Consider the following 67,844-nt stretch of genomic DNA (forward strand, 5'->3'; position numbering starts at 1 on the left):
ACTCCCTTGTCTGGGGGCCATCCCCTTGGCAGTCGCGCACATATCCAAACATGGGCCCATTCTTGGGAAAGCATTCACACCGGGGTTATGAAATTATTCACAGCTAAACCCTAAAAATTTCAGCCTCCCCATCAAATGGCCCAATTCCTAGCAGTGAGCCGGGACCCCTGGTTAGAAAGAGCCACCCCAAGCTGGTGGTCACCTTGGGTGCTTGTGCGGTTCCTTTCCGACCCACCGCCTTCACGTTAGTTCCAGGTTCCCAGGAGGCTGAAGTTTCCCTGATTTCTCCCATTGTTATCTTTACTATACTAGTAATAATGAACTAGTCTGTCTTTCAGAGCAGCATGAACTAACAGAGAGAGCAAGGGCCTGGAAGTCAGAGGACCTGAGTTCTATTCCCAGCTCTGCTGCTTATCTGCGATGTAATCTTGGGCAAGTAACTTAACTTCTCTGAGCCTAACATTTGTAAAATGAAGATTAAGACTGTGAGCCCCAAATGGATTAAGACTGTGATTATCTTGTAGTTACCTCAGGGTTTAGTATGGTGCCTGGCATATGGTATGCACTTACCAAATACCATTTGGTATTGGATGAAATTGGATGAATATTAAATTGGATGAATATTAACAACTTGAATTTATGAATTTTAAATTGTATTTTAGCTGGGGACTAATATTTCTGGTCTGGTCTGTCTTCTTTTTTAAGATTGAGAGTATTTATGGACCAGAAACCGGTCTTCATTACCTTCCATATATTTTCCCCAGGGCTTCACAGAATACGCTTGTTCTCCAAAAAATAATAATGATGGTATTTGTTAAGCTCTTACTATGTGCCAAACACTGTTCTAAGAACTGGGGGAGATACAAGGTAATCAGGTTGTCCCACCTGGGATTCACAGTCTCAATCCCCATTTTACAGAGAGGTAACGAGGCACAGAGAAGTTGAGTGACTTGCTCAAAGTCACACAGCTGATAAGTGGCAGAGCCAGGATTAGAACCCACGACCACTGACTTCCAAGTCCGAGCTCTTGCCTCTAAGTCACGCTGCTTGTGATAATTAAACCAGTGACAAAAATGAAGTACAGCACACCTGTGTGGAGAGTGCGACCCTTTGCCAGTGAGATCCCAAATGTTTTATGGTATCTCAGATCACAGTTCCAAGCCTAGAGCTGCCATTGCTATAAATGTAGACTCCCAAACATTTAATACAGTGCCCTGCATGCAATAAGTGCTTAATAAATACCACTGATTGATTGATGTGGCACTAAGCTGGTCTACCAGGATTAGTGGTGGAGGAACCAGAGAAAATTCATAAAATCTCTAAACATTTCTCAAATACTTGGAGATCAAGACATAAAGTCTAGCAGGGTGGGGGAAAAGTAGATAGCTAAGCCAGATCAGAGTGCTCTATGCAGGCTTCAACACATATGAGGTGCTCTAAAATGCACTGGCAAATTTTCTTAATTACCCATAAAAGTTTGCAGCTTAGTAGAGCACAGCCCACTAGAGGCACTCAGTATATAAAATTCACAGACTGAGTTTATGTACTTACAATTCAGCACGTAAAGCAAGACTGCCATCAAGGCTACTAGAGGGAATCCCATCAGGGAGAAAAGAGGGAGCAGGAATTCCCTCTCCTGAATTAAAATCAATCAACTGATGGCATTTTTGAGTGCTTTCGTTGTGCAGAGCACCATCCTAAGTGTTTGGGAGAGTACAATACAGCTCAGTTGAAAGACCGGTTCCCTGCCCATAATTTCAACTGCCCAGCTTGCTGCTTAGATTCAATTCCGAGAGGATTTTGGGAATGTACTCCACTCTCCATTGAGAAATGCACTTCCTAAGTGACAGGTGTTATAAGATGAAGTTTCCTACTTACCCCTCTGGACACTGACCTCTGCTGTATCCCTACTAAGGCCTGAACACTATCACAGCCCAGCTCTACCCATGCTGCCAAAGTTGTAACATCCTTCCAAATCTACATTTAAGAGTCAGTCATCTGTATTCTTCAATTAACCCCAATAATATTGCTCGCATTCAAATAATGGCTTGGCAGGTAAAAGAAATAACTACCAACTCTGTGACATATCTATTGCCACAGTTCTTAGGTACTTAAATAAGTAGAGAATCTTAATGAGAAAAAAAACTGCAAATGAGTTAGGGAGAGGAAAGGGAAGAAAGAGACAATTGTTATTTGCTTTAAATTGCAGGAGGCTCTGGAGTCAAGATCAGGAAACCCCACATAATCGTGGGGACATTGAGGTGCAACAAGCTTTTGCATATCTTCCTGAACATCCGGATGTCAAGACCACCACTTGGAGGAAGGCTGGGGACGGTCAAACAATTTCAAATCCAGTCTTCTACTGATCCCCTAATGCTCTCATTCAATCCAAAAACATGCTCTTTACTACTTGGTCAGGTTGAAAATGAAGACTTTGGAAGCACAGGCAGTAATTCTGACCCAGAATCTGAAGCGAAGGAAGGCAGATTACAGAAACTCGACTTGGAACGCTTCACAGGCATTAAGTACCGGAGAGTCTTCCAAAATCTGGAATTGTGAGGTAGAGATTGTTCCCCTTTCCATTTTAAAATGCTGTGAGGCTTCAGAAGTTCCAGGGATTGAGGCAAGTAGCCGGACTCATTAAGAGGCGAGAATTCGATCAGGATGATTTGAATTTTTTTTTCCACCAGTGCATTATGAAGTCCACTGCTAAGCTCATATTTGGGCCCATTCATGTACTTTGGACTTAGAACAATGATTAGCCTCCTGCTTTTTTCAATAAGTGATTGGACATCATCAACCACGCCTGTAAATTCAAGATGCAGTTCATTAATTATAAGAGTAAGAACACTGTCATCTAATTATGAAAGCAGGACAAACATTTCTCTCTGGACCATGTTTCTTATTCTAACTCCTTATAATCATGCATTCCTTTTTTTGAATTCACAAGCATGAATATCAGCATCTCTCAGTGGATCCCTCATGGGGTCTGGGAGAGAGCGTATAGAGGGCTCAATGCAATCAATCTGTCAAGCAGTGGTATTTATTGAGCAGTAACTGTGTGCAGAGCACTATACTTGGGAGAGCACAATATAATAGAGTTGGTAGACATAATAATAATAATAATGATGGTGGTATTTGTTAAGTGCTTACTATGTTCCAAGAACTATTCTAAGTGCTAGATGTTCTCTGACCAAAACAGCAACCAAACACCATCACTCAAATGGTAGGAGGTCACTCCTCCTCCTCTCCAATGAAAGCCCTTTGTAAGGGGATTCCCCATTATTGGTCTCATAACCAATAATGGACTCTTTACCTCATGAAAAAGCTATATCAATACCCTCTAGATTCTGCACTCTCCCAAGCGCTTAGTACAGTTTGTAGAAACAGTAGGCACTCAGTAAATATCACTGATGGATAGATTTATTGATTGAGCCCTGTTTCATGCCACTGTGACCCTGGTGGCTATTGCAACTACAGCTCCCTCTAAGCTATAAGCTCATTTTGGGCAGGGAACATGTCTACCAAATTTTATACTGCACTTTCCCAAGCGCTTCATACAAAGCTCTGCACCCAGTAAGTGTTCAATAAATACAATTGACTGATCTGAACAGCTCTATTTAGGAACATCATCCTTAGAGGTTATCAGAGAGTTTAGGAAAGCAATGTTACCTAGTGGAAAGAGCATGGACTGGGATTCAGAGGACCTGGGCTCTAATCCTGGCTCCATCATTCGCCTGCTGGATGACCTTGAACAATTCACTTAGCTTCTCTAGGCCTCTGTTTTCTCAAATGTATAATGAAGATTCAACGCCTGTTCTCCCTACTACTTAGCCTGGGAGCTTTAAGTGGGGCAGGACTGTGTCTGACCTAATTATCTTGCATCTACCCCAGTTCTTAGCACAGTGCTTGGCACATAGTAAGTGTTTAAATACCACAATTATTATTATTACGGATGTCATTTTTCTTTAGGGGGTACTGTTTTTCAAGTCTTTTTTTCAATAATACTCAAACATATGGATGAGATTTTACCATCAGTATGCTATCTTTGAATAAGACCGTTCTCTTTTCTCTCATTAATGGGTTAACATGTCTATGTCTCCAGGGAAAAGAAGGTAGCAAACTGAAAACACCTTTAGATTATCTTTGATGGCCCTCTTAAAATAAATGCATCTTTTTTTCTAGTTGAAATATGACTCTAACCATCCATTACTTATGTAAAAACTGAAAAGTTTTTTTAAAAAATCACACAACAGGAACCAGGACCTTCTGTGGGGCTTTAAAATAAAACAACAAACACATCTGGAAACAAAAATGAACAGAACTCATTAGTCAAAGCCTGAATGTAAATTTGTATAATAATAATAATGACTGTGGTATTCTTAAATGCTTGCTATGTGTCAAGCCCTGAACTATGCATTGGGGTAGATACAAGATAATCAGATCCCACTTGGGGTTCACTGTATGAGTAAGAGGAAGAACAGTTATTGAGGGAACTCATTTTGCAAATGAAGGAACTGAGGCCCAGAGAAGTGAAATGTTTGCCCATGGTCACATAGCAAGTAAGTGGCAGAGCCAGGATTACATTCCTGATGCTCTGATTTCCAGGCACATGCTCTTTCCACTAAGCCATGCTGCTTCTCTCGCATTTTATCTGAAATCTAGACTCAGCAAATAATTGTTAAATAGTACATTCGAGGTTTGTTTCTTACATCTTAAACTGAATAAACTATAATATAAATATTAGATCCTAAAGAGAGCTGTTCTTTGAGAGCCAGCCATATTGGTAAAGTAGTGTGGCCTAAAGGATAGAGCATGGGCCTGGGAGTCTGAAGGATCTGGGTTCTAATCTCAGCTTTCTAATCTCAGCTCTACCACTTGTCTGCAGTGTGAACCTGGGCAAATCATTTAACTTCTCTGTGAACCCGTCATCTATCAAATGGAGCTAAAGACTGTGAGCCTCATGTGGGACATGAACTATGGCCAACTTGATTATCTTGCATATACCCCAGTGCTTAGTACAGTGCCTGGCACATAATAAGTGCTTAAAAAATACTATTTTTAAAAAATTTGTTCAATGCAGCTAATCACAAGATCATCACAAGATCCATCAATAGATAGTATTTATTAGTGCTTACTGTGTGCACAGCACTGTATTAAGATATTGGGGAAGTACAACATAGTAAGAGTTGGGAAATGCAAATCTGCCCTCAGGGAGCTTTGTATTGATGGGTATAAGAGGTGCAGAAAGAATCTCTTGCAAACTTGCAGACTGTGCCAGTGAAAATACCCATTCTGCACACCTTTGTGCTCTGGGATAAGCATTGCTCCAGTGGGTCTCACCATCAGCAGGACAGGTGCTTGTGCTGTTTTGGCAGTAGTGGTGATTGTTAGCACTGAATCATCCATGATCTCTCACCTGATCCCTATTTGTCCAGTGGCACATATTGTGAGACCACTGGTCAGGAGAACAGTAGCAATGTGTATGTGGTCCCAGAATAGAAAATGTGTGAGATCTCAACAGCAGAAGACAATACTGTGCCCTCATTGAGTGACCTAGAAAGGGTCAGGGGAATCTTTTCCTCTTTCTAGCAGAAAAACAACAAAAAACAAAAAGCAGCCCCTTTCATGTTAGCTAGGGGGCATCGGGCAAGGGATATACACTTCTCCCAAAGGCTCTTATTCCCGGGCTAAGCCAGCATATGAAGACAAAGGTCAAGGCTAAGCACCTCTCTTAAGGTTTGATGTTTTTCTTTAACCTTCATGGTCTTCCAGAAATTTAAAAAGTGAAAATGTTTGTTTATTCCTCATTTACCTGATTGTTTCCGTGCTACTCAGCCAAGCTAAGCAGCTAAACTGATATTTTCCTTTCCTAATCTGCTGCTTAGCTAGATGAAGGGTAATTCGAAACAAATCAGATAAATGAGGAATCAACAGTTTTCATTTTTAAAATGTTTCTTTCTATACCAAACCATAGCCCTGATTTCATTTCATCTACAAATTAGCCTAATAGATTTTAGAGCACAGTCTACTGGCTCCTCCTAAGTGCATAATACAGTGTTTTACACACAGTAGGCCCTCAAAATGCTAGCACTCAAAAGCATTACCTGTCTACTTTTCTAGTAGTAGCAATGGTAGCAACAAATAACAAGCACATGCTGGGGTGGTCCAGTCTGAACACCCACACTTTCTTCACTACCCTAATTTTCTGTTTTTCAGTCCCACTCCCAGATTCTAAGGATTGCTTGAAAGGCAATGAGAGCAAACTGTTGGGTGGAGGGTGTTGAAAAGAGATGGAAAAGGGAAATGACAAGAGGAGAAAGAGGAGAGGACAGAAGTGGGAGACATCTCAGCTGTTTGGTTCTGCCTGGACCTCTCTGGCTATCACCTTCTGGTGTTTGCCACCAGCAAGGCAATATATTTAGGGTTATTCCTAAATAAGAGAGGAAGCATGGCCTAGTAGATAGACCATAGGTCCGGGAGACAGAAGGCCCCAGGTTCTAATCCCTGATCTTTAGTGCTACTCCAAAATAAGAGAAGCCACATGGTCTAGTGGATAGGGTATGGGCCTGGGTCTCAGCAGGACCTGGGTTCACATCCCAGCTCTGCCACTTGTCTTCTGTGTGACCTTGGGCAAGTCTCTTAACTTCTCTGTGCCTCAGTTTCCTCATCTGTAAAATGGGGATTAAGACTGTGAGCCCTATGTGGGCCATGGACTGTGTTCAACCTGATTAGCTTGTATATACCCCAGCACTTTGTAAGGTGTCTGGCACATAAGTAAATGCTTAACAAATACCATAAAAAAAATACTCATGAAGCCTGTCTCTCCTTTCCCAAACTAAACTGAGGTTGTAAGGGACAAGGAAAGTTGATATAAAATTATTTCCTTGCCACTACACACACAGTGGAAAGAACTATAATTATTAAGCTTTCAATTTACAAACTTCTTTACATTTTAACTCTATGTCCCATATCCAGTGTGGCCCAGAAAACACTCATTGTGGTGATCAAAGTAACTCCAAAGATTACCCACAAATGTAGCAAATGAGGGTTCATTTTCATCCATTTAACTCTAATAAGCAACCCTGAGAAATATGCCCCTTGCTGCAGATCTTAGCTAGTGAAAAGGCAAGTGTTTGCTACTATTGGGGTGTATTCTTAAAACACAGTATCTCCCATGGGTTCAGAGAATTATTAAACCCTGTGAAACGAGTTCCTAGAAAGGAAGCTGGGGGTGACACTTAGAAAAGTTACCTTGAGTTATAACCACAGATAACTTGTTTTTCATCTTTTGAAGAGGCTCTGAGCATACAACTGGAGAGAGGTTTAAAAAACGAAAGCAAAAGATCAATCCACTCAGAGTACAAAAGAAGCAGCAGGCTTTGGCAGTTCTGTGGATAGGATGGTTCTCTTAGTAATAAATGTCCTGCACAGCTATATTTCTGACAGTTCTATTGCTTACCTCCTCCTGGAGTAACATCCCTATCAACTAGGCATAACTTATACCCAAAGTGGTCTTCTAAGATCCTGGGCAAAATCTCTAGAACAAATATGTCCTCCTCTTGATTACCACGTTGGTAGGTTATAAAAGCGTCGTACATTTTTCCATCTGAAAAAAGAAATTTTCTCTCTGAGTGACTAGATCACTACTGCTTGGTTGTCATGATTAATATATAGTTGAAGGTTATTTGATAAGCCACAGGAGATGACAATTTCATGACAATGAATAATAATGAAACTTCTCAATTCTATCCATCGAGACTCCCCTACATCTCTCATTCTTGTCTTTCATTGATTGATCTCTTGCTCATTCCTCCACTCCAGCTTAGAACTCCCTCCGCCATCATAGTTGACAGACCACCATGATCTCCATTATCGAAGTCCTATTAAAATCATAGCACCTCCAGGAATTCTTCCTTGACTCATGTCTCATTTCCTCATCGTAACTCTTCCCTACCTTGTTACCTGTGCAGTTGTGCCCATATTCTTAAAGCACTTAGGCATTCACCCTGCCCTTCCCCAACCCCGGCACTTACATACATATCCTTATATTCTGTTGCCCCCTTACTTTCAAAGTATTTTAATGTTCTTTTCACTGTTAGATTATAAACTTATTCAGGGCAGGTGTTGGGTCTACTTAATTTACTGTACTTTCCCAAGTGCTTAATACAGTACTCTGAATGGAATGTGTTCAATAAGTGCCATTCATTGATTGTTTGCCCTTCTGATTTGAGCCTAACTTGCTGTCCTTTGCTGATTTAGGAATGGCCCATTGGACAGTTCCGAGTTACAGGTTGCAGGGAACTAATAATACTGGGATAGTTAACTAGGTAATATATGCATCCTCTCCAAGAACTCTCTGGAGGGAAAATGCTTCAAAAATCCCATTTACCAAGGTTTATATTATCATTTTATTTCAAGTCTCTTATGAATCATCTGTGACAGAAAGCATATGCTTTCGGTCCAGTTAGGAAATAGTTCCCACTTCGATCCAACCCAAAGATAATACGAGTGCACAGTTCATTGAGACTTGAGGATTGTTCATTAGATTGTAAGGTCCTTGAGGACAGGGATTGTGTCTCTGACTTCCACTGAATGCTCCCAATGTCTGGCATAGTACTCTATGCACTAAAAGTGCTCAATAAATACTAATGATGATGATGATTAAGAAGAGATGAAACCTAGAGTAAAATATGGGAGGCTATATCCTTGGCTTTCCTGCTTCCTGTCTCTGCTCAGAGACTCCCACTAGGGTTCTAAGACCAGACTTACTCCCCTAAAATTCTTTATGTTCAGGACCCTTTCATGCTCTTTGTGTATATTTCTCTGGCTTTCAGCTTTCTTTCCCTGAACTTCCCTGTCCACCTTCACATCTTTTCACCATCCATTCACATTCAAGGCAACGCAGGGCATAATCAGGCAGCACTGATTAAAGAGTAATGCAGGAACCTGGAAGTCGGGAGAACTGGATTCTAGGCCCAATTCTGACACTTCCTGCCTCCTGTGGATTATCATGAAAATTACTTAACTTCTCTGTGCCTCTTTCCTCATTGAACATGGAGGATAATAATGCTGCGTCTCCCTGCAGCACAAGAATAGGGGGAGGATAAAGTGGCATAATTAATACCACAAGGCTTTGGAAAAATAAAAGCACTCTACAAATTCTAGGTATCAAGACTAGAATATAAGGATGACTTTAGGGAGATATTTATCTGGTGTAGAAGGACCATTCTCCCACCTTAATCCTGGTTCTCCCACCTATTGAGACTGTGAGCCTCATGTGGGACAGGGATCATGTCTAACCTGATTATCTTAGATCTACCCCACCGCTTAGAGCAGTGCTTGTTGCATAGTAAGCACTTAACTAAAATAACGATAATGATAATAACAATCATGATAACAATAACCATGCCCCTCCACTTCCCAACTCCCCTTGCTCCTGATCCCCAGCAATTATCTAGATGATAACTGGATAAAGAAAAGCAATAGGTAAAATCTTACCTGCTAAGGTCTCATCTTTTCCAGCTAGGTCCCTGTACAGTAACACTAGGTCAATTCTACAAATGACATATAAAACCACTAGAAACACAAGGACAACTGAAGAAGAAACTGCTGTGATCATTCCTGTTGTGAAGACAAATTTAGGGATGTCTGCAGGAACTTGTGGGTAGAGGGAGAAAAAACAAACAAGTTTTAAAAGCAATGATTTTAAAAGCAACAGATTTCTCCAATATATTATTACAGTCAGTCAGTTGTATTTACTGAGCACTTACTGTACACAGAGCACTGTACTATGTTCTTGAAAGAGTAAAATATAAGTGACACATTCCCTGCCCACAGTGAGCTTACAGTTTACTATAGTGAAACTGCAATTTGTCTTTGGTTACAAGCATAATGTTTTCAAACAATAATCCTGCTGTGTTTCTCTAAGGAAATATTTTCTAATAGAAGGACCAGATTTGGAAGTAAAAACATGATTTTTCTACAAGTGTACTAGCTACTCAAGGAGGGGAAAAGCTGAAATAAGCCTTTTGGACTTCCTGCTCCATGGAAACAGCCAAATATATTATCAGCAATATCTTTCCTGCCAAATCCACTGGCCACTACTCCATCCTAATCCTTTTCAACCTTTCTGCTATCTTTGATATAGACTTTCTCCTGAAAATATTATCCAACCTTGGCTTCATCTGCACTGTCCTTTCCTGGTTCTCCTCCTACCTCCCTAATCGCTCCTCCTCATGGGCTTCCTTTTCATGGGCTTCTCCTCCCACCTTCTGACAGTAAGGAGGATTTCTCTCAAGGCTCAGTCATGGGTCCCCTTCTGTTCTCCAACTACACCCACTCCTTTGGAGAACTCATTTGCTTCCATAGCTTCAACTGCCATCTCTACACAGATGATTCCAAATCAACCACTTTAGCCCTGACCTCTCTCCTCTGCAGTCTCACATTTCTTCCTCCTTTCAGTACATCTCTACTTAAACTTAAAATCTTCAAAACAGAACTCCTCATCTTCCCACCGCAAACACTGTCCTCCCTTGGACATTCCTATCACTGTAGTCAGCACCACTACTCATCTTTCTCATTCAACTAACATGTTCAGTCTATCACCAGATTCCATAGGATCTACCTTCACAACATCACTAGAATCCACCCTTTCTTTTCCATCCAAACTGCTACTATTCTGATCCAAGTGTTAATCATTTCCTGCCTTGCATCAGATCAGTCGCTGATCTTTTCATCTCCTGACCTCCCCACTAGAGTCCATACTTCACTCTGCTGCTTGGATCATTTTTTTCTGAAAAATCTTTCAGTCCATATCTCCCAACTCCTTAAAGTAACTAATGGTTTTCCATCCACCTCTGTCTCAAACAGAAATTCCTTACCATTAACTAGAAGACACTCAATTAGCTTTCTCGCCCTCTTCCCTAACCTCACTTATCTCCTTCTACAGCCTAACCTGCACACTTCACTCCTCTAACATCAATCTACTCTCTAAATCTAGATTGCATCTATCTGGCCACCGACTGCTTGCCCAAGTCCTCCTTAAGACCTGAAACTCTCTCTCCATTCCTATTCAACAGTTCGTTTTCAAAGCTTTATTAAAATCTCCTCCAAGAGACCTTCTCAGGCTAAGCCTTTTATTTCTCCTCCCCAACCTCTCTTCTGTGTCAACTACATACTTGGCTGTGTACCCTTAAGCACTATGATACTTGATCCCAGCCCCACAGTACCTATGTAAATATTACTATACTCACTATTTCCCTTATCCCTAATACATTTTAACGTCTGTCTCCTATTCGTTTCATGTGGGCAGGATCGCATCTACCAACTCTGTTGTATTGTTCTTTTCCAAGCAATTAGTACAGTAGTGTTTTGCACATAGTAAGTGCTCAGTAAAGAACACTGTTGATTGCTTGACAGCCTCCTTGTTGGCCTCCCTGCCTCCTGTCTCTTCCCCACTCAGTCCATACTTTGCTCTGCTGCTTGGAATATTTTTCTAAGAAAAATCAGTCTATGTCTCCCCACCCCTTTGGAACCTCCAGTGGTTACTCTTCCATCTCCACATCAACCAGATATTTCTTACTATCATTTTTAAAGCACTCAATTAGTTCTCCCTCTTCTACTTTACCTCATTGATCTCCTATATCCAGCCTGCACACTCTGCTCCTCTAAGTCCAACCTAACCATTGTATCTCAATCTCAGTGCCAATTTCCTACCCACTTCTCTTCTGGCCTAGAACTCCCTCCCAGACCTCCACTCTCCCCTTCTCCAAAGGATTACTAATCTCCTCTAAGAGACCTTTGCCACCTAAACACTCATTTCCCTTCTACATCACCTCTGAATTAGAATTTGTGCCCTTTAAGGACATATCTCCTTTAGACAATAAATTCCTTGTAGGTAGGGAATACCAATAATAATAATAATGATGATGATGCTTATTATAGTATTTGCTAAACTCTGTGTCAAGCACTGTTCTAAGCGCTGTGGTAGATACAAACTAACCTGGTTGGACACAGTGCTTGCCTCACATGGGACTCACAGTCTTAATCCCCATTTTACAGATGAGGTAACTGAGGAACAGAGAAGCTAAGTGACTCCTTAGCCAAGGACACAGAGACAAGTGGCAGTGCTGGAATTAGAACCCTAGTCCTTCCGACTCCCAGGTCCTTGCTTTAGCCACCAACTCTCTTCCACTGTACATTCCCAAGCATTTAGTACAGTGCTTTGCACACAGTAAGCACTCACTAAATACCACTGATTGATTAATAGATAGACCGGCTAACAGGCAAGAACACTGGTTTACAAACTTGAAGATATGCACCAACAGACATTCTATCGATCTGACAGGGTTCAGTCATACTGAGGAGAAGTTTCCAGACAGAATCTCTACCACAAGGCGTTTGGCATTAATGAACTCAGTGCCATCTCTGTGCTACTTTGCAGTGACAGAGCTAGGGTCCTTATGGAAAAAAAAATTAAGTCTAATTTACCAACTGTCAGGTCTCATCTTTAATTTCTGCCCTGAGTGAGAGTTTGTTTTCTCTCTAAGTCTTTTTCAGGCGAGGCCTAATATTTCTTTTCAGAATGAGAAGTGTAGCCTAGTGAAAAAAGCACAAGCCTGAGAGTCAGAAGGACCTGGGACTTAATCCGTGCTCTGCCACTTGTCTGCAGCAGGTGACACTGGGTGAGTAACTTTTAACTTCCCTGGGCCTCAGTTACCTCATCTGTAAAATGGGAATTAAGACTGTGAGCGCCATGTGGGAAAGGGACTGTGTCCAACCTTGTTAATGAGATGTACATCACCTTAAATTTATTTATTTGCTATTGTTTTAATGAGATGTTCTTCCCCTGGATTCTATTTATTGCCATTGTTCTTGTCTGTCTTTCTCCCCCCGATTAGACTGTAAGCCCGTCAAAGGGCAGGGACTGTCTCTATCTCTTACCGATTTGTACATTCCAAGTGCTTAGAACAGTGCTCTGCACATAGTAAGCGCTCAATAAATACTACTGAATGAATGAATGAATGAACCTAATTACCTTGTATCTACCCCAGTGTTTAGTACAGTGCCCGGTAGTAAGTGCTTAACAAATAGCACAAAAATTTAAAAAATAAAGATCAAATTTTATCAACTTTGAGTCCTCCCCTTGTATGAAGAGTCAACAACTGACTTGAGTCATTCAACAAGAATACTCTAGCTCATAGAAAGACAAGGTGGGGACAGAGTGCTGTGCAGAGAAAAGAGGCAAGAGCTGAGTGGGGAAACCAGCATAGAACTTCATTTATCGCTAGCACATAGATAACAAGCTCACAGTACAGTGCTCTGCACACAGTAAGTGCTCAATAAATACGAGTGATTGGTTTATTAGTTGATGGTTCCTACTCAGAATGTCAGTGTCGCTTCATAACACTGATATAGATCTTAACAAAGAATCTGACAACATCAGTAGCCCTGATGAGAACATCAACTGAAAAGGTACAGTTTCCCAGAGAAGTGTATCAAGAGCTTATTACTGCTCTTCAATGATGTGTCCTAGATCTAATTAGTTCAATCTGTTTCTACACAGCTGTGCTACAGGCTGCAACAAAGGATTTTGGCTGGTGCCAAAATATGATTTCAAATCTGGGAAATGCTTTCAATTCAACATGCTAAGAATTACTTTATCACTCCTACAGATCTTAACGTATTTACAGGGGCAGGTGCCTCAACTTCATTTTGGCATTACAATTAGGGAAACAATGTTGCCTACTGAAAAGAGCCCAGGCTTGGAAGTCAGGACCTGGGTTCTAATCCCAGATTCGGTATTTCCCTGTTGTGTGACCTTAAGCAAGTCACCTCCTCTGTAAAATGGAGATTGAATCCTCCTCCCTCTGCCTTAGATTATGAGCCACATGTGGGACAGGAACTCTGTTCAACCTGATCATCCTGTATCTACACCAGTGCTTAGAACAGTGCCTGGCACACAGTAAGTGCTTAACAAATACCTTAAAAAATTGCAGAGGCAACAGGATGGAGCTCCTGAAGGTCTATTTTAACCACCAACCATAATATACACCTGCATTGCAAATCACCTCTTATCAGACTCTCATAAGTGTATGAGCCTGGGTGTCAGAAGTTCGGGGTTCTAATCCTGGACCTACCCATTGCCTGCTGTGTAACTTTAGCCAGTCACTGAACGTCTCTGTGCCTCAATTTCCTCATCTGTAAAATGGGGATTAAATATCTGTCTAACTCCCCACTAAACTGGGAGTCCATCTGGGACAGGGATTGTATCAACTTGATTATCTTTTTATCTACCCCAGTGCTTAGTCCAGTGCTTGGCACATGATAAGGTCTTAGCAAATACCATAATTGTTATTAACTCTTGGTAATTAGATGATGATGATGATAATTATACTGTTATTACAGTGCCAAGTGCTTAGTCCAGTGCTAAGTGCTTAGTACACTGTTCTGCACATAATAAGCACTCAATAAATATTAATCAATCAATCATATTTATTGAGCACTTACTGTGTGCAGAGTACTGTCCTAAGCTCTTGGGAAAGTATAATATAAAGAGTTGGTAAACACATTCCCTACCCATAATGAGCTTACAGTCTAGAGGGGGAGACGAACATATATATATATTCATGTATTCATATATATACTACAAATATGTACGTAAGTGCTGTAGGGCTGAGGGAGGGATCAAGAAAGAGTTCAAGGGTGACCTATGAAGGAAGAGGAAGAAGAGGAAATGAGGATTTAGACAAGGAAGACCTCTTGGAGATGTGCCTTCAATAAGGCTTCAAGTGGGGAGAGTGATATTCTGTCAGATATGAAGATGGAGGGTGATACTGTTGACTGATTGATTGATGGACTGATTAAACTCTACTGAGAGTTTCCAGTACTCTACCAGTCTCGACTATGGGAGGGAGAGTCAAGCAGAGGTATATCTATTCCATTCCTATCTTGGGGAGTGGCTATCAAGTGGCAGGCAATCTGCTACAAATCAAAACTCACCCATGCTGGGCAGCAGTGGCTTGGGAGAGAGTCAAGGGTGGAGACTCAAGTTTACTGCGTGGAAGGAGGCATTGGTAAAACATTTCCATATTTTTATCAAGAAAACTCTATGGATGCACTACCAAAACGATTGCAGATGGAGGGGGAGCATTCTAGGAAAGATGTGTTCATGGCATTGCTATGGGTCGGAGACGACTCGACAGCTTAAGACAAGATGCGCCCTGTACTACTCTGGCTCCTTTCTCCTGAGTAGTGTCTATAGTATGTGCAGAGTCACTTTAGTAGGTACCTGGGAGGTAAAGATGCAGTCCCTGCCTTTTTTTTAAAAAATGGTATTTGTTAAGCACTTATTTATGTGTCAAACCCTGTTCTAAGAGCTGGGATAGGTATAGGTTAATTAGGTTGGACACAGTCCCTGTCCCATATGAGGCTCCCAGTATAAATAAGAGGGAGAACAGGTATCCCCTTTTTACAGTTGAGGAAACGGAGGCACAGAAAAGTTAAGTGACTTGCCCAAGGTGACACAACAAACAATTGGCAGAAGAGCGGGATTAGAATCCAGGTCCTTCTGACTACCAGGCCCATGTTCTCTTCATTAGACCATGTTGCTTCTCACAGGGCTGCCTTTGAGGGGGCTATCACTCTAATAGTAAAGACTGTAAACATTCAGTGACTTTAGGCGTTCAATCAAATATCTCCCTCCTACCTATCCACTCTTTTCTCTCACTCCATCCCAACTTGCACTTTTCATTTCCCTCATGCCAACCTACTTACTGGGCCTCATTCTCTTCTTCCTCCTTGCCAATCTCTTGCTCATGCCCTTGTTCTTGCCTGGAACGTCCATCTTTGAATTTGACAGATCACAGTTCTCTCCAGCTTAAAAGCCCGTCTAAAATCACATCGATTTCAGAAGGCCTTTCCAGAGACTGAAAGCTCCTTGAGGGCAAGAATTGAGTCTACTAACTCTAGCGTTCTGTACTCTCCCAAATGCTTAGTTACTATGCTCTGCACACAGTAAGTGCTCAAAATATACCATTCTTTGATCAATTTCTAATCTACCCTCCATTTATCCTCCAGCTGCAGTGATAATAGTTTTGCACAACCCAAGCAGTGCTGTACTCACAACCTGTATAGCACTTACAAACAAGCCATACCTTATGGATTTAATAACTTAAACATTACCTCATGAACATACCCCATTTCTTCTTTCTCCTGTAATTACTGTAGTGTCTGACACCCAGACTAGATCTTAAGTTCAGGGATCACAGCTTATTGTAGCTTCTTGAGTGCTTAGTAGGGTGCTCTAAACACAAGAGGCATTCAAACACTATCGTTGGATTTGCAAAGTTTGGCCTGGACTGAGTGCATGGGATCAGAAGGATCAAATCTCTATAAGTGTGACTTATTTTGAATCACTGACTTTTCAAAATAATATTTTTATGTCATACCTTTTTTGATCAATCTAAATATTCTGATTTGCGTAGTTGATGCAGACTGCAAAGTGCAATTAAAGTCAGTATTAAAATCCTTCTCTTCCACATATTTAATCCTCAGGATAGTTGAAGCATATGTTTTGTGATCCATATATCTGTAAGAAAGACAACATTATTATTATTGTGAACAGTATTTTTCTGGATATTAGTTTAAATAAAATTATATCAGTATGCAAATCTTCCACAGAAGGAGACTACAGATCCCCCAACAATAGGCTTGCTGGTCTCTTCCTGCCATTAAGACTCATCTCTGCCTAGTCCTTGGTGTCTACAGTGTGTCTGGAAGTCAGAGGAGCTGGGTTCTAATACAGACTCCACTATCGTCTGCTGTGTGACCTTGGGCAAATCACTTAACTGTTACTCTGATGACAGGACTACCACTGCATCTATCCCCACAGTGGTTCTTTGCCCCGTTAAGGATGCACCTCACATTCGTTAAATGTATTTGTTAAATGTTTACTGTATCCTGAGTACTATACTAAGCGCTGAGGTAACCTTCACAATATAACCTTCACAATAATGCTAAAATCTTCCCTTTCTCTCTATTCAAACTGCTTCCATGATGATCCAAGCACTTATCCTATCCTGCCTTGACTACTGCATCTGCCTCCCCACTGAACTCCCAGCCTCCTGTTGTGTCCCACTCCAATCCATTCTTGATTCTGCTGCACAAATCATTTATCACCAAAAATGTTCAGTTAATGTCGCCCCACTCCTCTAATGGTTGCCCATCCACTTCCATATCAAACAGAAACACCTTCCATTGGCTTTAAATAACTCAATGAGCTCACCCCACCCTACCTCACCTCATTAATCTCCTACTATAGTCCAGTCTGCACACGCTACTCCTCTAGAGCCAGCTTACTCATCAGACCACCACTCTCTCCACCTTCAAAGCATTACTAAAGTCACATCGCCCCATCACCCCATCTCTCTCCTACCATTCCTCACCAAACTCTTTGAGCAAACTGTGTACACCCATTGTCTCAAATTCCTCTCCTCCAATTCACTCCTTGACTTCCTCCAATCTGGCTTCCATCCCTCGCACTCCACAGAAACCACCTTCTGGAGGTCACCAATGAACTCCTTGTTGCCAAATCCAAGGGCCATCCTTGACCTCTTGACCTCCTTGACCTCTCAGCTGCCTTGTACTGTTGACCACCTCCTTCTCCTAGAAACATTATCCAACCTCAGTTTCACTTACCCTGTCCTCTTCTGGTTCCCCTTCCATCTCTCTGACCACTCATTCTCAGTTTCTCTAGTGGGCTCCTCCTCTGCCTCCCACCCCCTAACTGTGAGGCTCCCTGAAGGTTCATTTCTGGGTTCTCTCCAACTTCATCCATACCCAATCTCTTGGAGAACTCATTCATGGCTTCAACTTCAATAGTATTTATTGAGCGCTTACTATGTGCAGAGCACTGTACTAAGCGCTTGGAATGAACAAGTCAGCAACAGATAGAGACAGTCCCTGCCATTTGATGGGCTTACAGTCTAATCGGGGGAGATGGACAGACAAGAACAATGGCAATAAATAGAGTCAAGGGGAAGAACATCTCGTAAAAACAATGGTAACTAAATAGAATCAAGGCGATGTACATTTCATTAACAAAATAAATAGGGTAATGAAAATATATACAGTTGAGCGGACGAGTACAATGCTGAGGGGATGGGAAGGGAGAGGGGGAGGAGCAGAGGGAAATGGGGGGAAAAGAGGGTTAAGCTGTGGAGAGGTGAAGGGGGGGTGGTAGAGGGAATAGAGGGAGAAGAGGAGCTCAGTCTGGGAAGGCCTGGGAAGGTCCTGGGATAATAGATTTCTCAGGGCTCCAAAGTGATGCACAGCACCACTTCTTTCTTCCCAGAAGGCCTCTTGAAGGAGGTGAGTTTTAAGTAGGGTTTTGAAGAGGGGAAGAGAATCAGTTCCACTCCACTCCACTCCAGTGGAGTACATCTCCACTCCTGATCTCCCTTTCTGTAGTCTCACTTATCCTCCTGCCTTCAAGACACCTCTATTTGGATATCCTCCTTTCATCTCAAACTTAACATGTCTAAAACAGAACTCCTTATCTTCCCACCCAAACTCTGTCCTCCCCTTAACTTTCCCATCACTGTAAATGGCACCACCCCTCTTCCTGTCTCACATGCTGATAACCTTGGAGTTAGCCTTGACTCCAATCTCTCATTAACCCACATATTTAATCCATCACTGACTCCAGTCAGTTTAATAATGTTGGTATTTGTTAAGCGCCTACTATGTGCCGAGCACTGTTCTAAGCGCTGGGGGAGACACAGGGGAATCAGGTTGTCCCACGTGGGGCTCACAGTCTTAATCCCCATTTTACAGATGAGGGAACTGAGGCACAGAGAAGTTAAGTGACTTGCCCACAGTCACACAGCTGACAAGTGGCAGAGCTGGGATTCGAACTCATGACCTCTGACTCCAAAGCCCACGCTCTTTCTACTGAGCCACGCTGCTTCTCAGCCCTTCATAACATTGTTAAAACCTGCCCTTTCCTCACCATCCAAACTACTACCACATAAATCCAAACACTTACCCTACCCCTCCTTGATTACTGCATCAACTTTCTTGCTGAACTTCCATGAGTCCTCCCCACTCCAGTCCATACATCACCCTTCAGGCCCTGTTTCTCCACTCCTCAAGAAACTCCAGTGGTTACCCATCCACTTCTGTATCAGACAGAAACTCTTCACCATTGGCTTTAAAGCACTCCATCACCTTGCTACCCTCCTATTACAACTCAGCCTGCACACTTCATTCCTCTAATGCTACCCTTCTCACTGTACCTTGATCTCATCTATCTCTCTGCTGGCCACTCACCCACTTCCTGCCACGGGCCTGGAACACCCTCTCTCTTCATATGAGACAGACAATTTCTCTCCCCGCCATTCTAAAACTTATTGGACACACATCTCCTCCAAGAGGCCTTGCTTTCCTCTTCTCCCATTCCCTTTCAAGTCACTCTGACTTTCTCCCTTTATTCATTCCCCCCTCCCAACCCCACAGCACTTATGTACATATCTGTAATTTATATTAATGCCTGTTTCCTAGACTGTAAGCTCATTGTGGGCAAAGAATATGTCTATTTTTACATTGTACTCTCCCAAACACCGAGTACAGTGCTCTGCACACAATAAGTGCTCAACAAATACAATTAAATGCAGTACAATACCTCTCCTCCAAGAAACCTTTCCTAATTAAGTCCCCTTTTCCCTGGCTCACTCTCCCTTCTGTATCATCTATGCACTTTAATTTGTGACCTTTGAACACTTGATATTCTCCCCACTCCTAACCTCACAACATTTATGTATACAACTTTATATCATATATTATAAATTACTTATATATACTCCTATTAATGTCTGTCTACCCTTCTAGACTATAAACTCATTATGGTCAAGGAATGTGTCTACTCATTCTCTCCCAAGCACTGTGTTCAGTGCTCCGCACATAGTAAGTGATCAGTAAATATGATTGATTGCTTGTTAATCATATGAGACACAATACTTGTCCATGTGAGGCTCATAGTCTAAGAGGAAAGAAGAACAGGTATTTAATACCTATTTTGCAAATGAAAAGGCACAGAGAAGTTAGTTGATTTGTCCAAGGACACTCAGCAGGCAAGGGGCAAAGCTAGAATTAGAATCCAGGCTTCCAATTCCCAGGCCAAGCCCTTTCCACTAGGCTATGCTGCTTCTCTATAAATGAAATGTGTATAGAATTGCTGAGGATAGGAAAGAAATAAAGGTGAATGTTAGGACGATGTGCTCTGAGGTGGTGTGAAAATACTGGGAACAGCTTAATGGAGGAGGCAGAATTTTAGGAGGGCTTTAAAGGCTAGCGATCTGTGGTCTGGTGTATTTTATAGGAGGAAGAAGCTCCAGGCTGATAGCATAGTCTGAACAAGGGGTTGGAGGTAGAAAATTGAGAGCAAGTTACCATTAAGAAGGTGATCTTGGGAGTACCAAGAAGAGCATGCTGGGAGTAGAAGATCTCTTTGGATTTTCAACGGTCTGCTCTCTTCCGATTCAAGAAGAGATTGAGAGCAATCAGTGTTTGTTCTTACAAGAATTCACCAGTTTGCCTTGGACTCGACTAGACCACCACATATAGTCAGTGATGGCCTATAAAACTGCTCAGCACTATTATACATACGTGTTATTTAGCTTAATCTCTTCCAACCTCTCATCGCTGGGAAATGGAATCCAGTAAATGAAAAAGTCGCTCAAGTCACCTCCGGAAACAGTACAGTTGAGCACTTTCTCTTTTCCTAAACAAATAAATATGTTCATAAAGCCAACTGGCAAAAATAATACAGACTTTCCTAAAACTGTGCCAAAAAACTGGATCCTGTCTCAGTCACTGAACCCCACAATATTTATTTATTAACCAATAATCTTCGGTCCAGCATTGGCCTGGCCTCTAAAGTGGCAGGTACCAGCCTTCTGTTTGTAGATTTTATGTCTATTATTATAATTTTAATCAAAATGCAAAATAGGATTCAGAGCTTCATTTCTGGGCTTCTGTCAGCATGACAGTATATAATCTCATTTTGGGCAGGGAATGTGTCTGTTTATTGTTATATTGTACTATTCCAAGCATTTAGTATAGTGCTCTGCACACAGTAAGTGCTTGATAAATATGATTTAATGAATGAATGAGTTCAGGTAGGGAAAAAATTAAAGTCTTGAATCTTTTTTTCCACCAATAGTTCTTGATCACCTCCCCCTTCCCTCTTTTTTCTACCTGGTCATTCTCCATTTTCATTTTTTATTTCTGTTACAGGAAAAAGAACAGTTTTTATTTTTCTAGAGATAGACTGAGATATCGACAAAGAACGAGAAAAAGGGATTGCCATCACCCAAGAGAGTGAGCGAGCAAGGGAGACAGAGAGAAGCCCTCATATCTGCCTTTTTGGAAAATCATTACTAAATAAACTAAGTCTTATATTGTCTATCACTTTTGAAAGTGCTTAGGTAACCTTGATAGATGATAAGAAAGTAATTGGTCATCTTTGCTAAATGAAATAGTCAAATGAAATAGTGCTTCCCCCACCTATTATCAAAAAAGAAATGTGCAAATTAAAAATATACCTAATTCAACTTCAACTTCAACAATTTGTGGACCAAGAATTGCTGGATTTACAAACTGGTTAGCTGAAAAGAAGAGAAACAGATTAGTTGTAAACTCTGCTTTTCTAATACATCATAGTGTAGAAAATGAATTTTTCATTTCAAAAGAATCATATGTTGTATATGGAATGTACATTTTTGAATATCATTAATTCATTCATTCAATTCATTCAATTGCACTTATTGAGCACTTACTGTGTGCAGAGCACTGTACTAAGTGTTTGGAATGTACAATTTGGCAACAGATAGAGACAATCCCTACCCAATAACGGGCTCAAAGTCTACAAGGGGGAAACAGACAAAAAAAATAAAACAAAACAAGTAGACAGGCATCAATATCGTCAAAATAGATAAATAGAATTATAGATATATGCACATCATTAAAAAAATAAAGTTATAAATATATACAAATATACACAAGTGTTGTAGAGAGGGGAAGGGGGGTAGAGAAGGGTGGGAAGTAGGGGCAATGGGGAGGGGAGGAGGAGCAGAGGAAAAGGGGGAGCTCACTCTGGAAAGGCTTCCTGGAGGAGGTGAGCTAGTTTGGCAGATATGAGGAGGGAGGGCATTCCAGGCCAGAGTTAGGGCATGGGCCAAGGGTTGATTGCGGGGCAGGAGAGAACGAGGCACAGTGAGGAGGTGAGCGGCAGAAAAGTGAAGTGTGCAGGCTGTAGAAGGACAGAAGGGAGGTGAGGTAGGAGTAGGCAAGGTGATGGAGAGTTCTGAACCCAATAGTGAGGAGTTTTTACTTCATGTGAAGGTTGATAGGCAACCACTGGAGATTTTTGAGGACTACTCAGTCAATTTTTAAAAAACTTCAATCTCAGAGGTTCTAAGAACATTCAGCAAAAGGAAGAACATATTTAAAACACAAATAAATATTTTTGATAGTTATTCTCTGAACCCTAAGTGCTCAGGAGATTAGCATTTTTTAATTTTCCCTCCATTTATTGAAGCCAGTTGGCCTTGAAATGGGGATTCAATGCCAATGGATTTAGTCTGTGTTTTGTCAAGAAGCCATTCCATAGGCAGAGAGCCACTTACACCAAAATGGGTCCTTCAATTCTCAAGCTTGAACATCAGTTTTGGCTTTCCAAATGACCTTAAGTGACCAGTACTAAGAAGTCAGGCAATATGTGCCAGAACTGTCACCCTGCCCCAGTCACATTTCCACAAAAGAACTCTGTGCTCTTCCTCTAAATTGCATAATTACATATGAGCAGACCAGAAAATCTCAGGAATCCATATTCCACATTACTAGAGCTTGTAGTACAGGGTCTGGCACATAGTAAGCTCTTAACAAATACCACAATTATCATTATTACTGCCATTATTACTAGCAGTAATCTAGACTACGGTTTTTCTCTACAGTGCCAGAGGACTTACAGAACAAGCCAACTAGAAAACAGTTACACCTGGAAGGGAAGATGGCTACTTGGGAGGAAAGGCTTGGGAGGAAAGGTGGGTTCTGGGATGGGAACAGTAGGGTGATGATAATGTCACTAGAGCAGAAACAGGAAGTCAGGATTTTTCAAAGGCAATTAGATTAGTGGGGTTGAGTGAGGGTGTAGGTGAGAGAAAGAGGGACAGAGGTAGAGATGAAGTACTATCTCATCTGTTTTCTTGCTGAGAAAGTCCTCCTCCAGCCTTAAAATGTCAAGACATCTGAATATTGCTCTGGACAATGCACATTTTTGGAATAGCAAGGAGATTACAAATGAAAATATAATTTTGAAAAGGTTTCCTAATTCAGATTTTTCATAATCTAGTTCGAAATAATCACTGCTAGTTTAAATTTGTTAGACTAAGAGGCAAAAACAAAAACAACAGCCGGTGTTATAAACAGCAAACTACGTAGGAAGCAATCATTTCTGCAACATTGTCCAGAGAGAGTGGAAGAAGTTGGGGCAAGGTCACGGGGTGGGGTGGGGGGCAGGTGTGTGTGTGAGTGTGTGTATTGGAAATGGTCTGCGAAGGGGTGAGGTGATTGGAGAAGACACAGGGCTTTGTGAGAAAGCCATCTCCTCCATCCTTCCCTCAGCTTTATCTGAAAATATACTACAGATTACCTGAACGCATAGTGTGAACAGCTAGCAGTCTGCTAATGTACAATGCCCAGAACAGTGAAAATGTCTTCACTTTATTAACTGGCCTTTTCTGATTGGTTCCCTCGGGCAAGATGTGATTGGTGGCTGACTTTCCTGTTGAGTGTTCCCCACGATCCAGTTGGGTGGGAAAATCTTCCTGTCAAGTCCCAATTGCAAGTGGAGAGTTGGGAACAGTTTGGTACTGACAGCCTAGGAATATTTTCTGCCACTAGTGCACAAGCTATGGGAGGCACTAGGAATGGGGTGAACAGTTTCAATGCGACTGGATGCTGCCACTTGTCCTAGACTGGAGTCCGGCTCTGTTCCAAACCTCGGGAAGTGAAGAGGGGTAAAAGTGTAGGTCTAGAGAAAGGGCAGGATGGGAGGGAGTCTACGGAGGAGAGGGGAAGCAAATTCCCAGGGGAAATGGTGGATACCCCTTCAGAACCCCAGGCCTGACTGTAGGGGAAGACCCAACCTGCCTCCTCTCCTATCCTATTCTTCCCTAGCAGTGCCAACACTGATGCTAAATAGAATTAACAAAGGGAAAAATCTTTGAGGAATTCACCAAAGAGGATTTCTGTCCAACCAATCAAACAATCATATTTACTGAGCACTTCCTGTGTGCCAAAAACTGTAGTGGGCACTTGGGAGTGTACAATACAACACAACTGGTAGATGCATTCTCTGCCCACAGTGACTTCACAGTCTAGATGGGGAAACAGACATTAATACAAATTAAAAAATTACAGATATGTACATAAGTCCTCTGGGCCTGAGGGAGGGATGAATAAAGGGAGCAAATCGGGGAGACGCAGAAGGGAGTGGGGAAAAAAGGAAATGAGTTGGACTGGCTTCATGGCACCCTGAAAGAAAAGGGGACCATCTATCACCCCAGCAGATGAAACACATAGCCCATCCCCTCCCCTTAGGAACTCCACAATCCCTCTTACCTTGGTTTACGGTTACTTTGAATGTTTTAGTAGCATTGTAGATCTTTCCCTCATGATAAAAGAAAAAAAAACAGGTGTAATATCCAGCATCTTCCACCACTCCATTTTTGCCCAAAACAGCATCGACATTCACTGTATTGGTCTCTGTAAAACTGGAACAGTTCTGCTTAAGAAAAAGCAAGTAAATGGTAATTCTGCAAGTAAAAATTATGCCTATGTTAGGTCAACCAAGAAAATTCTCAACTAGTTTTTCTTTTGAAGGGGAAAAGAATAAGCAATAAAAAGCAGTAAATTCTGAATCAAAGCTTTTGGAAACTGCTTCTACAAGGGGATGGTATGGAGAATTATCTGCAAATTTGCTAGCAAGTCTAAGTGCTTTTTGTACATAGAGAGAATAGTATTTTTTGGCAAATGATCCACTGTCCCTATTTTTTTAAATGTTTTTGTTAAGCGTGTACTACATGCCAGGCACTGTACTAAGGGCTGGGGTAGGTACAACCTAATCAGGTTAGACACAGTTCATGTCCCACATGGGTCCAACAGTCTTAATTCCCATTTTACAGATGAGGTAACTGAGGATCAGAGAAGTTAAGTAACTTGCCCAAGATCGCACAGCAGACAAGTAGCAGAGCTGGTAGTAGAACTCAGGTCCTTCTGACTCCCAATTTTGTAAATGAAGAACCTTTTCTTTTGTCTGGAGCATTCTACTTCTTAAGAGTAGTAATGACAGTTTTAAGTACTTACTGTGTGCAGAGCATTGTACTAAGCTTTGGGAAAAAATGTGCAAGTGGGAGTTAAACACAGTTGGGAGTTAAACACAGTCCCTGGCCCTCAGGGGACTGATAATATGAAACTACATGGGGGAAGAGGGGACCGGAAATGGACATATAACTAGATCTCATTCATTCATTCATTCATTCATTCATTCATTCAATAGTATTTATTGAGCGCTTACTATGTGCAGAGCACTGTACTAAGCGCTTGGGATGAACAAGTCGGCAACAGATAGAGACAGTCCCTGCCGTTTGACGGGCTTACAGTCTAATCGGGGGAGACGGACAGACAAGAACAATTCCCAGCTGTATGCAGGAGAGAAGAAGAAAGGAAGAGAAAATGGGGAGAAAGGAGAGAGGAGGAGACTGGGAAACGGACATACAAGGAGATGGATGAGGTGAGGAGAGAGTCAACTCCAAATTCCCAAGAAAGGTTCACAGATGCCAGCTAGTTTGCACAAACATACTTTGGCAATGGACTGCTCACCATCAATTTACTACCATGAATCAGTCGTACACCAGAGGAATCTCTCTGTTCCAATAATTACCGTAATCAGTGACTTGTTAAAAGCTCTTTCTTGGTAGTAATCGTTGGTACAGTCGATGTTCAAGGCCTTTCCAACTTCCACGGGCTTAGAAGTTATATGAGTTGAGTTAAAACACCTGCCTTCGTCTCTTCTGATTACTTTCAAATCCCAGGGTGCTAATTTGGAAATGTTATCTCCAATTCTAGGGAAGACATGGATGTGGAGATTAATAATATAATTCATGTTGCTTTTGCTGAGAAGCTAACAAGGGGAGAAGAAGGGGAGAGGCATGTTGGTGTTTGAGATGTTAGAAACTCCACCGGATAGATTGCAGTAGGTCCCAGAGCTGGGAATGGGGATGATTTGAACTTTCTTGGGGGAAGCCATTGCTGTAGCCACTTCGGAAATGACTGGTGCCATCCTGAGAAGAAGGAAATTCTTCTGCAAGCCCCAACCAACCTTCAAGTCTAATTGACACCCAAGTTACAAGGACTCTAGCCCTCCTTCACACTAGTGATTAGCCGGTCAGTCATATTTGAACCCAGAGCTCACCCAATCCGGCTGAAATTATATTTTAAGATTGAGACCAACTTCGCTCTAACTCACTGCAACTTTCCTTTTTAGTGCAGTCATCTTAAACTACAGTAATGTCTCATTAAACACCTCCTCCAGGATGTCCCCCCCGATAAGCCCTCCACCTTCCCAATCATACCATTTCCTCAGCCATTTTAGCCACTTACCTTTTTATTAGTTACTGATTATTTACATGTTCACAATTATCTATTCTGACATTCTTTGTTATTGAATATTCATCAATTTATGTTGTTTTTCCCATTATACAGTAAACTTCCTCTAGGACCCTAGTATAGAGTTTTGATTATAGTAAGTGAAGGCACATCTCCAAGAAGCCTTTTCTGACTAAACCCTCCTCTCCTCTTCTCCCACTCCTTCTCCACTGCTCTTATTTTCTCCTTCATTCATCCTCCCTCCCATCCCCACAGCACATATGTATATATCTGTAATTTATTTATTGATTTATCTATTTTATCTATTTATTTATATCAATGTCTGTCTCCCCCTCTAGACTGTGAGCTCACTGTGGGCAGGAATGTGTCTGTTTGATGTTAGATTGTATTCTCCCAAGTGCTTAGTACAGTGTTTTGCACACTGTAAATGCTCAATAAATACGATTGAATGAATTAATGCTAAAAATGATTGGTGGTTAACTGTCAAAAAAATATTAATGTAAGCATTTACAATATATTCCAAAAAACAAATCAGTAGCATTGACCTGGAATTCATTCCTTTTTTTTCCTCACCCAAGTCCAATCCGTCTGTGGTATTGTATTGTACTCACCCAAGTGCTTACTACAGTACTCTACACAGTAAGCACTCAATAAATTGATGGTTGATGGTTTATATTATGAGCATTACTCATTCTCCACTTCATCTCTCTCCCACTAAGATACAGGGACTGTGGCCAACCTGATTACTTGCTATCTACCCCAGCATCTAGTACAATGCTTGGCATATTATAAATTATTATCATTGTTATTATTTCATACTCTCTGTCCCAGTCAAATACACCACTGTGTATTTCTCAGGCATCGGATTCACCCTTTCACCCTTCCAAGCCTCTTCCAACTAGGTGTCCTAACCACTCCCCTTTGACACACAATGCCTGAGTTCATGCCCTTCAGAAAGTCTTCCCAGATTAGCTCCAACTGATTATAGTCAGCCCACGACCTTCGGTAATCAGCCCCCACAACACACACTCACTTATTATATGTTCTTTACACTTTCTTGTCTGCTTTGCTCTTGTGTAACTCCTTTAGAGACGCAACCACATATGGTTATTTCACTTGTTCTTATAAACCAAGCTTCACCTCCTTTGGAACACCCCACTGACTTCTTCCCTGTAGCCATATGCAATATGGCAGTCTGAGTTCTGGGGTCCTAGAGGCTCCTATCCTCCCTCCCATATTTATAGTGCTGAGTGTTTTAGACATTCAAGATGTCGCTACCAGTTTCACAGGCATGAGGGATTCAAATGACTGCCAAATGCTGTAAACTCGTCGTGGGCAGGGAATGTGACTCTTATATTGTTGTGTTGTACTCTCACTTAGTAAGTCAATGAATATGACTGATTGATTTATCGATTGCTGTGGGTAGATTCAGGAAAGGATTTGATTGCTTAGCAAAATCTGCTCCTGAAAGTTCTCCCTCAGTGATCATTTCCCCATGAGCCCTGGAGTGAACTGCTGGTCAACTCAGCTGCCACCTTAGAGGATACTTGTACTCTTATGGGAGTCTGGGAATTTCCCAGTTGGATCCCTTTCTTAATGCTACTCTTGCCCTAGGCCAAGTAGGCCTTAAAGACTTAGGAAGAGTGAGTTTTCACTCTTGTTGATTTGTACTCTGATTCTTTCCCAGGACTGACAAGCATCCCTATTTTGTGCCTTATTAATTCTGTCGTATCTGTTTCCTGTCTCGATAGGGGAGGCCTCCTGCACCATCCTGGCACTGGCATTCATATATTTTTTGTATGATGCTGTATCAATAAATCAATCAATGGCATTTATTGAACACTTAAGGTGTGTGGACCACTGTATTAAGTGGTTGGGAGATTCCAATACAAAGAGTTAGTTATATAGGAAGGGTGCTGTCTTCTCCATGCATGCTAACACCTCAGTGGGTTACATTTCCCCTTTCACTATCAGGGAGGCCTGCTGAGCCCAGAGAGGAGATGGTCTGCCTATTGTCCTACATTTCCCCGCCGAGTGATTTTCTAGCTTCCAGTCGGGCCACAGAAAGGAGGTTATACTCCCAGGTAGCCAGACCTGGATCACATGACTTCCAGGTCAGTTAAAAAGACTTCTTTTATCTCAAGGCGAGCAGAGAGGTATTAAGAGTAAAAAATATGATTTATTAAGTGTTGACTACGTGCAGAGCACTGTACTAAGCACTGGGAGAGAAAGCACAGGTGGGAATTAGACATGGTTCCTGTCATCCCGGGGGGCTCACAATCTGAGCTGCTTCTCTGAGTGTTGAAACAAGGTAATGAGTATTTTTGGAGCAAACATAAGGCATAGAGCCTGATATAGCCAACTGAGGCATGGGATGGGCAGAGAGTCTAGTCTCCAGCTTCTTATTTAAGATTGTGTTACAATTCTGTGTCATGAACATGAAAACCAACAGACAGATATAGTATATTTTAATGAACAATAAATTATCTCTTTCCTATTTCGTGGAGCATGTGGACATGTTGCCTACTTATACAATGTTGACATGGCCTCTGTAACAGAGACCTTACAATTTAAGGGGCGAGAAAAGATAAACCCAAATTGTCTGACTCAATATCCTTCGAACTTTCCCTGATGTTTAGCACAGGTGCTTGCCCTAGGAGCCCGAATCCATAAATTAAAAAAATTCTAACATTCAATATAAATATATAGACATAATGAACTTGATGGTATCTCCCCTTTTTTATGGAATTTGTTAAGCTTACTGGGCCAGCACTGAACTAAGCACTGGGGTAGAAACAGGCTAATGAGGTTGGACACAGCCCATGTCCCACCTGGTGCTCACAGTCTCAATCCCCATTTTACAGAGGAGGTAAGTGAGGCACAGAGAAATGAAGTGACTTGCCAAAGGTCACACAGCAGACATGTGAAGGAACCAGGATTTAAACCCAGGTTCTTCTGACTCCCAGGCCAGTGCTCTATCCACTAGACAACACTGCTTCTCACAGAGAGGAAAGGCAGGTCCATGCTCTATCCTCTAGGCCATGCTGCTTCTCCCTTCTGGGACACTGTATGAGTCTCAGACCTGAGGCTTCAGAACTGAGAATATGAGCTGAGGGGTTTATTTTAGGGTTAGAAGCTAGTACAGTACCAATCATACTTTCTCGCCCCTGTTAACCATGTTTCATATGAGAAGGAGGGCAAGTATGCAGCATATTGCAAAGAGCACGTGTAATCTTTGCCCATGTTAGCCAGGTACAGGAAGAACTGGGCTAGAACTCACGATTCTGGATTTCCCAGGGCAGTCCTCTATCCAGTGGACCAACAGCAGGGCTTGTAGACCGTATACATGGAAGAAAGATTGGACAGAGAGAAGATGCTGCTTTGTATTCTGCATATCGAGAAGTAGGATGGCCTAGTAGAAAGAGCATGGGCCTGGGAGTTCAAATAATGTGGGTTCTAATCCCGGCTCTGCCACTTTTTTTTTTAAATGGCATTCGTTAAGCACTAACTACATTCCAGGCACAATACCAAGTGCTGGGGTAGATACAAGATAATCAGGTTGCCCACAGTCCTTGTTCCACACAAGGACACAAAATCCCTATGGTACAAAGAGGTTTGGGATTTGCTCAAGGTCACACAGCAGATATGTGGTAGAGTTGGGATTAGAACCCAAGCCCTCTGACTTCCGCATCCTTACTCTTCCCACTAAGCAATGCCACTTCCCTGCTGTGGCACCTTGGGGAAGTCATTTTACTTCTCTGTGCCTCAGTTTCTTCATCTGTAAAATGGAGATTCAATACTTGTTCTCCCTCTCCATTAGAATCTGAGCCCCACGTGAGACAGGAACTGTCCTGGACTTGATTATCTTTTACCTACCCCAGAGTTTAGTACAGTGTGTGGAACATAGTAAACACATAAAAAAATCACTATTCTTATTATGATCATTGTCCATAGTCATTCAGAAGGATGTCAAGAATCTAGTTAGGTAACAGTAAATCACATAATTCTCTGCTAATTTTTTGTTTAGGGAATTTGTGATCCAAAACTTTAGCACTCTCTTCAGAAATTAGGGAATGCTTGAGTTATTACCTCAGACCCTTAGTTGCTTCAGTCTGCATTTGGGGTCATTACGTCTTTTCTTTTGAAGTTTGGAAAGGGAACCTATGAACCAAGGAAATTAAAATAGGTTCAACTCAGCTCCAGCGAGAGTTTCAACATTTGATGTGAAAGAAGCATCTTAACACCTATAAGGGATTTACTCTCAGCTAAAGAGGTCTGAGAAAGGGCTAGCAGGTTAGATCCATTTGGAGACAATCATAGATCCACTTTCTGACCAACCAGGTTGCTAAAATGGCAGGGATTGTCTCTATTGCTGAATTGTACTTTCCAAGTGCTTAGTACAGTTCTCTGCACAGTAAGCACTCAGTAAATATATGTCTGATTGAATGAATGAATGAACATGTATCTAGAGTGGTATGCATAACTCACTCAATTCCAAGGTATCAGGTACTCACTGGATGGTGCAGTAGTAAGTTCCACGGTCACTCAATTCCACTGGCCAAAACTCCAAAATATCTTCTTTAAAAGCCAGTCTCTTCATTGACCTGGAATTCAGCTCCACTGAATCATTCACTGGTCCTTTAAACCACTTTACCAGCTTGCTTCTATTCTGAGGAGATGGAGAGCTCGACTCCTGGCAGCACTTCAAGTAGAAATGTTCCCCTTCTAGTACGGTAATGGATTCACGTGAAGTACATAGTGCTTCTTCAAAGAGGAAGAGGGTAAGAAAGGAACAGGGTTAGAGAGCACAACTGGATTCTTTAGAAGGGAAGGAAATGTTATGGGATGAAATGAAAGTGGGTGTTCTGGGTAGGAATTAGTAAAGTGGACAACTAGCTAGAGATATAAGGCATCTTCTCAAGATCTGTGTGAGACCTGCTCAGTCTGAAAATGAGGTCCTTAAAAAGGGATAGGGCTAAGATGGGCCCCCAAAAAAAGAAAATGTAACCAGATATTCCTCTGGCTGTGGGCCAGGAAATCCCTGCAGACAACGTAATCCAGAAAGGGAGCAGATGAAGAGTTCTCTTTGCCAAGACCCAGAGAGAGTTCATTGTTGCCCCAAACCAGTTACGAAGGGGAGAACTGACCTATTAACGATCCCCATTATATCATTCCCATCCGTGGTATTTATTAAGCACTTACTGTGTGCAGGGCACTGTACTAAGCCCTTGGGAGAGTGCAATACACAAAGTCGGTAGACATATTCCCTGTCCACAATGAGCTTACAGTCTAGAGAGCTCACAGCTTATAGACAGATGGAAAATTTGAGGCAAGAGCCAGGCAAACTGTATTTTGAGCACAGCTGGGTTCTAGCGACTGTACTATGTGTTTAGGAGAATACACTAGGAGAAGACATTCTCTGCCCTCAAGGAACTTCCAATTTAATAGAGGATACAAACAAAAACTATTTGCAGATAGAAAAAGAGATGAAAGGACAAGGATAAAGCAGGAAGCAGTACTTACACACCAGAATAAAACTGATAAATAACAGAAGGTACAGATATATTAAAATATGTTTATGTTGCAAAAGTACAACGCTGCAAAATAAATGCACAAGTGCTAAGGGTGAGGTTTTGTATGCATGTGAATGAGGTGTTGCAAATTTAACTTTGAAGCCTTGTTGGATGTGAAGAAATGGCCTATTTCTATGCTTTCAGACCTATGTCGCCCTTGCACTTGGATTTGCACCCTTTATTCACCCCCACCTTCATCTCCACAGCACTTCTGTACGTATCCATAATTTATTGAAATAAAATAGTAATATCTGTCTCACCCCCTAATCTGTAGCTCCTTATGGGTGGGGAAGTTGTCTAACCAACTCTTTTATATTATACTTTCTCAAGAGCTTATTCCAGTGTTCTGCACACGATGAGTGTTCAATAAATATGATTGATTGATTGATTGATAGAAGATAGGAAAGGAGATGTAGTAGTTGGGATCAAAGTTGACTGAACAAAAATGGAGAACTGAACAACTAATTATCCCTTTTCTTATACTTGATTGGAGTTTGTTAGAGTCGTGTCTTTGGCTTTGAGTTTACACTTGGTGAATACTACTGATTAATTGCAGAAGGTTCATAGTAGTTACAATGATAATGGAGATGGTGCACAGGGGCACTGATTCAGAAACCCCACTAAATGCTCCTTCTACTCTCATCATTATCATGATGATTATCACAGTGAGAGTAGAAGGAGTGTTTAGTTGAGTTACCGGCCTAAATATATAACAAAGATATATTGAGAACCGCCTGGGCCTGTGACTTTACTCTGCTTCTGTGAAACAAAGTTTAAAGCAAAAACTGTCTACCTACCAGAATCTTACACACATATCTTAAAAAAATCTTACACAAAATCTTAAATACAGTCTTTTTGACCATTTCCCCTTAGAATAGCACATTACACATCCACCATTTACACAAACCTTCTTAGGGTTGATCCAGACTGCCTGGCCTAGTTGAAAGAGCACGGGTCTGGAAGTCAAAGGATCTGGTTTCTAATCCCAGCTCTGCCACTTGCTTCCTTTGTTATCTTGGGCAAGTCACTTCACATGTCTTTGTTTCCTCAACTGTAAAAAGGGGATTCAAAACCTGTTCTCTCTCCTACTTAGAATGTGAACCTCATGAGGCACAGGGTCTCTATCCAAATTAATTAGCATCTTCCCCAGGACTTAGAAAAGTGCTTGACACAACGTAAGCACTTAACAAATAGTAGTATCATATTATTATTATAAAACCCAGATGTTTTCTGATTCTTGGGGCTGCCAACAACTTTACCTTTCCACCCAGACTTTTTAATCTCTTTCCCAATATGACATAAGTTACCATCACCAGGGCATTGGCCAACCAGGTATCACTAAGTTTAGGTGTGTTAACCCACTTCTCCAAGTCCTGCTTACCTAGTTTTCCCTGTCCTCTCTCCTGGACTTTTCAGATCTTATTTATTTGTTTACATGGATGGTCTGCCCCCTCTTCATTCTCTTTGGCAGAGCAAACACTGTGAAAGACCATTTTCCTAATTAGGGTATTCGTTCCTTACGGGCTGGGAACTTGCCGCATGCTAATGAGGCACTTTCCCAATGCTTACTACAGTGCATTGCACACAGTGGGCACCCAAATACCTTCACTCCTACTACACAAAATCCTGGACAGGTGCACATCCCATCTGCTTCCCCTAATATAATTAAAAGTTGAACATTTTATTGAACACTGAACATTTATTAAATATTTGGGGCTGTTCCAAATCACTTTACAAAATACTGAAAGCAGACATGGTAACTCAGCACATAATGTATCTGCAGCCTCCCTTAACATGTAATTTCATGTTTCCATCCTAGTGAACTTCATTACTTGTTGAATCTATTTTTCCCCCTATTTCCAGTATTTGCAAATGATCAGTGTCTGCCTTTCTCCCCCTTTGGATTGGAAGCTTTTTAAGGGCAGAAATTGTGTCTTTTCACTGCTATCACACTCTCCCTAGTGCTTAGAAAAGTGCCCTATAAACAGATGGATTCCAAAAATAACAACAGTTGAATTTGATAAGTGCTTATTATATGACAAGCACTGTACTAACTGATGGGACTATTAGCTATAAGATAATCAGGTTGGGCACAGTCCCTCTCCCACATGGGGCTCACAGTCTAAGGGGAAAAGAAAACAGATATATTTAATCCCCATTTTACAGGTGAGGACACTGAGGCTCAGTGATTTACCAAGGTCTGTGTTCTTTCCATTAGGCCATTCTCCTTCTAATCCCAGGTCAGTCACTTGTCTGCTGGGTGACTTTGGGCAAGTTGTTTTACTTCTCTATGCTTCAGTTGCCTCATCAGCAAAATGCAGATTCAATATCTGTACTCTCTCCTACTTAGCCTGTGAGCCCCATGTGGGTCCTTAATATATTGTATCTGACCCAGACCTTAACACAGTGCTTAGCATATAGTAAGTGCCTAACAAATACTACAATTACTATTATTACCCTCTGATTTCCAGGCCTGTGCTCTTTCCACTTGGCCATGCTGTCCCCCTTGAATACCACTGATTAAGAGATTAATCATTTAGGTGAAATCAGTCACTTGATGGAAAAAAATACTCATGGAAGTTTAGGGTTTAAATTTTTCCAGTGGCAAATGGCTAATTTGTTTTTGCCTAAAGCACAGAAAAGTGAAAGGAGATTTGCTTTAGCCGAGAGAATGAGAAAGACATGAAAAGAGAGAAAAAGGTTGGTGGAAATAAAGGAAGTCCCTTAGATGTTTTACACTGCGTCCTGCAATGAATAAGGGAGGCTAGAATGGTTGAGTAAGTGATGCAGGGAATATGTGCTTCTTGTTCTAAGAAAGAGGAAGAAGCAGTACTCTGAAAACAGAGTGCCATGGCAGTGTTTAATTAAAAATGAGGGAGAAGGAGAAAGGGAAGGATATTTCTTGGTAATTTTCAATGCAGGTTCAGAACTGGGAATTACAGGTTTCCTCTTAGTTATGCATGCATGGTGTAGAGGGCCAGGTATAGCCCAGATAAATTAAAATCAGAGAGGATCTTGATACCTCATTTTAGATAGTAGATTGAAACCCTTTCTCACCTCTCATTAACCCTCTCCTCCCTCTTCCGTCCCCCTGCCTCTTACTGTTGTGAAGGAGATGGGTTGGGAGTGGAGAGATAACCCGAAGTTGGACACTTGATCCATTATATTTAAGTGTATTTTTATTTAAATGCCTTCCCAGAATGTGAAATAACATTTGTTTTAAGTTCAAAAGTCTCCTGAATCATCCTGGAAGAATCAATCTACTTCATCTGAGGTTTGACAGCTGCTAGGTTTTATTCTCTCAGGTGGTTGACACAAGTTCCTTTTGTGGTGGTTAAAAGGTCTTTTGGCTTCATTTCAGTTGCTTCTCTTTTGCACAAATTGTTAACAGCGAAGATCAATTAAAACACAACTGATTCTTAGAGTAATAAGTCCAAATATCATTAGACTGATCACAGGGCTAGGAGTTTAGATGCAAAGACGGACCATACTGTTGCTAGTTCTGTTGAAAGTGGGGTATTGTGCATAGTAAGCACTCAACTACCACAGTGTTTATTGGGGTTTGCCACTCCATGATTGTCTGTCTTCTCTCTCTGTGAGAAGCAGTGTTGCCTAGTGTATAGGGCACAGACCTGAAAGTCAGAAGAACCTCCTCCACTTGTCTGCTATGTGACCTGGGCAATTCACTTAAATTCTCTTTGTCTCAGTTACCTCATCTGTCAACTGGCGATTGATACTGTGAGTCCCATGTGGGACATGGACTGTGTCAAACCTGATTACTTTGTATCTATTCAAGCACTTAGAACAGTGCCTGGCACACAGTAAGCACTTAACACATTCAGTTAAACATATCTGAAATTTGTTTATTTATATTAATGTCTGTCTTCCCCTCTAGACTGTAAGCTCAATGTGGGGAGGGATACTGTATTCTCGCTTTGTACCCTTGTACAGTGCTCTGCATAGAGTAAGCGCTCAAAAAATATGATTGACTGACTGATTAAAATACGATTAAAAAAAAGAGAATGGGATGGGAAACAGTGTGGAGTTAAAATTCCCAGCATTCTGCAGTGCAGTACTACAAGTCTCAGAAAGTTAACTGGAACAAACCTGAGCAATCAATCAATTGTATATACTGTTTGCAGAGCAGTGTATTATGTGGGAAAGTATAATATAACAGAGTTGGAAGACTTGTTTTACCAACTACCAAGTGAGCAGCATCACTTATAGACTACACTGAACAACAAATGGCAAACAAGGGTCACAAATATTGAAGAACTGGAAGTTATTGTCCTAGCATTAAAGATAATATGTTATACTTAATTATAGTATTAAAATTAATACTGCTGCTGTTGTGTAACTTTGGGCAAGTTGTTTTACTTCTTTGTACCTCAGTTCTCTCATCAGCAACTGATCAGATAGGATACTTGGATACTAATGCTAATACTACTAATCCTAGTGATAATAGCATCTGTTAAGTTGTGGGGTTGAAATAATGCAATTAGATTGGACACAGCTCCTGTTTCACATGGGACTCACAGTCTAAGGGGGAGAGAGAACAGGTATTAAATACCCATTTTACAGATGAGGCAACTGAGGCAAAAAGAAGTGAAATGACTTGCCCAAGGTTACACACCAGGAAAATGGCAGAGCCAGGATTAGAATCCAGGTTCTCTGATTCTAGGCCTACGCTCTTTCAACTAGGCCATGCTGCTCCTATTCTCACCTGAACACAGCTATATCAGGTAGGACATGAGGAGAATGGATTACGGTAGGATACCTAAAATTGCCTTAGTTTGGTAAGGTAAAATTGAATAACTGTAAGCAAAAAGGACAAAAGAAACATCTTGAGGATACAATAATATGAAGCCTTTGACAGTGCTGTGTTCTGCCTGAAAACCTGAAGTCAAATTCCAGAAGCATTGAAATAAAGGAGCAGTTCTTTTCTACCAGAAACCTCATAATGGTCATAAAACATGCAAACAAGAATGGACAGGGCTAGGGACTACAAACATCAAACATGACAGCATAGCAAGAGGCAGTTTTTGGTGGTACACTCTGTAGTGATGACTATGGCCATACCACTTTGGCTTTTTCCTCTCTCTTTCACACAAACATGCACACACACACACCCATGAATTGAAAGGTCAAGGGCATCTTCTTTGAGGATGAAGTTTATATGTGTATATGCACTCACCTCCCTCTCCCCTTCGCCTCTTCTCTCTCTCACACTTACACTTATATAATCTACTGGGTGTGGTCCTGTTTGACCTTTGAGATCCAAAGCTTTAAAATGAGGAAAACAGCTAGAAATTGGTGCAAGATCAGCTGACCAACTGAATCAGAACAAACCCTCCCAATCCTGGAAAAATTATATATTTTCTAAAATTCCTTGGGGCAGCCTACAAAAATCAGAGCCTGTCTCAGTTGATAGGATATAATATCAGCCTAAGGTTAAATAATATGTTGAGACCTATAGTGGAGGCTACAAAGAGGTCTTTGAATTGAAACTGTGCAGGATGCCAGGAGGAGAGATTGGGATTGGAAATCCATCTCCTCAATTTGAAATCCCCTGAAAATGGGCTGGAGATTCCAAGCATATTTGGGCAAAAGATAAAATCAGATCTTCAAAGATAGTAGTCAGAATTTGTGCTGAGCCAAGGGTGGTGAGGGAAGATAAAGACAGAGGGGAGATGGAGAGAGGGAGAGGGAGAGAAGTGTTTAACACAGTGCTTTGCACACAGAAAGTCCTCATAAATTCAATTGAATGAATAAATGAAGTAATACCAAATTATGGTTCAGATTAGGAAACTGTGAAATGTGCAGTTTTATGCATATGGTAAAATTTTAATTTGATTATTTCTAGAAAGTTGGTGCAGCTGAAGGCTCTGATTTTGTAGCTCACTACAGAATAAAGCATCTTTTAACACTGCACAAATTAATATCTAGCTACATTAGAAAAAAACAAAAATCCTAAAAGATTGACTGTTTCCTTACATTATCCTGTGTGATTCTCATTCATTTACTTAGTAACTGAAGATTCCCTGTGATATCTATCAGTCTTTCTGTTGGTCTCTCCAAGTCCAAACCATACCATAGTAATCCAGTAAGGAAGTGTCAGATTTATCCTGATTTTTATGTGAAATGTCTAATTATACACTCAGTGAACAGATAATGCTTTGAATGCTTTGAACTACTAGTCTTTCTGTCTTACAAGCCTGTGACCTAGGTATTATACCCAATTCATCTTTCTCATTCAACCCACATATTCAATCTGTCACCAAATCTTGTTGGTTTTACCTTCACAACAACACTAAAATCTGCTTCTTCCTCTCCATACAAACAGCTACTACACTTTCCCTGCCTTGACTAATGCCTCAGCCTCCTTGCTGACCTCTCTGCCTCATGTCTCTCCCTACTCAAGTCCATACTTCACTCTGCTGCCTGGATCATTTAAAAGAGAAACCCTTCATTCCACATCTCCCCCATTCTTCAAGAAACTCTAGTGTTTGCCCATCCATCGCCAAATCAAAAATAAACTCCTCACCATCAACTTTAAGGCACTCAGTTTGTTCTCGCCTACCTTACTTCGCTGATTTCCTACTACAACCCAGGCCACATACCTCACGCCTCTAAGGCCAATTTCCTCTACCTCAACCTCATCTATCTTGCCGCCTACTCCTAGCCTTAGCCCACGTCCTTCCTCTGGCCTGGAACTCCCTCCCACTTCATAAATGACACAGATCACCACTCTGCCCACCTTCAAAGTCATATCAAAATCACTTGTATTTTTCCAAGCACTCAGTACAGTACCCTGTACAAAGTAAGGGCTCAATAAATAAATTGATTGATTTATTGGATTTAAAGGAATACTATAATATTACTGAGTTGCCAGCTGTTTCATCTTTAGCATCAATATAAATATTTCTTCTCTTCAACGTTAAAGCTCAATGCACCTGGGATAAAAGGACATGTGGAACCTCTCTAATCAGCCATAAAGCTGTGAAACTATCTCAGGATTCTGCTGAGTTTCATATAACAGGGGAGCACCAGCAATGTCTCTTCTTCTCGGGACAGGGTCTCTCAAGTCCCTAAACTTCATATCCTAATTAATAGCCTTAAGCAACCAACCCCAGTGGATTTCTACATCACTAAAAATTTCCTTAACAACATACCATTTTGTTCAATCATAGAGTTTGTGACTGGAGGGTAATCTAATCTCAATCTAAACCCAATGCAGATTTAGAGCAACTCTAAACTGGGTCAGTAATTTACCTCTGGGTGTCTGATCAAAACTGCGTAACTCTCATGCCTACAGATTCAAAGAGTTATTGCTGAGTTATTCATTACCACCTCTGAGAAACACCAAAGTAACATCAACAGAGAGTAAGAACCCATCTGGAGAGTTGAAGCAGTCAAGGGTAATTCCACTTGGTAAATGTTCCTCTCATATTGATCCATTCCATTTCTAGCTAACAACAGACCTGGGCTGATGTCACAATTGGTTCCTGAAAAACCGTCATAACTGGTCAAAACCAGTTTTCTTATGGGAAAAATACTGGAAATTGGGCATTGATTTCCCTAACCAAGACTGGTTAAAGTAGGGCAACCAGAATGACCCAGACTATTGTACTCAATTATAGATGAGAAATATTGAATTTATTTCAAGTCACAGAGGATCAACAGTAGGCTAGCAACTGTAACCTCTTCTGAAGTAAAACAGATCTATTATTGAGACTATCTGGTGAACATGTAACCTTGCCCCCTTGAAAATTACCCCCTTATTTCCAGGCCCCATTGTAACTTTTATTTCTCCATTTCTCCTCTTGGCTCCCTTAAGGCTTCTTTATCTCCACAACCTCCAAAGTCCTGGAAAAAGACTGCTCCCCAGAAGTCACGGGACCTAAAGTCCACTTTAGGACTATTACCCTAAATTTGCCCTACTAGAATCACTACTACTTTCCCCATCTCCAAAGCCTTGCTAAAATTACATCTCCAGAAAACCTCCCTCTCTCACTTCCTCACATTATTTCCCCTAGTATTGCTTATTCTCTAATCACTTGCTATCCTCTCGATTGCTTCCCCCTAACTGTAATTTACTTCAGTGTTTGTTTCCCCTGCTAGATTGTAAAAATCTCGAAGGCTAGAATCACATCCACACACTCTACTGTATGCCAGTGCTCTGCACACAGTCCGTGCTTAGCAAATACTTTTGATTGAAGGAAATCAAATCAGATGTGTTGAAAAGCTAAAACAGGGTGCAAATTTAGAAATGCTCTCAGTGTCATTCATTGAAATTTGAAACACTTTATGCTCAGGACTGCCCGTAGAATCCAGCAATTCATATTGATTCTGATGGCTCAGCAGTGTAATTTCAACATGCGGTTTTGCCCTAAGACCAGGAAGAATTATATTCATCATTATACATTTGGGAGTTAAAATATCCTCAGAGAATCAGCAGGAGAGGGATTTGAAGAAAGAGACCTCCACACTATTCAGCAATGACTAGAGATAGAACTTCCTTTCCCAAAAACAGCCCACAACCAAAAACAGCCCAGAATTCCAGAAGTCTCTCCAGCTCATCCTAGTCCATCTTATCAGGTGTCACTGTCAAGGGAGAAGCCATTTTATGAAGCAGAGGAGGTCTTGTTTTGAGGGAAGAAATAACTGGTGATAGTCAAAAATGCTATTGATTGATTATCTGAGAACTAATTATCCAATTGGTGGATGATCTATCTGGCCTCTTTGTCTTTTCTTCTCTTTCTCCTGCCTCCTTTAATCAGGCCATTTCACTGGTCATTGGCACCACTATTATACAGGCTGAGCAGGGGAAGAGAGCAGAGTGAAATTCAAATTCTTCAATTTGACCTTGCAGGAGTTCAAATTTGGTGACTTTAAAATGAAAAAAAAAAGTGAGGTTTGATAAATTCCCTGGGCATTTAATTTATCCAAGCTATCATTATCCTTTATTACTACAGGTTACAGAGAGGCACCACCTTTCTGTGTTGCTTATCTTCACTGTTTCCTTGCTTTGTTCATGCTCACACTTCCTCCTGGGGCCATACTGCCATGGCCCTTCCCTGCTGAGTTTCTCAAAATATTTTATGGGGGTGGATGAAACTGAGGTAGGGGAGAAAATAACAGAGTGGAGCATGAATTCAAGAATATAGTTCTTTCCTTGAGTGAAAGAAAGGAGTTCTTTCACTCACCATCCTTCTCCCCAACCTTTGGAGCCAAATTAAGGTTGCCTGAAATGTTCCATCACTCCTGAATCATACTATTTCCCCTATGGGGTATCTCAGCATAGATGGAATACCTTCCCCAGGACCCACTGCAGATAAAAGGAAGAACAAGGAGCAAATTCTGACCCTCAAACTAGCTTGTTTTCCTTATTCCATTGCATTGTTCCTTACCGTTAGTGCCACCACCTAGCTAGACTGCTCTAGGGCTTGAGGCACCGGGCTGGTCTGTGCTTACTTTCTTTCTCCCTTTTCTGTTTCTCATTTCTTCACACCACATTGTTTCTGGAGATGCTGAGACAGGAGGAGCTGTGAGTCTCAAAGTTCATTCATTCATTCAATAGTATTTATTGAGCGCTTACTATGTGCAGAGCACTGTATTAAGCGCTTGGAATGAACAAGTCGGCAACAGATAGAGACAGTCCCTGCCATTTGACAGGCTTACAGTCTAATCGGGGGAGACAGGCAGACAAGAACAATGGCAATGAATAGAGTCAAGGGGAAGAACATCTCATAAAAACAACGGCAACTAAATAGAATCAGGGTGATGTACATCTCATTAAACAAGCAGCAGAGTGAAGAATAGACTGGAGCGGGGCAAGTAAGGAGGAAGGGAGATCAGAGAGAAGGCTGACACAGTAGTCTAGCTGGGATATAACAAGAGCCTATAGCAGTAAGGTAGCCATTTGGGTGGAGAGAAAAGGGCGAATCTTGGCGATATTGTAAAGGTGAAATCCGCAGGTCTTGGTAACGGATAGGATGTGTGGGGTGAATGAGAGAGACGAGTCAAAGATGACACCGAGATTGCGGGCCTGAGAGACGGGAAGGATGGTCGTACCATCCACGGTGATAGGGAAGTCTGGGAGAGGACCAGGCTTGGGAGGGAAGATGAGGAGCTCAGTCTTGCTCATGTTGAGTTTTAGGTGGCGGGGCGACATCCAGGTGGAGACATCCTGGAGGCAGGAGGAGATGCGAGCCTGAAGGGAGAGGACAGGGGCAGAGATGTAGATCTGCGTGTCATCTGCCTAGAGATGGTAGTCAAAGCCGTGAGAGCGAATGAGTTCACCAAGGGAGTGAGTGTAAATGGAGAACAGAAGAGGGCCAAGAACTGACCCTCGAGGAACTCCAACAGTTAAAGGATGGGAGGGGGAGGAGGGGCCTGTGAAGGAGACCGAGAATGACCGGCCAGAGAGATAAGAGGAGAACCAGGAGAGGACGGAGTCCGTGAAGCCAAGGTGAGATAAGGTGTGGAGGAGGAGGGGATGGTGGACAGTGTTAAAGGCAGCTGAGAGGTCAAGGAGGATTAGAATGAAGTAGGAGCCATTGGATTTGGCAAGAAGGAGGTCATGGGTGACCTTAGAGAGAGCAGTCTCGGTAGAGTGGAGGGGACGGAAGCCAGATTGGAGGGGGTCTAGGAGAGAATGGGAGTTAAGGAATTCTAAGCATAGGTTGTAGACAACTCGTTCTAGGATTTTGGAAAGGAAGGGTAGTAGGGAGATAGGGCGATAACTGGAGGGGGAAGTGGGGTCAAGAGTGGGGTTTTTTTGGATGGGGGAGACGTGGACATTTTGAAGGCAGAGCGGAAGGAGCCATTGGAGATTGAGTGGTTAAAAATAGAAGTTAAGGAAGGGAGGAGGGCAAGGGTGATGGTTTTTATAAAGTCTCACTTGGAGCACAAAAGAATGAGGAATCCGAGGAGCAAAAAGAATCTTAAGAGGCAATGTACCCTAGTTCCCATTTGGACAATTTTTACCTAAAGAGACTCTTTGAAATATACATTTCATACATTCTACCAGGAAGTTCTTCATTGCTAACCAAATCCCCTTTTGCTGCAACTTAAGTCTACTGGAGGGTTTGCAAGGGAGCTGCAGTCTCCAATAAGGAATGGAGGGTGAAGAATGGAGCAGAAGGGCAGAAAGAATAGTTATCATAGTCCCCTTCTACATTGTAAAGCTCATTATGGTCAGGGAATGTGTCTATCAACTCTATTTTATCATATCAATCAATCAGTGAATAGTATTTATTGATAGCTTACTATGTGCAGAGCACTGTACTTGAGAGAGTACTATAGAACAGAATTAGCAGACATGTTTCTTGCCCATAGTGAGTTTACAGTCTAGAGGGGGAGACAGAAATGAATGTGAATAAATAATTTAATGATATGTACATAAGTGCAGTGGGGTTGGGGACTAATGTGAAACGTCCAAAGGTAATATAACCAAGTACATAGATAACGCAGATGGGAGAGCGAGCCAGGGAAAAGATGGCTTAATCAGGAAAGGCCTCTTGGAAAAATGTGACCTTTACAATGTTTTGAAGGTGGAGGGAGTGGTTGCCTGGTATATATGGAGGGGAGAGGGAGTTCCAGGCTAGGCGGAGGATGTGGAACAGGGTCAGCGATGAGACAGATGAGATTGGGATGCAGTGAGTAAACTGGTGCTAAAGGAGGGGGCATGTGGGCTGGGCTGTAGTAGGAGATTAGTGAGGGGAGGTAGGATGGGGCAAGTTGATTGAGTGCTTTAAAGCCAATGGTAAGGAGTTTCTCTTTGATGCAGAGGTGGATCGGCAGACTTCGGAGGTTCTTGAGGAGTGGAGAAGGCAGGGACTGAACATTTTTGTTGATTGCACTCTCCCAAGCGCTTAGCTCAGTGCTCTGCACATAATAAGTACTCAATAATTGATCGAGTGATCGACTGATTGGTACATACAAGGAAGCCACACAGGACTAGTAGTCAGGAGATCTGATTCTGCCACTGGTCTACACAGTTTCCTCCTCTTTAAGATAGGGATAAGTTACTTCCCCTGAGAGCCCCTTGTGAGGTAGAAACTGGATCTGATCTGAATATCTTGTGTCTAGGACAGCTTCTAGGTCCATGTTTTGGCACACAACAAGCATTTTATAATACCATTATTATTTATAACACTCAAGATGATGCTCGTTTTGTTTCTTGATTTTAAGAAAGATTACAACACTGATGAATGAGGATTAGCTTGTGGTCTCCCATGTACCCTAGGTAATTTTCTGACATTCCAAATCCAATTGGAAGTCTTCACATATCTACCCAGTTTTATTACTCACCAGGGGTGGCTTTGTGCATACGCATGCAAAGGAAAGAGATCAGCATTCTCCAAGGCATGGCTGCCATCAGCTGGAAGTTGCTTCTCAAGGAAGGCAGGCACTAGAGGTTCAACCTTTATTGAAAGGGCCCCTGGAAAATACGACAAGATCATAGAATCCAAATTTTTATTGGACTTCAAAGCATTCATTAGTCCTGGTCTGTCATTCGACAACATTCATCAAAAAGAATCTATACAGGCTCAACACGTGCAGAAAGTTACTCGATTGTCTGGCCTCGAACGGTTGAGTCATTTGAAAGGTATGGATATCAGAAGCCTGAAAAAGCAAAATCATAAATGCTATAGATTAAAATTTCAATTAAATTTTTATAATACCTTCTTAATATTCCAGGGTCCAATTTATTTTAAATCTATAGTAATTTCTCCTGGATATTGAAGAAGCCTAAATCTATATCTCTGAGTAATGCCACCAAGCAGTAAACCCAGGATAGAATCTTGAGCATTGAATAGACCAGTGACAGAATCAGATCTCCTGACTTCAAGTCCTGTGTGATCTTCATGTATTGTTGTACTGTACTCTCCCAAGTGCTTAATACAGTGTTCTGCACAGAGTAAGCATTCAATAAATACAATTGAATAAATGAATGAATCCCATGCTTAGCCAACCTAGGTGCTTGGCACAAGTCCTTGGCAGATGTTGTTGCTGTCTTATGCTGTACAGTCGGGTCCAATCTATAGCGACGCCATGGAAATATCTCTCCCAGAAAGTCCCACCTCCATGTGTAATCATTATGGTACTGTATCAATAGAATTTTCTTGGTAAAAATATAGAAGCAGTTTACCATTGCCTCCTTTCATGCAATTAACCTAAATCTCTGCCCTCGACTCTCTCCCATTCTGCTGCTGCCCAGCGCAGGTGAGTTCTGACTTGTAGCAGATTGACTTCCACTCACTAGCTACTGCATGTGTCTCTGCTTGATTCTCCCTCCCATAATCGAGAGTACTGGAAAGTCTCCAGGTGCTACTCTGAGCGGTGTCTTGGCACATAGTAAGCACTGAACAAATAACACCAATATCAGCACTATAATTTCAATTAGGAAATGTATTCAACCATGTAAAAGCCTTTGGAAAAATTTTCACAGCCAAAAAAAAAAGGATTGACTGTTCTAAAATAAATTTGAAAATATTACTAGGGTTTAAAATATCCATATAGAGAGAGAGTTCACTTCATATAGACATAATATCAGGGTTGGAGCTTTTTCGCCCTCCCACATTTTCCAAATCATTTTAGGGAAAATATAATATGCAGCATCACTTCTTTTAGGATATGTGAATCTGAGTTGGCTACAAATTTGAGAGGGTAGCTTCACTCAAATACTACACTACAGTGTAATAACAGTATTAAGATAATTTAGTACTTTAAATCATCTCTGAAATAGAAGAGAAATAGTGTGGCTTCATGACTAGAGAATAGGCATGGGATTCAGAAGGACCTGGATTCTAATCCTGGGTCTACTATTTGTCTGCTGTGTGGCCCTCGGCAATTCATTTACCTTTTTCGTGCCTCAGTTACCTCATCTGTAAAATAGGGATGGAGATTGTGAGCCCCATGTGAGACAGGGACTGTGTCCAACCTGATAAGCTTGTATCCACCCCAGAGCTTGTACAGTGCCTGGCACAGAGTAAGCACTCAATAAATACCATAAAAGCATGGTTTTGGGAATAGGCTCATGCTTGTTCCCTGTATTCAAATGGAAAAAAAGTTCATGAATGCAAATGAATCTATGGGCTCAGTACAATAATATATGAATGAACTGACCCATTTTGAAGGCATTCCTCACCAAATCAGCCTAGGGCTCAAAAAATACTCTACCATGTTATGTGCCTATGGATGAAAGAGACAGTGCTTTTTTTTTTTACCACCATAACCACAAAAGGTGAAGATTCACTGTCAAATCCTCTTAGAATGATAGTAACAATCTTTTTTTTGCTAGTTTTCACACTTTTCTAGAAAAGGAAACTTAAAGGAGAAGTCTATTCTACTTTCTCACTTTAAAAAGCACTATATGATTTGAAGGGGAGTGTTTTGAACACCTTAGAGAAAAGCATTACTGAAACACAAGTAATTGTAAGCATTCCAGATGACCACGAACTGAAGCTGAGTCAGCAATGGGCTGCCAATTTGAAAAATCCAGTGTGGTTCTGGGACCTATACTCCCTGATGTATACTCAGAATCTAGACTCCCTGATACTGGTCAATGTAAATAATAATAATAATGTTATGTGTTAAGCACTTACTATGTGCAGTGATTTGCAAACAGTGCAAAGCACTGTTCTAAGCATTGGGGTTGATACAAGGTAATCAGGTTGTCCCACGTGGGACTCACAGTCTTAATCCCCATTTTACAGAAGAGGTGATAGGCACAGAGAAGTTAAGTGACTAGCCCAAAGTCACACAGCTGGTAAGTGGTGGAGCGAGGATTAGAACCCTTGACCTCTGACTCCCAAGCTCATGCTCTTTCCACTAAGCCACGCTGCTTTAGTCCCTTTCTCTTTATTACACTAAGGAGCAGAGCACTTTCTTTAGTTTTGATTTTCCACAGTTTCGGTTACAGATTCAAAATGCCCCAACCCCGGCAAAACGGAGACGGCTGGGATGTGCCTTGTTAGTTTCCGCAAGGATTTTCCCTCCATGACCCAGACTATCCTGCCAACCACCTGTCAGACGGTCCAGGACCTGCAGAGGAACCGATAACATCCCGAGGTGGGGAATTCCAGGTGCAAAGGAGGAAGCCCGGAGTGGTATTGCTTGCTTTGCCCTCGAAGTCCCCCGGGGGAGAGTGACAGGAGCCAGGGGTGGATAGTGCAGCAATCAGGGACGGGGGCGGCAGCGGCAGGAGAACAGGACTGGGAGGAGGAGGAGGAGGAGGAAGAGAGGAGAGGAGGGGAGGAGGAGGAGGAAAAGAAGGAGGAGGAGAGGAGGATGAAGTGGAGAAGGAGGAGGACGAGGAGTGAGCTCCGCTTACCTGAGGTCCCCGCTTTGGGGCAGGAGCAGAGCTGCCTGCAGACAGCGGGGGAGACGGCGGAGAGAGGAGGCAGGCTCGTGCAGAAAGGGAAAGGAAGAAGCGATGAGCGCCTCTGCTCCGTTGGGGAAACCCATTCTCCCCAGGGGCGGGGCTTGAGTGTGGCACAAGCCCCGCCTACCACGCCTGGCGAGGTGCCCGCCTGCCAGCTGCTGAAACTACCTGCCGGTCGCACTCCCTTGGACTGCCTCCCGCAGCCCGAATTTTCTACCCCGTCTCCATCCTTCAGTTGTTTTTTGCCTTCCCCATCTGTTCACGCCCAACTTGGGCCCTTCTCTTCCCCTTTCACCCTCGGCCCTCCATCCCTCTCTCACCCTGGCCATCTCTTCCCAGGCCTACTTTCACCCAATCCAACCTCCATCCTCCCTCACCCTATACCTCCTTCCCAATACTCCCCTCTGTCACACTCCTCCTCCTTGGTCTTCCCTTTACTGCCTCCCAAATGCCCCTAATGTCACCCCTTCCATCTCCCCTCCTCTCCCTCTTCAGTCAATGCCCTCTCCTCATCCCCTTTTGATCTCCTCTCCAGTCTTCCATCTCCCTGTTCCAAGCTTCCTCCCCACTTCCCTCCCTCCCTCCTTGTCACATCATCTCCTTGGCCCAGACTCTTCACACTGACAATCCGGGTCCAATTCTGGCTGCATCACAGAGGACAAAAACAGTGGAGAGAAATTCACCAATAACCCTGTGCCTTCTATACTGTAGATTAGGGTTTTCTTTAGAGTGATAGTATAAACTGGCATGCTCACTGGGGCCATCAATCAGTGAAGCAATCAGCAAAATTATTGTACATCTATTAAACATCTAGAAGCAGCATGGTGTAGTGGATAGAGCACAGACCAGAGAATCAGAAAGTCATGGGTTCTAATCCCAGCTCTGCCACTTGTGTGCTTCAGTTACCTCATCCATAAAATGGGAATTGAGACTCTCAGCCCCACGTGGGACAGGGACTGTGTCCAACCCGATCTGCTTTTATCCTCCCCAGCACTTAGTACAGTGCTTGGCACAGAGTTAAGCACTTAAGAAATGCTATACTTATTATTACATAGAGAGAGCACTGAACCATACTAAGCACTTGGGAGAACTTAATAAGGAGCTATTGGTGATCATCAATCCTAACCAAGACAACCAGGAGCATCAAGAGACTTACATCTCTAGATTGTAAACTGTTCTCTATATCGTAAGCTCATTGTTGGCAGGGAACCTGTCTACCAACTCTGTTGTACTGTACAATCCCAAACACTTAGTATGGTGCTCAGTAAGTGCTCAGGTAATACCATTGTTGGATTGATTGATCAATGCTATTAATTAATCATTGATTGAAGCATACACAATTTTTTAAAAATAATAGTAAGAACATGGAAAATTTAATAAATAAGTGAAGTATCGCATCAAAGTATATATGAGTGCATTGAGTGGCTGTTGGTATAAATATAAGAGGGTGATGGAAATTAGTGATCACTTCCTGGAGTAGGTGGGATTTCAGAAACGTTTTGAGAATGGGCTGGTGGTGATCTAGCAGATCTGAAGAAAGACAGAGTTCTAGGCAGGGGGAAAGGAATAAGCAAGACGTTGGAGATGGGATTGCTGAGATTAGGGTTCAGTAAATAGACTATTTTGGGAGTAAAAAAGAGCACTAGATGGGCAGTAGAGGTAAAGAGGGTGAGGGATAAACCTAGGAGAAGTCTTGGAGGGGACAAGATTGAATCACTGAATTGCTTTTTGGGATTCTCCATTATGGCTGAGAGAAACATCAGGCAATTTGAAGCCTTGCCTCCATGTGTGCTCTCATCTTCCACTGCTCAACTGCCTGCCCCTGGCATGCAGCAAGAAAGAACAGACCATGCAGCCACAGGTCTCGATATAACCTCAGGAAGGTTAGTAGCTATGGTAGTCTTTGTCTTGGCTTCAGGAATGCTGTAGACCCTGAATCATGAGGAGGCTGAAATTCTGGTCCTCTAGCCAAAGGTCCCAAAATAATAACAATAATAATAATAATGATAATGACAGTATTTGTTAAGCACTTACTATGAATCAAACACTGTTCTAAGAGCCGGATCAAATAAAAGCTAATTAGATTGGACACAGTCCCTGTCCCACATGAGGCTCACAGTTTTAAACAACATTTGACACAAAGAAATTATGTGACTTGCCCAAGGTCACACAGCAGATTAGTGGTAGAGCTGAGATTAGAACTCTGGTCCTTCTGACTCCCAGGCCCATGCTCTATCCAATAGACCATGCTGCTTCTCTTTATTTTGTGTATTGTGCATTTGTCCTTATCCCCTAGGCTGTTTAAATGTTTTATTGTTTCACTGTTCTGGATATGTCTCCCTCCAGTCTTCTCCCCAGCATACATATTCATACACTGGGGATCCCTAGAGGGATACAGTTAATGTCTAATTCCCACCTGTATTTTCTTTCTCAGTGCTCAGTACAGTGTTTAACATATGGAAGTACTTAGTAAGTACTACTTCTACTACTAAAGTGAGCTGTTCGTGTACAGCTCTGAATTATCTTGACTGTAGCAGCTTTTTTTTCTACCATTTGCAAGAGGATAACATGCTTTCAGAATCAGAGAATGCACTATTGCAATTTAAACTATGTCAAAGGTACCTTTGACAAGGGGACTAACAAAGACTCAGTGAAACCATTGCTTCATCTGGGATCGGGGATTGAATCAGAGAATCTTTCAACGTTTTTCCAACTGTGACACAATCATTCCAATCAATCATTGGTATGTATTGAGCACTTACCATGTGCAGAGCACTGTAATAAGTGCTTGGTAGAATAGAGTACATCAGAGTTGGTAGACACATTCTCTGCCCACCATAAGCTTACCTGAGCGAGAGACAGAAATTAATATAGACAAATACTTTTTGTATTGGTACATAAGTGCTGTGGGGCTGAGAGTGGGGTGGATACCAAATGCCCAAAGGAAATGGATCCAAACACAAAGATGGCACAGAAGGGGAGGGAGTTGGCTTAGTCAGGGGATGACAGAGTACAGCATCTTAGAGCCTAAAGAGAGTCCATCCATCCGTGGTGAATTCAAAGACCAGGATTTAGAGGCAGCTAATATTGTATCAACAAACCACAAAAAAATTCTAAACTTCCAGACCTACATTTCCTCCTACCATTTATGTAAACATTCCTTAAGGATTCAAATATTGCCAAGCCCCCAGACACTTTGTTACTGACATCTGCAAAGGTGTGCCTGAAGATTTTTACTTGAGCACTCATATAATCGAGTTGCATTTCGTTCCATCTCCATATCTGGCAGTGACACCAACTGGATCCTGGATCAGGGCATCCTTGTTTGGAAGCAGGCAGGAAAGTGGACCCTGGGGGAAGGAGGAATATAATCAGGCTACACTTTCCTGCTCTGTAGGCTTAGGTCAGAGCTTAGGTTCCTCGAAGAGTGGCTTCCTCTGTTTCAAACCCTCCTGCCTTCACTCCCCAGGGGATGGAAGAGGATAATCTTGACGGTCCTGGAGGCAGAGAGAGTTTTCCCTATTGACTGAAGAATGAATACAAGCTATCAGCTTCTGTCATTCAATATTTGCTCTGGCTTAACACATAGCAACCACCACTATTGAAATGAGTTTTCAAGGGGAACCACAGGAACACAAAACAGCCCAGAGTTTTCCAATATGAATATGTTAAAGAATATTCTGATTGAGATATTTCCTAAGTGGAGTCTGTTTCTGATTAGACAGTCATTAGGATTAATGATACTAATTTTTCATCCCACTCATCTGGTTCCAGGAAGAAGCTCTCATTTTACAGGGTAGAAGCCCTTTGTAAGCCTGTGTTTTTTCCTTAAAATTTACTGAGAGCCCACACAACACTGTACAGTCATATCTCGGGAAAAAACACCCCGTGATTCATTCATTCATTCAATAGTATTTATTGAGCACTTACTATGTGCAAAGCACTGTACTAAGCACTTGGAATGTACAATTCGGCAACAGACAGAGGCAATCCCTGCCCAGTGATGGGCTCACAGTCTAATCGGGGGAGACAGACGGCAGAGCAAAACAGAACGAAAAATAAACAAGACAACATTATCATGATAAATGGAATCAAGGGGATATACATCTCATTAACAAAATAAATAGGCTAATAAATAATATATACAAATGAACACAGTGCCGAGGGGAGGGGAGGGAGGGTGGAGCAGAGGGAAAAGGGGCTCAGCTGAGGGGAGGTGAAGGGGGAAGGGGCAGGAGCAGAGGGTGGAGCGGGAGCAGAGGGAAAAGGGGGTAGCTCAGTCGGAGAAGGCCTCTTGGAGGAGGTGAGCTCTCACTAGGGCTTTGAAGAGGGGAAGAGAGTTTGGCGGAGGTGAGGAGGGAGGGCATTCCAGGATAGAGGTAGGACGTGGGCCAGAGGTTGACGGCGGGATAGGCATGAACTGGGGACAGTGAGGAGGTGAGCAGCAGAGGAGTGGAGTATACGGGGTGGGCAGTAGAAAGAGAGAAGGAAGGTGAGGTAGGAGGGGGAAAGGTGATGGAGAGCTTTGAAGCCAATAGTGAGGAGTTTTTGCTTCATGCAAAGGTTGATAGGCAACCACTGGAGGTTTTTAAGGAGGGGAGTGACATGCCCAGAGCGTTTCTGTAGGAAGATGATCCAGGCAGCGGAATGAAGAATAGACTGGAGTAGGGAGAGACAGGAGGAAGGGAGATCAGAGAGAAGGCTGACGCAATAATCCAGCCAACATCTATGCCCAACCAGCCTTGAGGTTCTAACTAATAACCTGTCTACTTGTGTTTTTTTTAGTTGTCTGTCTCTCCCTTCTAGACTGTGAGCCTCGATAAATATGATTGATTGAATGAATGAATGAATGAATGAATGAATGAATGAATGAATAATAAGTAAATCCTTTCCCAATGCCTCCTAACCATGTTGATATTAAGCAATTGAAAAGAATGAGTCTTAGATCAAGCACTCTGCTCACAATTTGCATGAGATTGCAGAACATTGACCCTAAGCAGACAAGAAAAGCAGATTTTGAACTGGAAAGGCATCTTCAATTAGAAATGGATGATGCAAACATTAATGAATTAATCACATCTCATTCTGAAGAACTGCTGTCCAACAGGGACTGCAATGACTGTTCAACAAAGAATTGTTGATCATCTTCCTTATTACAAATTCCCAAGCCTGAGGAAGAAGTAGTTAGAATTTCTCTGGCACAAAAAAATGCATTCATTTTCAAGGAGGCAGATGAATTGATAAGTGTGGTGGACTCAGAAGAAACAAATGGAGAGTTCATTCAATAGTATTTATTGAGCGCTTACTATGTGCAGAGCACTGTACTAAGCGCTTGGGATGAACAAGTTGGCAACAGATAGAGACAGTCCCTGCCATTTGACGGGCTTACAGTCTAATCGGGGGAGATGGATTCCCATTTTACAGGTGAGAAAACAGAGAAATTAAGTGACTTGCTCAAGTTCACACAGCAGGTAGCTTACAGAGTTGGGATTAGAATACAAGTCCTCTGACTCCCAGGCCATGCTGTTTCCACTAGGCCACACTGCTTCCATGCTCCCTTTTAAGAGCTTACAACCTAATGTGGGAACCCAAGCACTGCCATTATTGGATCAGATCAATGGTCATTCCAGCCTAGGGTTTTGTCTCCAGCAGTGGCACCAGGACACACGGAGGATCCATGGGGCAACAGCCCTTTGATGCATCCATCTGCATGATTTTTGGATAAGTCCCCTAACCTTCTTCCTAGGAAGCTACTGTGGTCCTCTCATTTACAGACAGGCTGCCTTCTAAAAATTCATTATAATATTTGTTTTTCTTCTTTTTAACCTCATTCCTCTCTTAGCTGTTGACATTCAAAAGCAAAATGTTCTTGTAAATTGAAGACCTTTATTTACAAGGGTTTTCAGTTTCTGGGGTTGGTTTGTTGTTCATTAGTTCCCCCTGAAATCATCTTTTCCCTTCTACATTCCTGTCTACCCAACTTGATAGTGGGGAAACACTGCCATGATTTCTCTTAGTCGAGAGAAATCCGGGAGACCAAACAGCATCCCACTCCCCAAGTCATCAGTTTGCTGGGGTCCAGTTTCAGGGATGCAGGTCTGTAGGGTCAAGGGGGCACTTTTTTATGGTATTTGTTAGGCGATTACTATGTGCTAGTCACTGTATTAAGCACTGGGTTAGACCGTCCAGGACCCACAAGAGCTTACAGGATCAATATCCATAATACAGATGAGGTAACTGAGGCAGGCACAGAAAAGTTAAGTGAGTTGCCCAAGATTACAGCAGACAAAAGGTGAAGCCAGAATTAGAACCCAGGCCTTCAGAGTCCCAATCCTGTGCTTTATCCAGTAGGCAACATTACCCAGTGGCATCTGGGAATGGCAGAGCAAGTACATATTTGTAAGTTATTTATTTACATTAATGTCTGCTGCCCCTGTTCTAAATCATAAGCTCCCTTTGGGCAGGGATCCTGTCTGTTTATTGCTATTTGCTGCATTGTACTTTCCCAAGGGCTTATTATTCATTTAATTGTATTTATTAATAATAATAATAATGGTATTTGTTAAGCACTTACTATGTGCCAGGCAGTGCTTACTGTGTGCAAAGCACTGTACTAAGTGCTTGGGAAAGTACAATACAACAATAAACAGTGACAATCTTTGCCCACAAGCTTAGTACAGTGCTCTGTACACAATAAGCTCAATAAATATGATTGAGTGAATGCACTCAGTAAATACCACTGACTGATTAGTACTCACTGAAAAACACTTGTGCTGTGAAGGGAGGGAGGGAGAAAGGGAAGGAGGGAAGAGAGAGAGAGAGAGATGTGGTAGAGGGAGAGAGAATATTTGACAGCTGAAGATAGGATTCTCCCTAATCAATAGTATGATGGTTGATATCTCCCTTTTCCCAAGGACACGATGTTTAAAACATCATCAGAGAAGCATATTCCTTGGGCATTAGGGTCCCACGCAGGCAGAGAGGGTTAGAATCCTGTGCATCAGAGCAGCAGCAGGTTGCTAAATACAGCAATGCAGCTCATGTCACCATCCACCTGGGGAGTGCATAGAGAAACAAGTTCTTCACCTGGGGTCAATATTTACAATATACACCTAAAGCAGGAGGAGTAAATGCACGGCTAGGTACGGAGGTCATCTCAAAAGTGTAGAGAATTCAATTATGAAGAAAAGGCTCCTGCTTAATCTAAATTGGACAAATTTATTTCCTAAAACTAAAAATCCACTTCCTATGAAGTATAACTGACATCATCATCATTGTAGTATTTGTTAAGCACTTACTGTGTCTGTGTCTTGGCTAAGAGCAGGGGTAGATCAATCAGTCATTCATTCAATGGTATTTATTGAGTGCTTACTGTGTGCAGAACTCTGTGCTAAGTGCTCGGGAGACTACAACACAACAGAGTTGATACAATCAGATTTGACAGTCTCTGCCCGACTTAGGGGTCACAGTATTCATTCCCATTTTACAGATAAGAAAACTGAGGCACAGAAAAGATGAAGGGCATGTCCAATCTCAGACAACTGGCAGTTAGAAGAGCCAGGATTAGAATACATGTTTCCTGACTCCCAGTCTTGTATTCTTCCCATTAGTCCATTCCTGTTTCCCATTATTTAAACCCCTCAAGTTATTCAATATTACATTGTTATGCTTGGAATTACATTATAAATTAAATAATTTAGTGACATCAGTCATTGCGGTATATATAGTATGGAATGGAATTTCATTTAACTTTTCCAGGGTTTTTGCAACAGATCCTAATCGACAACGTGTGAGGCTAAGGGAAAATACCATGATACAAACATCCATGATGCAATCACAGTCTCAAGGAATGTAATGCTCTAGTATCATGAGGAATGTTTATATTATATGCCTACTATGTGCAGTGCACTGTACTAGGCAACTGGAAGAATACAATAAAAGTGAAAGACATGGTCCCTGCCTTTGAGGAGCTTACAGTCTAATGTAAGATCTATAAAATGTCATATTGGAACTAATTCAGAACATTCTTCTGCAATTCACTCATTCTTTCATTCAATCATATTTATTGAGAGCTTACTTTGTGCAGAGTACTGTACTAAGCACTTGGAATTTACAATTCGGCAACAGATAGAGATTATTATTATATGTCAATTTGGGTAGATACAAGATAATGAAATCAGACACAGTCCCTTTCCCACCTGGAGGATACGGTTCTAAGTAGGAGGAAGACCAGGTACTGAATCACCAGTTTACAGACAAGGAAACTGAGGCACTGAGAAGTGACTTGCTTAAGGTTACACAGCCTAAGGTGAAGGAAGAACAGGGATTCAATCCCCATTTTACAGATAAGAAAACTGAGGCACAGAGAAGATGAAGGGTATGTCCAATCTCACACAACTGGCAATTAGCGGAGCCAGGATTAGAACCCTGAAGTTGAAATTGGAGGTAAAGTTGAAATTAGAAGTCAGGTCCTCTGACTACCAGGTCTGTGTTTTTTTTTCCTCTAAGCCACACTGCTTCTCTTTGTCACATATTGAACAACATTGCCTTGATCATATATTCTTATGCCTATTAGTGTATATTCTCCTTCTCTGTATACATATATTATTTTCTTGTTCTATTCTATTCTATTTTCCATCTATACCCACTCCCTTGGAGAACTCTTTCACTGACATGACTTTAATTACCACTTCTATGCAGAGGATTCCCAAATCTACATCTCCAGCCCTGATCTGTCTCCCGCTCTGAAGTCTCTTATTTCCTCCTGACCTCAAGACATCTCTACTTGGATGTCCTATAACCTCATACTTAACAAATCAAAAACAAAACTCCTCTTCCTGTGCAAACCCTGTCCTTCTCCTGACTTTCCCATCATTGTAGACAGCACAAGTGGCATCCTTCCTGTCTCACAAGCCTAAAACTTGGCATTTTCCTTGACTCTTCTCTCTCATTCAACCCACATATTGAATCTATCACTAAACTCTGTTGGTTCAACCTCCACAACATTGCTAAAATACTGCTACCACGTTAATGCAAGTACTCATATCTTACTTTATTGTATCAGCCTCCTTGCTGACCTCCCTGCCCTCTGTCTCTCCCTACTCCAATCCATACTTCACACTGCTGCCCAATTCATTTTTCTACAAAAACATTCAGTACATGTTTCCCCACTCATCAAGAACTTCCAACAGTTCCCATCCACCTCTGCATTAGTCAGAAACTCCTTACCATTAGCTTTAAAGAACTCCAACACCTTGCCCCTAACCCACCTCACTTAGCTACTCTCCTACTACAACCCAGTCGACACACTTCACTCCTCTAATGCCAACCTACTTACTATACCTCGATCTCATCTATCTTGCTGCCGACCTCTCTCCCACATCTTACCTCTGGACTGAAACACCCTCCCTTTTCATATCTGACAGGCAATTACTCTTCCCCCATTCAAAGCCTTATTCAAGGCACATCTTCCCCAAGAGCTCTTTCCTGACTAAGCCTTCCTTTCCTCTTTACCACTCCCTTCTGCATCACCCCGACTTGCTCCCTTTATTCATCTCCCCTCCCAGCCCCCCAGCACTTATATACATATTAGTAATTTATTTATTTATATTAATGTCTGTCTCCCCCTCTAGACTTTTAGCTCATTGTGGACAGGGAATGTGTCTGTTATACTGTTGTACTCTACCAAAGGGCTAAGTTCAGTGCTCTGCACACCATAGATGCTCAGTAAATATGAGTGACTGATGGTATATAAACCCATGATAATGATAATTGTGATGATATTTACTTACTCTCTGCTAAGCACTGTGCTAAGGGCTGGGGTAGATACATGATAATCAGATCGATCACAATCCCCCAAGTTTATTAACATGGAAGCCAAGCGCAAGGGTCAATAGAAGCGATTCTCTCTTTGACCCAAAGACTGGGGTGGGAGAAGCTGAGGGAGGAAACATTATCATATTCATCCCATCCCCTGTCACTTAAAACTTCACTTCTTTCCCATCTGTTTTTCTCCTCCCCTCCCTACCACAAATTATTTTTGAAAGACAGTGCCTCATTAGTTGACCTTCTAAATCATTACCACAGAAGGGAGGCTCTGGGTGAAACCAAGATGACAGAGGTCAAGAATGGAGGGTGGAGATGACACTTCCTTAGGTTTTGGCCCAAAAATGATTATCTCAACTCTAGGGCTGAGAGCCGAAGGATGGGGGAAGCAGGGAAGGGAACAGAGAATGGGCAGGGGATGACATTCAGAAGTTAGTGCTCATTAGATTTAAATATTATCTGAAACAAGTTAATCTATAGGAGAAGATCTGTTCTGGAGAATCTGGAGTAAAATGGGACAAACAACAATAAACATACAAGCTCTTCATAGCATGCCAAAAAATTGGAGGGGCATAGTAAGGTCTGGGCCATGAGGTTGCTCTGTGGCCAAGCACAAGACATCTTTTCAGCCGTATCTGAGATCTGTGGGGTCAACCGTTCATTCTGCCTTGGATTCCTTTATATGGGTCAGAAATGGTGGGTGCAAGAAATCCAGCATCCTGGAGATCTGGGAGCATAGAGGATCCCCAGTCCCAGCCTAGGATCTTCCTGAGGCCAGTTTCAGGACAGAGCAGGCACAATCAGGGCAGCCACATGCCCTGAATCTCCAGGTGTTAAATTCCCACAAAGCTCACTATCCTAGGTTCAGTAGCACCCAAGGCCATGAGTGAGAATCTGGAAAGCCTAATTCCCAACCAGGCCCAAGAAAGTTTTGTCATTCTTCTTGAGGGGGCTAGGACCAGGACTTGTGACCTTCCCCTGAGGACTCTTTCTGCCAGTGAACCCCTGAAACTCCACTGAACACAAAGAGCATGGTCCCACACTTCCATTTAAGGCTTACTGCATTAAATCATCTGTTACATATTATTTCAAAAGATTAGTTTCAAAAGTCCAATCCTCTTTGGCTGAGAACTTTTTGTGTAACATCCTCTTTAGCATAATGCTCTAACCACAGACAAAAATTTCCCTAAAAACAGGTATGGGGCTAGAGCATAGACAGCTCAGACACTGCCACCTTCTGCCCAAATTCAGGGTTGAGAAGCAGAAAGAAGGAGCCATGTAATGAGAGAGAAACCCTAAATCATTTCTGTTGGGAATGTTTGAAAAAGTGTAAGGGGTATAAATCATGGAAAAGAACACTATCTTGGGGCATGGAATAAGCTACAAGAGTTACAGACAGCGTCTACATGGTGACAAACAGTTACATTAGGGTTAGAAAAGCCTCACTGGACAATAAGCCACACAACTACAGTGCAACCTGAAAGGCAGGAAACAGGAACTCCTCAATCAAGATGGCCTTGTAGATAGGTGCAAAGTGGGGAAAAGGACTAAAAGGAGCTATACCCTATGAGGTAGAGGTAGTTATCTGATGGTGCTTTAAAATGTAAGTTTTATACAGTCATTTAGAATACTGGTATGTGCATGCATTATGCCCAGTGAGGATAATAATAATGTTGGTATTTGTTAAGCGCTTACTATGTGCAGAGCACTGTTCTAAGCGCTGGGGTAAACACAGGGGAATCAGGTTGTCCCACGTGGGGCTCACAGTCTTAATCCCCATTTTACAGATGAGGGAACTGAGGCACAGAGAAGTTAAGTGACTTGCCCACAGTCACACAGCTGACAAGTGGCAGAGCCGGGATTCGAACTCATGAGCCCTGACTCCAAAGCCCGTGCTCTTTAAAAGTCATTCAAAGACTGACTTGGTCTTGTGGATAGGGGACTGGTATTTCAAGGGACTGTATATGGAGGTAGATAGATATCAATTTCTGATAAATGGAAATGGGGTACCAGCTATTGAATGATCTGAGATTTCTTTGTTTCCTTAAATAACTTTTCAAAAAAAGCAAGGTGTTCCTGATCCTCACCGTCAAGAACACATTCATCTTTCTGTTGCTTTGTAAAAAATAGCTGGTAATTTGCCCCAGTTTCAGGAACTGAGGTGAGGTTTTCTAAATAGGAGTAGAAGCCACAAGCTATGAAACCAGGCTTATAGGGGAGACCATTTTCAAATTAGCATAATCACCTTCTAGGTACCTTGCTCCTCTAATGCTAACCTTCTTTCAGTACTTCGATCTCTACTATCTCACTACCGAACCCTCGCCCATGTCCTCCCTCTGTCCTGGAGCTCCTTCCTCAAATCTGACAGGCAATTACTCTCTCCCCATTCAAAGTCTTATTGAAGGAACATCTGCTCCAGGAGGCCTTTCCTGATTAAGCCCTCATTTCCTCTTCTCCCACTCTCTTCTGCATTTTCCTGACTTGCTCCCTGTTCACTCCTCTTTCCAGCCCCACAGCATGGCTCAGGGTAAAGAGCCCGGGCTTGGGAGTCAGAGGTCATGGGTTTGAATCCCGACTCTGCCTCTTGTCAGCTGTGTGACTGTGGGCAAGTCACTTCACTTCTCTGTGCCTCAGTTCCCTCATCTGTAAAATGGGGATGATGACTGTCGGTCTCACGTGGGACAACCTCATTCCCCTGTATCTACGCCAGCTCTTAGAACAGTGTTCTAGTACTAGTTCTAGTAACACTGTACATAGTAAGCGCTTAACAAATACCAACATTATTATTATTACTTATGCACACGCTCAATAAATACGATTGAATATCTGTAACATTTATTTACATTAATGTCTCTCTCTCCCTCTAGATTGTAGGCTTGTTGTGAGCAGGGAATGTGTCTGTTACTTGTTATATTGTACTCTCCAAAGTGCTTAGTACAGTGCTCCTCTCACAGTAAGTGCTCAATCAATACAATTGATGAATGAATGAATGGATGGATGGATGGATGGATGGATGGATGGATGGATATGAAACATGATATTCTCTTATACCTTATCTGTTGGCCAGGTCTGCAACATCCTTGGTAAGTCTTTTTCAACATCTATAGAAGATATTTGCCTTGCAGAGATTTAAGAAGAGGCTTTTGTGGCTGGGGACATAGACTTTCATCTGCACATACCTCCTCTGAAGGCAAAATGAGTCTGTCATTTTTAAACTCACAATCAAACCTTCACGCAAATGTGTCATTTGGTCCAGAAATGTATATGTGTAACCCATTAAACACCTTGATACTCACTCCAATCCCTGAGTATTTATGTTAATACTTTTATATTCTACTATTCTACTTTTATATTCTACTATTTCCCCTCTCCATAGTCTAATGTCTGTCTCCTCCTGTAGACTGTAAGTTCCTAGTGTACATCTGCAACAGTGCTCTGCACAAAGTGCTCAATAAATACTATTGAATGAATGAATGAAAACTCTGTTGTATTTTACTTTCCCAAGTAAGTACTCAATAAATACCTCTGATCGATTCCTCTTCTCCTTCTCCTCTCCTCTTTTTCTTCTCTCTTACTTATTTCTTCCCTTCTTTTTCTTTGTCCCTTTTCAATGTCCTGTGCAGATATTGGGAGCTGGGTCTGTCCTTGCAGTTAGTTATTTAAATGAGGTCCAAAACATATCACCTCTGATCTTCACAATAGTCTGATTGTCTTGTGATTACCAAATGTCAGTCCATAGATTACATCAGTGTAGTCTTTGGTTTTCTAAAACCAACTATTTCCATCTGAATCTTCGATTTCAGTTCCAGCAACCTATTTGACACCTCAGACAGGGCTCACCCTTAGGCTCACAGGAGAGTGGGAGTGGGCAAAGATAGGGGCAGGTAGAGGACAAGCACTTGGAAACTATTTCTAAAGTTCATTCATTCATTCATTCATTCAATAGTATTTACTGAGCGCTTACTATATGCACAGCACTGTACTAAGTGCTTGGAATGTACAATTCGGGAACAGAGAGAGACAATCTCTGTCCAATGACACGCTCACAGTCTAAACGGGGGAGACAGCAAAACAGAACAAAACAAAACAAGACAACCTCATCAAGATAAATAGAGTCAAGGAGATATACACCTCATTAACAAAATTAATAGGGTAATAAATAATATATACAAATGAGCACAGTGCTGAGGGGAGGGGAAGGGGGAAGAGCAGAGGGTGGGGGGGAAGGGAGGGGAAGCAGAGAGAAAGGGAGGCTCAATCTGGGAAGGCCTCCTGGAGGAGGTGAGCTCTCAATAGGGCTTTGAAGAGGGGAAGAGAGTTAGTTTGGCAGAGGTGAGGAGGGAGGGCATTCCAGGACAGAGATAGGGTGTGGGCCAGAGGTCAACGGCAGGATAGGCGTGAACTGGGGACAGTGAGGAGGTGAGCGGCAGAGGAGCGGAGTATACGGGGTGGGCAGTAGAAAGAGAGAAGGAAGGTGAGGTAGGAGGGGGAAAGGTGATGGAGAGCTTTGAAGCCAAGAGTGAGGAGTTTTTGTTTCATGCGAAGGTTGATAGGCAACCACTGGAGGTTTTTGAGGAGGTGAGTGACATGCCTAGAGCGTTTCTGTAGGAAGATGATCCGGGCAGAGGAATGAAGAATAGACTGGAGTGGGGAGAGACAGGAGGAAAGGAGACCCAAGGAGAGACTGACACAATAATCCAGTCAGGATATTATGAGAGCTTGTACCAGCACGGTAGCAGTTTGGATGGAGAGGAAAGGGTGGATCTTGGTGATATTGTGAAGGTGAGACCGGCAGGTGTTGGTGACGGATTGGATGTGTGGGGTGAATGAGAGAGCTGAGTGAAGGACGACACCAAATTTGCGGGTATGTGAGACGGGAAGGATGGTCGTGCCGTCCACAGTGACGGGGAAGTCAGGGAGAGGACAGGGTTTGGGAGGGAAGATAAGGAGCTCAGTTTTAGCCATGTTGAGTTTTAGGTGGAGGGCAGACATCCAGGTGGAGATGTCCTGGAGACAGGATGAGATATGAGCCTGGAGGGAGGGGGAGAGAACCAGGGAGGAGAAGTAGATTTGGATGTCACCTGCATAGAGATTTTAGTTGAAGCCATGAGAGCGAATGAGTTCCCCAAGGGAGTGAGTATAGATGGAGAACAGAAGAAGGACAAGAACTTACCCTTGAGGAACCCCTACAGTTGGTGGATGGCAGGGGGAGGGGGAGCCCACAAAAGAGACCGAGAATAAACAGCAAGAAAGATAAGAAGAGAACCAGGAGAGGACGGAGTCTGTGAAAACAAACTACGATAAAGTGGAGGAGAAGGGGATGGTCGACGGTGCTCAAAGGCAGCTGAGAGGTCGAGGAGGATTAGGATAGAGTAGGAGCCACTGGATTTGGCAAGAAGGAGGTCATGGGTGACCTTTGAGAGGGCAGTTTCGGTGGAGGGGATGGAGGGGATGGAAGCCAGATTGGAGGAGGTCGAGGAGAGAGTTGGAGTTGAGGAATTCAAGGCAGCGAGTGTAGATGACTCATTCTAGGAGTTTGGAAAGGAAGGGTTGGAGGGAGCTAGGATGATAACTGGAAGGGCAAATGGGGTCAAGAGAGGATTTTTTTAGGATGGGGAAATATGGGCCTGTTTGAAGGCAGAGGGGAAGAAGTCACTAGAGAGTGAGAGGTTAAAGATAGAAGTTAAGCAGGGGAGAAGGGCAGGGGCGATAGTTTTTATAAGGTGAGAGGGAAAGGGGTCCGAAGCACAGGTGAAGGTGGTGGCACTTGCGAGGAGGGAGGAGATCTCTGAGGATACTGCAGGGAAGGATGGGAAAGTAGGGGAGAGGGTTGGGAGCTCAGACGTGATAGTGTTAATTTTCGTAACAAAATAGGTGGCCAGATTGTTGGGGGTGAGGGATGGGGGGTGGGGGGAACAGGGGTCATGAGGATGTTATCCCACAATCAGAACTAGGTTATCAACAGTTACAATCAAACTGAAACCTAGATGCTTCCGGTTTTTATTCAAGCTTGAAAGTATTAGATCAAAACTAAACCAAAGAAAATATTTCACCAATGGGTGGGAGGGCATATGGAACTCATTTTCAACACCACCTGGAATGTCAGCAGGCTCAAAAGAGATTTGGATAAATTCATGAATGAGGGGTCCATAGGTCCATAACAAGTTAAAGTGGAAGGAAAGTTAGGAATATATAAGGAAAATTTTAAGGCTTTTAAATGGAGCACTCCAGTATACAACCATCACACAGTTCTTCCCAACACTGAGTAAAGGAGCAGAGGCAGTAAACTGCAGTATTTCCCACTAAAGGGAAGGTGGCAAACTATAACCTTAAAAACAGAATAATGCCACAACTATCAGTTATCTAGGCCTCAGTGTGGCTTAGTAGATATACCCCAGGCCTTAGAGTCAGAAGGACCTGAATTCTAATCTCAATTCTGCCATGTGTCTGTTGTGTGACCTTGGGCAAGTCACTTAACTTCTCTGGGACTCAGTAACCTCATCTGTAAAATGGGGATTAAGAGTGTTAGTCACATACGGGAAAGGGACTGTGTCCATCCTGATTAACTTCTGTCTCCCCAAGTTCTTAGAACCATGTTTGGCACATAGTAAGTACTTAACAAGAATAATTATTATTATCATATTTCTGCATTTCATTTTCCAAGGTGTTGCTGTAGATAGTGAGAGCCTACCTGAATGACAAGATAATGGTTCACCAGGCATGGTCCTTTGGAGAGCCAAGTATGAGATCGTCTTCAGTCCTGGTATCCAACATATCTCTCCAAAAATAGTAAAGTATCCTGTTTCCAAAAGAGGGGGCAGGAACATGGAGGAACATAACTTTTGAGGCTAGAGTGGGCATTGAGTGTAAGATCTTTGAAGGGAACATGTCACTTCTTCATCCTATACTTCTCAAGGACTTGGTAATATTAATAATAATGGTGGTATTTGTAAAGAGCTTACTATGTGCGAAGCACTGTTCTGAGTGCTGGGGGATACAAGGTGATCAGGTTGTCCCACGTGGGGCTCGCAGTTTTAGTCCCCATTTTACAGATGAGGTAACTGAGGCATAGAGAAGTTAAGTCACTTGCCTAAAGCCACACAGCTGGCAAGCAGCAGAGCCAGGATTAGAACCCATGACCTCTGACTCCCAAGCCCGTGCTCTTTCCACTGAGCCAGGCTGCAGTGGACCATACCAAGTGGACATTCAAGAAGTGCTTCTGCTAGTGCTACTGCAGCTACTCTAATGTGTCGCCAAAGATTGCACCCCTAACCTCACTTAGAGGTCTCGCAATGCTTACTGCTGACTACAGGGAGACCAGGTGAGAGAGTGTGGCTAGCTCTGCAGAAACCATCTCCACTACTGGAAAAACAACTCAACCTCCAGTCTTACTGACAGTGGCATACCCTCTCCTCCTAAACAAAAGTCTTCTGCAAATAGGGATCTCAAATTTTGGCCTTTTGATATGGATGAATAATAATCATGGTATTTATTAATCGCTTACTATGTGCCAAGCACTGTTCTAAGTGCTGGGGTAGATACAAGCTAATCAGGTTGTCCCCAGTGGGGCTTACACTTTTAATCCCCATTTTACAGATGAAGTAACTGAGGCATAGAGAAGTTAAGTGACTTGTCCAAGGTCACACAACAGACGTGGCGGAGCCGGGATTAGAACCCAGGTCCTCTGACTCCCAAGCCCGTGCTCTTTCAACTAAGCCATTCTGCTTCTCTAATAAGAGGGGGTGTTAAGAAGAAGTTTCTTTACTTCCACAAAGTCCTATAGCTCCAAGCCAAAGACCCACTTGAAATTCTCTCTCATATCTGTAACATCATCATCATCATCAATAGTATTTATTAAACATTTACTATATGCTGAACACTGTACTAAGCACTTGGGAGAGAACAATACAACAGAGTTGGCAGATACAACCTCTGCTCACAGCAAGCTTATGTTCCTGTCTGTCTACCACTGTAAACTGTAAGTGATACGTGGGCAGGGACTGTTTCTACCAATTCTAGCATATTGTACTTCACCAAGTGTTTTGCATAGTATTTGGCACATAAGTGATCAAAAAATACCACTGGTTGATTGACTGTGGAGGAGAGTGGTGACATGGCTGAAATCCAATTACAATGTCAAGAAATCAAGGAATTGCTGGTAGTCAGTCAATCGTATTTATTAAATGCTTACTGTATGCAGAGCAACATAATGAGTGCTTGGGAGAGTACAATAGAACAATAAAACAGACATATTCCCTGCCCACCATGAGTTTACAGTCTAGTTGCTACACCACATGCTCTGTCTGTGCACTATATACACCTGTGTACATGACCAACTGTCTGAGGCTCTTAGAGGTTTTTAGGCACCAGGATTAAACCAGATCTGGTTGCAGTGTATACATCCAAACTTCAGACAAACAGAGGGGCAGAAAAGTTCAATGACTTACTCAATATTATCCAGGAAATGTTTTCCTTTATATGCCAATCCACTCCCCTTGTCTTACCTATGCTGTTCAGTGCTCTCTGACCCAAAGAGACGCCATGGACACATCTACCCCAGAATGCTCCACCTCCATCTGCAATCGTTCTGGTAGTGTGCCCTCAGAGTTTTCTTGGTAAAAATACGGAAGTGGTTTACCATTACCTCCTTCCATGCAGTAAACTTGAGTCTCCACCCTCAACTCTTTCCCATGCCGCTGCTGCCCAGCACAGGTGAGTTTGACTTGCAGCAGATTGCCTTCTACTCACTAGCCACTGACCAAGCTATGAATGACATGGATAGACCTCTGCTTGACTTTCCCTCTTATAGTCAAGACTGGTAGAGTACTGGAAACACTCCAGGTGTGACCCTGAAAGGGTAATCCACTCCCCACCTTCCCTTTATTTGAATGGAATTCATTACGCATTCCCACCACTGGTCTTAAGCATTTAAATCATTCCTCCTTATTTCCTTATCTTATTTACTAGTTCTCTTCTCCCACTATATCCCAGCTCACACTCTAAGCTAAATTAACATCATTCTACCTCATTCTTCAGTTGGCCACCTCCAGAGCAAGGGTTTGCCACAAAGAAATTCAAATGGCTTTGCCACATTTCTTTTCATTTTAGATTCAAAATTAATAAACCAAAGATTAATAGAGACCATTGGATTGCTAATTCCTTTAATAAACCAAAGATTAATAGAGATCATTGGATTGCTAATTCCTTAAAATCAGGAATCACATCTTTTACTACCTTTTTGTTATGTTCTATAATAATAGGAAAAATAATAATAATAATAATTATGGTACTTGTTCAGAGCTTCTATGTCCTGGGGTAGATACAAGTTAATCAGTCTCTACCATTCATTCATTCAATTCAATCATAGTTAGCACTGAATATGTACAAAGCACTGTACTATACACTTGGAAGAATACACTACAACAATAAACAGACATATTCGCTGCCCACAACTAGCTTACAGTGTGTCCCAAATGGGGCTCCCACTCTTATCCCCATTTTACAGATGAGCTGAGACACAGAGAAGTGAAGTGACTTGCCCTAGGTCACACAGCATACATGTGGCAGAGTTGGGATTAGAGTCTATGTCCTTCTGACTCCCACACCTCTGCTCTATCCATTAAGCCATGCTGCTTCTCTAGGCACCTACTACAGTACCCTGCACATAGCAGGAGCTCAATAAATGCCATTGATATTGATAGATATTCACATAAAATACTTCAGATTGAAACATTCTGGATGGCAGATGAAAACCCAATATTTAAAATGTTACTAAAGTTGAAGGTAATGAAGGGCTGTAGTAGCCAGCGATGTCAAGATTGGAAAGTTCCAACATGCCTAGGAAATCATTGTATCTCTATAATAATAATGTTGGTATTTGTTAAGCGCTTACTATGTGCCGAGCACTGTTCTAAGCGCTGGGGTAGACACAGGGGAGTCAGGTTGTCCCACGTGGGGCTCACAGTCTTAATCCTCATTTTACAGATGAGGGAACTGAGGCACAGAGAAGTGAAGTGACTTGCCCACAGTCACACAGCTGCCAAGGGGCAGAGCCGGGGTTCGAACCCATGACCTCTGACTCCAAAGCCCGTGCTCTTTCCAGTGAGCCACGCTGCTTCTCAGTGAGCCACGCTGCTTCTCTATAGATACTGCAATCCTGTGCTGGCCAGAAGAGAGGATTGGCAGGCAAATTTCACAGCTAAATAACTATTGCAACATTTGCCCCAGCGGAAAGAGCCAGGGACTGGAAATCAGGAGAACTGGGTTCTAATCCATTTCTGCCATTGCCTTGCTGGGTGATGTGGGCCAAGCTCTAATTTTTCTGC

At 42.2% G+C, this 67,844-nt stretch overlaps 1 protein-coding gene across 3 annotated transcripts; it reads right to left on the bottom strand.

Moving 5' to 3' along the window:
* Window positions 1–2,156: 2,156 nt before the first annotated feature.
* On the bottom strand, window positions 2,157–47,727 carry IL18R1 (interleukin 18 receptor 1). 3 transcript variants are annotated; one of them, XM_029049709.1, is made up of 11 exons: window positions 47,644–47,727; window positions 44,619–44,748; window positions 31,245–31,494; window positions 26,006–26,186; window positions 24,685–24,847; window positions 21,606–21,668; window positions 20,668–20,782; window positions 16,452–16,591; window positions 9,502–9,660; window positions 7,463–7,609; window positions 2,157–2,806 (listed from the first exon to the last, which is right to left on the bottom strand). In XM_029049709.1, the coding sequence occupies exons 2-11, from the start codon at window positions 44,683–44,685 to the stop codon at window positions 2,415–2,417; spliced, it is 1,677 nt and encodes a 558-aa protein (XP_028905542.1). In that variant the 5' UTR covers window positions 44,686–44,748; window positions 47,644–47,727; the 3' UTR covers window positions 2,157–2,414. The 3 variants fall into 3 exon arrangements, with proteins under 3 accessions (XP_028905542.1, XP_028905557.1, XP_028905562.1); XM_029049724.2 differs by lacking the exons at window positions 44,619–44,748; window positions 47,644–47,727 and adding an exon at window positions 39,576–39,734; XM_029049729.1 differs by lacking the exons at window positions 2,157–2,806; window positions 7,463–7,609 and adding an exon at window positions 7,618–9,082.
* Between the last annotated feature and the right edge of the window lie 20,117 nt (window positions 47,728–67,844).

Source organism: Ornithorhynchus anatinus, chromosome 2 (genome assembly GCF_004115215.2).
Source record: "Ornithorhynchus anatinus isolate Pmale09 chromosome 2, mOrnAna1.pri.v4, whole genome shotgun sequence".
NCBI classification, from domain to species: Eukaryota; Metazoa; Chordata; class Mammalia; order Monotremata; family Ornithorhynchidae; genus Ornithorhynchus; species Ornithorhynchus anatinus.

Excerpts from the sequence above, each read along its gene's own strand:
- IL18R1 (XM_029049709.1), bottom strand. The coding sequence starts at position 44,685 with ATGGCAGCCATGCCTTGGAGAATGCTGATCTCTTTCCTTTGCATGCGT. Across the intron at positions 9,661-16,451 it reads ATTTAGATTGATCAAAAAAG|TTCCTGCAGACATCCCTAAA; the intron begins GTATGACATAAA and ends TCTACCCACAAG. Across the intron at positions 7,610-9,501 it reads AAAAGATGAGACCTTAGCAG|ATGGAAAAATGTACGACGCT; the intron begins GTAAGATTTTAC and ends TTCTTTTTTCAG.